The sequence below is a fragment of the Onychostruthus taczanowskii genome, unplaced genomic scaffold, assembly GCF_017590055.1.
Source record: "Onychostruthus taczanowskii isolate IOZ18803 unplaced genomic scaffold, ASM1759005v1 scaffold52, whole genome shotgun sequence".
Taxonomy (NCBI): Eukaryota; Metazoa; Chordata; class Aves; order Passeriformes; family Passeridae; genus Onychostruthus; species Onychostruthus taczanowskii.
In genome coordinates this window covers 7,218,523-7,290,611 of record NW_024502791.1, presented here as the reverse complement: position 1 = coordinate 7,290,611, position 72,089 = coordinate 7,218,523, and the positions used below count along the sequence as shown (strand labels likewise).

Below are 72,089 nucleotides of genomic sequence, written 5' to 3'. Positions count from 1 at the left end.
TTATGTCACGTACTGCCCTGGTGATCTTGCTCAGGCTCCTGAGCACCAACCCTGACTTGAGTCCAGTGGGACTGCAGGCCTGGGCTGATACAGCAATTCAATTTACTCTTCAGTTTTCTCTCGCCCTTTTAGCTTATCCCTCCCCTTCTGCAAAGTCTAAAGATAAGGTTAAGTTTATGCCTCAATTTTCCTAATTTTAGTCCTAATCTCAAAGATGACTCCGTCACCAGATCCACTTCTGCTGCAGGGCTGCCCATCAGCTGTTCTTCCCCTCCAGCGCCAAATTTCACTCTGGCTTTACAGGACTGCCTAAACCAAATAGCTATATGGTAGAGTTGATATAAATACTACACCCAACCCTAAACACAATTTCAAACTTGACCCATGTCACATATATGATAGATTCATGTCTGCTGCATTGGGCACATGAGGATTTAATATCAAGTCTAGATTCTTACACGTACTCATTATTTCCCCTTATTCTCCTTCCCCATCCATGGTAGTACGGGATAGGCAGTCTAAACCAGATTGTGGCTAAAACCTGAATATAGATGAACAGGAGACCATACCTGTAACAAAACAAAACAAAAAAAGCAAACAAACAAAGTCATAAATAGTCGTGGAGCTTTCCACCTGTTTTAGCAATTTAATTCAGGAAAAGCCCTGGTCCCTGTTTAATCTCCAGTGATTTTTTGGTGCCTAATGTTCTTGGAAAGAATCTTTTCTTTCTGCCTTATGAAAGAAGATTGGATATTGGACAGACACAGAGTCCAGCCTGTGAGGAACAACTCAGTAGCCACCTGGATGCAAATGTGACAGACAGTGTAGGAGTCCCAGCATCCCATGTTAACTTCAGGTAACATAGTGAGGCACAGAATGGCAAGAAATAAGGTGAAGGAGAAGGAGAAACAGAAACCTTGAGAGTCCCACTGGCTCAATAACCCTAGGATGCTTGAGTTCTGTGTTTTGCTCATATCCAAAAGTGTGAGGTAAAGCTGCTAGGCGTCTACATGGTGAAATGCTTAAACAAGGCTGGTCACATAATTTTGAAAATATTATTCTTTTTCCCAGGATGGAAAAGGGAGAAGCTTTGAAAGAGAAGCTACATAAACCTTGCTGCACATCTTGCTCAGATGTGTTATTCCAGGCAGTGTTAGATGGCTGCAATTGATAACACAGCCTTTGCTGTACATTAATTAATACATATTTTTGGAAGTACAGAGGATGTAAAGAGAAAAAAACACATTAGCTCATGTAAAGAGAAAAAAGTGCATTAACTCGTGTCAAAGGTGAGAGGATTTTGGGTGAGAACTGGTGCAAAACCTAAGTTAGGTTTCCAAAAAAAGACAGCCTTTCCAAAAAGAATGCATGAAAACTTTCTGTCCATCCTGTTTTGGCAGCAAGTCTTGAATGTCGGTTGGCTTCTTTGTGTTGGCACCATCCTGAAAATCCTTACTCCCTTATGCACATATAGCCAACACCAAAACTTCCATTTCCCCCAGTATATAATTTGCATTCTAAACATCTATCTATAACTAATCCCTTAAGAACCAGGGCAGGAATGGATTTGTGGATCCTGTTGTAAGCATTTTGTTAGATAATGCTGAAGAAAGCCCTTGATGCAAATGAAGGATGTGCTGCTGCACTTTCCTAGCCTGGATGACTGTTTCCCGGATCAATAAGAGGTTGAATCATTGTTCACATTGCCTGATGGCAGCTGGGAAACAGGCCTAGGGCCTGTATAGTTTACCAAATATTTCAGTTTTCATATTTTCACCCAATTTTTGGGACAAATTACTGCTGCATAGATAATGTGGAGAATATGCAAGAAAAATCTATTTAAGTATTCTCCCTGATATGCAATTTTTGAATGCCCAGAGGGGTTCCCTGTGAATTGGAGACCGGGTGCATGAATGGCTGGAGTGCATGGCAGCCTTGGGGTATTTAAAGAATAGGTATGATACAAAGAGGGAGTCCTTTTCTGTGTCTTTCAAATGGAGCTCTCACTGCACCCTGCAAATGTAATACACCACAGGGACCTCTTAATCCAGTTCATATACATGATTGGTGGATATTTGCTTTCCCTTGAGATGAAGGTGGATATTTTCTTTCCCTTGAGATGTTTGCATTTTCTCTTTGCTTGCTAACTTTGTGACTTTGAAACAAAGGCTGTATCTTGTTCTGCACATCTCAAAGAGGAAACACTATTGCTTGTGAGGAGTCAGAGGAAAGAAATCTCTCTGGAGGACAAGACATCCTCCTCTCCCACTGTGGCCTTTGCAGCAGGGATGTGAGGGGTGCTGCTGCTCTGGCTGCTGCTGCAGTGATGGGCTGTACTGCCCACAATCCACCTGCTTCCTGGACCTGAGTGTCTTCCTCAGGGATACTGGGAGGCACCAGCAGAGCACCCTGCACACAGCAGCACCTCTCTGCTACCTCAGGCAAAAGCACTTTATGGAGAAACCATAGTGCCTTTTCCTACTGGTGGTTTTAAGCTGTTGCACACCACTCAGCTCCTGCATGGTGGGAAGCCAAATAATTAATGATACAGTTAATGCAAGCCTGACACTCATGGGAGAAACACTGTAATTAATTGGGAGTAATGTAACTGTTATGCTACAGAGGAGAAATTAGGAATGTTTTGTCACTTAGTGTAAAGAATTATCAGAGGGCAGCTTATTACCATACTAACTACTGTCCTTTAGTTATGAAGTCACAAACTGTCTGCAACATGATTTAGACATTTTCTGCCATAATGCAGCAATCCACTGTCCAGATGCCAAATACTGTTTTGAAAATTTTTATACTAAATTCTCCAAAAGTCCTCAGATGACGTTATCATTGAGACTCTGTCAAATATAGTTTTCTCAAGATGACAGATTATTTTAATGGCATGTTCTCTGACTTGGAGAACTGATCTGAGTTCAATTTTGTAAAAGGGATGCATTCGGATATTGGACAATTACTGTACGCAAGAGGCATTTCTCACACCCCACCTTTTCTGGATTTGCTGTTCCATGGATAGTTAGGTGAAGACATGGATACTTCATCACATCCACAGAACCTTTCACTCCCATGTATTACTTTAGCTAGCTTTGAAATGAAGCTTCTTGGTATGTACACTAATGCTGGCAGGGCTGAAGGTGTTCCACGGTCTGGGCACTTTGTCATCCCTGCCCCAGTTACACAAGAGCACTTCAAACAGATTTCCTGACACATCAGTGTTGTACCTCATAGCACAATCAAAACCAAAGCCTCATCACAATAATATACATTAACAAAAAAACCCAAACTAAACCAATTACCAATAGTGTAGTTAAGAGTTGTGATGGTCTAAGGGTAAAGGTAAGCAGTATTAGACCGATTCCAGTAAAAGCAATGACAATACAGATGCATAGATACTAAAGAAATACTGTATTACTTTGTTTTTCAGAGTCTCAAATATGCCTTTACCTGTGAAATTCTCTTTGTAAAAGTTACCTGTCATTCTTCTCAAGCCCAGTAGTTCATTTGGCATGCATTCTCTATTGTCCTTTCCATAACTTGATGGCTGCACATTGAGGAAAATATCCAAACTTAAAATTTTTATGCCCCTGATTGTGCTTATCTGATACTATTTCTGCTAGTCATGGAATATGCATCTACCATTGCATGCCACCAATGATCTGTCTGATCCAACAGGACTCACAATACTTTTTAAAGTTAGTGCAACATCTAATGGACCTCTCAGGAATATTAAGGAGCCAGGAATGGGTGAGATACTTGTCTCTCCATTCTCAAATTAAGCTCATGTAATTACTGAATGGACCTTTTAGAATAGATCAGTATATGACAAATTATTTATGCTCAGCATTTAGATGCATAGGCCTGTGACAAATGGTGCATTAGGTTCCAATATTTGACATTAGAGAAAACATTAAGTGTTTTGTTATTACATATGAGTAATTGGAAAGTTAATTAATCTAGCCCAAAGTGTCACAAAGTTTGTTCCTTGCTCTTTCTCTGTCTCCTTTTCTTTAACCTCAGCACTCAACAAAGTTACTTGAAGGTGTTTTCACTGAAGCCATTAAGGATTTCCACAAGCATAGTTTTGTGATGACAAGCACCTGTAGTCAAGAAACACCAACATTGCAGCGAGTAGTCATTGTTATTTATCGTCTTTGCCGTAGACCTGGTGAAAGCAGCTCCTAAAAATTATAGCAGTGTTGCTACAGAAATCAGTGACATATCCCACAGGGAACAGCCTTGGAAAACTCTCCCTTTGATCCTGTTAATATAAATCAACCTGACAATCAATGTCAAGGATGACTGTTGGCCACAAACTGGCAAATAAAGGGAAAAAAGGCTTCTTAGGGAAAAAAAATTGAAATGGACAATTCAGCTAATATTGGCATTATACCTAAGGACAGTTACTTAAAAGTCTAAGGTCATGCATTTGGGTATAAAATATTAGGAAATTCAGCTTTTATTGTTAGTGTCAAATCCTGCTTTTTTATTTAGGGAATAAACAGATTTTCACACATAGAGTTAAAACTGCGTGACAGTGAAAATGTGGGAAGTAGAAAAGTCTTTGTTTATATTACCCTGGGTTATTTAGTGTTCTTATTGCTAGTTGTATAATAAAATAATGAAGCTATATTGCTTTGTTTATGTTCAGTTGTCAAGGAGAAGGAACAATACTCTCTGAGCAATCCAACATGCCTCCCAGCCTTTTTGATTAAAAAAGACAATTGCTCAAGATTTGTGGAGGCACCTCACCACCTGTACGAGGAAATATATCTCTCTAAAAAGTTCCATTATGAAACAATTTCCATTAAGAAACACATTCCCTGTCTTTCCCAAAGAGGCAGTGTGGCTGTAATGAGCACAGGTTCCACCTTGTTCTGCACCTTGTGCACTGGTTCTGGTCCCAAAGGTGTTGACTTCCAGTCGTGATGCCCTTTATTGTTCATCAGCCAAGTAACTCCATAGCAGCCTGCACAGAGTAGCCTGTTCCTTTGTTATCTCTCAATACAATAAAAAATAATATCCTTGGATGATGACAAATTGTTCCTGTACTTGGAATATTGTCAATGATTTATTGTGACTCTCAGTAGAGATTCATCCAGGTGTAGGACAGCAGATATTCCCAAGCAGCACGTCACAAAAGGTAAAAAAATGCAAAGAAGAAATTATGACATTTTTTCATAATGTAGCTGTAAACAGAGGGTAAAGTTTTGAGCTTTGAAACTTGCATTTCTATGACATTATTGGAAATGTAGTGACTGATGCTTGTATGTGCCTGCTTTTTCGGATTGTGGGTCTGCCTTTTGGGCTGCCACTGCAGGAGACATTGAACCAATTACTTGCCTGTGTAAACCATGAAAGGCAAAGGCAGCCTGGAGTTCAGAGCAATGTGGGGAGCAGAACTCTGCTCTGGGGACAATCTGCAGGTATGCATCTCCTCAAGACTGTTCCTGCCTCTCCCTTTGATCTGGGACAGGGGTGTCACTTCTTTATTGCCGAGAGGACAAAGCACGTCCTGGGGCACGTTGGACTCATCACCAACAGTGAAAAGAGTGGTCATCCCACAGAGCTGGTACAGCCTTGCCTGTGCGCTCTGTGGGGTTCTGGGCCCCACAATTTAAGAAGGATGTGAAGGAATTCAAATAGGTTCAGAGGAGGGCAGCAAAGATATTTAAGAGTCTGGAAGGCATGTCCTGTGTGTAGTGGCTGAAGACTTTGGCCTTGTCTGGTTTGGAGAGAAGGATGCTGAGGGACAAACTGGTTATTCTCTTCAGCTTCCCAAGAAGGGGAAGCAGAGAGGGAGGTGTTCATCTCTTATTCCTGGGCTCTTGTGACAAGATGCATGGGAAGAGTTCAAAACTGCACCAGGAGAGGTTCAGACTGAATATCAGAAAGCATTTCTAGTAAAGAAAGGGTGGTCAAACACTGGGACAGGCTTCCTAGAGAGATGGTCAATGCTCCAAATCTGTCAGTGCTTAGGAGGCATTTAGACAATACCCTTAAAAGCATGCTTGCTACTTTGGGTCCACCCTGAAGAGGTTTTGCAGTTGGACTGGATCAACATTGTAGGTCCCTTCCAACTGAGTTCTATTCTATTCTATTCTATTCTACTCTATTTTATTCCCCAAATTATCTGAGTTAAGCATTTGACCAAGCAGTTAGCAGCACCTTTCACAACAGTTTTCCTCCTTAATGAAAGAGAGCAGTGGTGATGTTAGAAGTGCTCAGTATGCTTGCTTTTTTTTTTTTTTTTTTTTTTTTTTTTTTTTTTTTTTTTGTGGTGCCATCTAGTCACTAAGCCTAGATTTTACAGAGTGTTTGACACTGTATTATTGTATACAATACATAAGTACAAAATTTTGTACATAATACACAGAACATAATTTTGCAGAGTTCCTACATTTTAAAATTTTGGACTTATTTGCATCTTACACATTTTATTACATCATTAAAATGCTTTGCACAACTGATATTCTCACTTGTTTTGAGGTTAGAAGGACTTAATGCTGCTTTATCCCTACCAGAGTCACCCACACCTTCTCCATGCCAGCAGGACACTGAGTGGACAAGACTGGCATCCTCGTATAAGGCTGGGAGATTCACTTCAATTAGTCACTGAAAATGGAATTAAGTTTTAAATTACTTCGGGCTTGTGAAACTAGAAATTACCAATGACTCTAATATACCTAAGCAGTTTGTAGAGCAGAGCCCAAGGCCCAGTCCATTTCCCTGGAAAATTAGTGGAGTTGCAACAGTGCTTTTACCATCAAGCTGCTGGCAAAAACATGGGAAATGTTTCTCCTCTTTTTTTTTTTTGTAACACACAGCTGAACATAGTTACTCTTGGTATGACCAGGGAAGTTTCTTTGGCATCCCAGGAATTTGGGGGCCCTCCTTTGTAGATCTGGGTAACTTGAAATAAATCTTCTGACCATGTTGGCTGGCTAGACTTTACCATCTCTTGCAATATGTGTCGTAAAAGAGAGGAGTTCCTAACAAGTTTCAATCAGTTAAAGTTCTCCACTTTTCAAAACGTTTCAACACAATCTGCTGGCAAAGGTGATATTGGGAAAAGTGGGAGTCAGAACACGGAGATGAAATAAGCTCAGTGAGGTCTCACAAGAAGTCACAGTAATAGATGCAGAGGTTTCTGATGTGCAGCCCTCTGGTCTGATCTCTTGATGACATTGTCTTCATCTTTCTTGACCCAATGTCATTTTCAGAGTGTCCTGTGAGCTCCTTCTCTTCCAAAATGGAAAACTATTGTATCCTACACAAATCAATTAAATTAAGACAGGAGCACAGGACACAACCTTACTGCTACCTGGTCTCTTTCTTTTTGCACAAGGATGCTGTTATCTTATGCCCAAGGAGTTTTCCCTCAGTTTTCCTCTTTCCATTTTAAAAATGGTGTGTAAAACTATCCTATCTATTTGTCTCAGTAGTGCTGCCCCAGCCTACAATCCTGTCTGTGCTAGTAATGTTTAATGCATGGTTTTTTGGCAGTCCAGACATTATATCAATGGCAGAGGAAACCCCTGAATTTCTTTCCTCATCTTTCTCTCATTATACACATAATGATTCATGCATAAAATACCCAGTTATTGTCAATATTTCCACACATGTTATTTGTTGGGTACCCAGACTACTTTTTTCTCCCACATTTTGTGACCAGATGGGTTTATACACATCCATGTAACACCAAAAAAAATTTTCTAGAGTTCCCTTTCCCTTGCTGGCATCCCTATTTCTCATATTATTCCTCTCTGATTTTCTATCTGTTATCTGGTAACATGCATCAAAACCAGCACTTTTAAAAGGCTGTGAGATATTTGAAATAGGAGGGATATGCATCAGGATATGGAATTTTTCACAGTTTTATAAAAATAAGAAAAAAGAAAAAAACCCAAAAATGTGTGTTACATGATTTATATCACTTTGTTCCTATTTTAGCCATATTTTAGCCACATTTACTCTCTTGTTTTAGCCCTGTGATAGATTCTGTTAATTCTGATTCCTCTCTGAACAAAGTGTGGACACTGAAGAAAGGCAGTACACTATCAGGTTTAGTTGTGTAATTACAAGCTACTGTTAGCCAGCCACACTGAAGGATCATTGAAACAATCATTTAGAGTATAATTTCAAACAAGCTCAAGTAAGCACTACAATGGTGCCTTTGTATTAAAATTCACATTTTGAATATTATTCTTATCCAAGAGAGAGTTACCATGTCTTTTTTATGAATTTGATTTGTCTGTCAGTGACAAATGTTTCTGAACATGAAATCAAATACTCTTTGCTTTCATTCATTAACATCAAATTCTGCCCCATTATGAATATCACCAAGGGAAGGGCTGTCCTTGTCCCCACTACATTTGACATTGTTGTCATTTTGTCTCTCTGCTTCCCCTCCACACACACACGCACACACACACACACACACACACACACACACACACACTTTTAGATTTATTTTCTTCTTTTCCCATCCTCTCTGAGCCCAGTAGCTGCTTTTAGCTCTGCTTTTAATGACTCCTTTGAAGTCTGATACTTCTATTTTAAGAACCACATCGGAAGATATTTAACACCCCCAGTTTCATTTTCACTATAAAAAATAGAGTATTAAATGCAGGGAAGCACCAGAGAAAGCCATACTCAGACCCACAAGGGACTGATTTTACTGAGGGTGGCTCTGTGAGTTTAGTGCTCCATCTCCCTCCCACTCTGGTGGGGAGATTACAGGAGGCAGCTCTGGCCTTGCCCATTGCCTTCCTGCGGCTGCCCTGGCTGCTCCGATGTGTTTTGTTCACATTAACATTAAGTAGGTTTTCCAGTTAGACTTGTTCCATCCCAGGAGGCCCAGCAGATCGCTGTGACTCCCTCCCTGTCTCATGCCTCTTCCCACAGCATCCCAGCCCGCAGTGGAACATCCTGCTTGGAGCAGTCAGGCTCCACACCTGGCTCATCCCTGGAGTCCAGCCTGCAGAGAGAGGCTGCACTCCAGCATCCTGTGGAGAGCAGCTCTTCAAATGACAGATTTTCTGTGTTCAGTTCAAATATTTGATGATCAGTGTTTCCCAGTAAATCCTCACTTTAGGGGGTGAAATTAGCAACTGTAGTGATAATCCTGCAACTTCCTTATCCAGAGAACACTAAGGGGATTGTAAATGGAAAACAAAAGCAATGCAAAAATATATTGAATGGCCACCAGTTTCACAAAAAAAAATGGTGTAAGACATAGCTTTTATTATTACAGCAAGCAAGAGGAAAACCCTTATTGAAGATTGTCAAAACACCAGTAATTTGCTTAAGCAAATCTGTCTAGGAAATTTTAAAGATTGCCAGGAAGCAGAAAATATCTGACAAGGATGGCAGAGGCCATTCCCAAAGACAACAAACTTTATGTTCCTGAATTTGCAAGTGATAAAGAATCCACTAGAACAGTATTGTGAAATAACTTCCAAACATCAGTGCTCCACACTGTACATTAAATTCATATGAATTGAAAGATATTTCCATTTGGTGAAAACTTTAATTATAAATGAGTCTGTGCAGCTGGAAGAAAATGATCCTATATAAGAGTCATGTTTGAGGTATTGAAATAAGAAAATTTGAACCCACTCTCAAATGAGACAAAATCATCAAGATACATTCAGTAGTGTTTTGCAGCACACAGTAATGTGAAGCAGCTCTGTGTACTCTGTGTAGCTCAGGTTCATACAGTTAGAACCTCTGTCCTTGGATCCCATGTAAATGGTTTTGGGTCATCCTGTGGATGATCCTGCTTCTGCTCACCCCTACATACCAGACTGATTCATTGACCTAAACTCACTTTCTGACCTCCAGGTATCTCCTTCTCCTACTTGCCAGTTCAGGAGTCATCAGTTCCAGCCTGCACCCCTGTGTTCAAAAGGGTTCTCCCTGGCTGTGATTCCCTCATCCCAATCTGCCCTCCATTTCGCCCCTTGAAGAGAAAGTATTTTCACCTCCATTTAACACCATCACCACCTCTCCCCAATGCCTTTGAACCTGTCTCATTACTAAAGCTGTCCTGCTAAGGGTGTTCTCTCCCTAGCAATCAGATTGTCCTTGATGCCTCTTGAAACAGCAGAACATGAAATCAAGGCCTTCAGCTGCAGTCAGAATCACGTAAGGAGTGAGGACTGTGAGTGTCTCCAGAGGCCCTGGCATTGTTTGATTTCCTGTCATCCCTGCAACCGTGTTAGACCTAAAGTGCTGAAGGGACCTGCTCCCACCAGCCTTGCTGTGGGCTCCCAGGGGGAGCAGCCCAGACACAGCACAAACCTGCTCAAGCTGGTGACACACATTTATTTCTGAGCTGGTCTACACAGCTCTCCAGCTGCTTGGGGGAGGCTGGTTTGCATTTGACAAGGGGAAGAAAAGGTCATGTTTTGTGTCTGGTGCACTCTGCATATTTCTGCACCTCCTGAACAGCAGCAAGACATCGTGAGTCTCGATTATGAGTCCCCTCAAAGGGATTTGAATGCTTTTCTCTTATAATAACAGCAGAACTAGAGTGGTGTCATGGCAAAAGCATTTTCAGAAAGACAGCTATTTCCCAATTTTTCTTTTTCTGCTGACAGACAATCACTGACATTTATGCTCCAGAGTCTGTTGAAATGGGTAAAAATAAAATATTTTTGCAAATAGAACTGCACCGATAAATAGATACAGATGTATGCATGTGTACCTGTGTAATAGTGAACAAAATGTGTGCAACAGCCCCAGTGTTACTCTTGATTTCTGCAAAACTATGGGTTGATATGTGAAGAGCAAGTTTTGTTCAGGGTCTGGGGAAGGGGAGACTCCTTAGGGCTCAAATGCAAGAAAGGATAAGCAGGATTCCTCGGAGGTGCTGAGCATCCCCAGATCCAGCAGCAATAAACATGCTGGTATATGTTAGCCTCCATCCTGGGCCCAAAGATTTTCTTGTACTGCTCTGTCCTGGCACAAGCACCAGCAGTGCTGCTCACATGGCATGCTGTCTGAAGGGAAAATGGGAGCTCCCTCTTGCCTCCTGTCTCCACAGGGAGCACAGGACACACCTGACATGGGAAGAGGCGTGGATCTCCTGTGAGTTTGGGCTGAGAATTTCCACTCCTCCCCTGCTCTCCCAGTTTGTGTTTCACAGCCCCACTCCTGCCCTGCAGAACTTCAGCTCCTGCCAGCTCTGGAAGCAGCAGCACATGCAGTGAGCACTAAGCTCTCTGTGGCATGGCAGCAAAGCCTGCAGCAGTGTGAGGAACTCTCCCCCATTTTGTGCATGTACTGGGAGTCTCCCCTCCACGAAGATGCACAGTGTCTGCAGGAACTGCCGTCCCTCTGGACTGGAGCACAGACCCTAATCTGGTCTCCACAGACTGAAGACCGGTGCCGTTGCTGGGTAGGCCAGCTTTCCATGCAGTAGAACCTGCAGATACTCACTCCTGATGCTGTAGCCCAATTTCTCCCAGCCATGCCAGGTCAGACAGGTCCATCCATCCCAGCATTTTGCATTTGTGAGCACCCATGTCTGAGGCAGTAAACAGAAACAGTTCCTTTCTGCCTCAAAATCCTCAGGCTTGGATCTGAATGAATTTAAGAGGAAAAAGTCTCATTTCCCAAAGTTTGTGGGAAAAAAAAAAAAAAAAAAAAAGTGGTTTATATTGCTGTGTGGAAGTCTACATATTTTCATGAGAGAAGAAACTGCCTTACACAGCACTGCAAAAGGCAATCTTTCCCCTGGAGATTCATATTGAGCTCACAAAGAGAAAAAACAAACATCCATGAGCAAAGCCAGCTTGCTTTTCCACTCTTCATCTTCAAGTAGCCTGCAGTCTTCAGCACATTCACTCTCCATCAGAAAACTGAGCACTGGTTTTCTTAGTTGCTAGACTTTCCAAGAGCTTTTCTCTTTGACAGCCAACAAGGATTGCAAAGGAGCACTCATTTCCCCAGCTTGTCATTTTTTCAAATCTCTCTGAAATGAAATGCCTTCACACAGACTTTGTTGATACAACAGAGAGCAGTATTTAAAACGTTTGTGAAATTCGCTTGGCACAAATAGTCTCCTGGTGGATGTGGCAAGAGTACCCAGCTTTGGGTTTAAACATTTCCAGTAAAGCAGCTGAGTAATTTTTGCCAATGACACTGGGTATTCCATCAGTGCAAATCCCATCTGTCTAATTTAGATCAATCCACTTAAAGAACATTACTGGCTGTCATGCCTTCGAGAGATTTCCTCTGTTTTTCACACAGGTCAGAGCCTGTGGTCAGAGTGCTGAGCAACAGGAGACCCAACAGCTCTTCATCATACCAGAGTTTTCAGTCTCACACTGAAGAACAAACAGGTCTGCATCCAGCAGCATCATGATTGTTATAAATTATGAATAGTGCTTATCCACAGCCAAGAAATCTCTGATTAGTGCTGACAGACCACTCAGCATCAGTATATCACTGGTGTATGTGCAAGTGTACAATCCCAGTGGTTTACCAGGCTTGTGGGACAGGGAGCACTAAAACTGGGGGGTTCCACTTCAGTCCTTGAAAATTTAGTCATCTGCAAAAAATTTTTCTCTCTTGTGGCAGTAAAATGACTATTATATGCACTATCTACATAGAATGTTTCCAGAGATGGTATTAATAGAGCTCAGTCCTGTCTCCTCTGGGTTTCTATTAAGGCTTAGATATTTTATTGTTTCTTCTTCCTATATAATCAGATTGCAAAGCAGATCTGATAGGACAGTTCAGATCTGTTTCAGCATGGATTTTGGAAAACTGCTGCTTTTCACTACAGCACTACTGTGACATAGCTCTCAGGAACTCCCGTTCTCTAAAAGGCACAGCTTTCCCAGGCAGGGTAAAACACTTCCTTGTAATGTCAGCCCTGTATTTTTAAGCTGATACATTTGATCACCTAACAATTATAGTACAATTTACATAAGTATGATGCAGAGCTATTAGGAAAAAAAGACTGCAGGCAACTCCCTGCCTGCTGGGCTCCTTGTTCCACACAGCCTTCTGCCTCCTGAGTCAGGCATGGCCAGCAAAGATGCACCCAGGGCCACTAGCCCCCATGCTCCCTGGGAGCCTGCCCTTCCCTTCAGCACCACCAAGTGCCTGAGACACATGGAACAGAGGTGCTTTACTATTTCATTTCAGCTGCTAAACAATTCGTCCTTTACATGCAGTAACCTAAAATTGCTTTCCAACCCCCAAAATTCTTGGAGCATCTACCACCTTTACACGGGGCCCTCGAGGTTTAAATCCTAGCAACATACTGCCTTTAGCAATCAAATATTTTCTCTAACTCCATAATATTTTGATTCCCTTATCCTCCAGCACTATGTTGCAAACTATATTGGGAATTGTCTATCAGTTTCTCCCACAGCTTCTGGCAGAGTTGCTATGAGTTATCAGATGTGTTCTGGAAGGAAATCCGCTTGTAAATAACAGCACAATATATTCCTAACTTCAAAGAAGACACAGATCCCTACTCCAGAAAAGTATGTCTCCAGACAGACAGTTGGAAATTCATTTTCCAGATGCAAAATGATACATTTCCTAGAGAAGACATACACCAATTAAGAAATTTTACTTTAAAAAATTAGGTAAAAATATTTAAGATATTTTAGTATAGAATAAAAAAACCTAGAAATATAATTTGCTTTAAATTTTGGTCATCAGTTCATATGAGGTTAAGATTACTTTTTGGTATCAAGTTCTTTACTTAATAAGTGCATCAGTTTCAGGCATGTCGCTCTTTCCAGCAATTGAGGGTTTCTGTAGTTTATTTTCCCTTACTGTAAAATTGAAAACTGACCATTCATATCATAGCTTGATGTGAATAACATCAGTAGAGGCACTACCAGCTCTGCTAGGTACTACTAAATACTACTATTTTCTTTTTAGCTGAGCTAGATAGAAGTGTCATACAATTTGCAGTACTTACAGTATTTATATGATTTATTTTTTCTTGCAACTAAAACTGTAGTCCTCTACAGACAGGTTTTGTGTCTAGTTATTGCCTGCAATGATACCAGGGAAATACTGAAAAAAATGGCAATTTGGTCAGTAAATAGTCCCCTATTTTTCCTTTTACTTTTCTTGAGGATAAAGTCAGTATTCAGCCTAAAAATTGTCCAGTATTACACATGTATGAAGGCCATTTGTGCTGGTGTGACAGAGCTGTATTTGAAGCATCATCCCACTTCCAGGCTGAAATTTGTTTGGGAGAAAACACAAGAGCAGCCCTTCCCCTGGTAAAGCCAGGCTGTGTTTTGGGAGCATGGTAAGCCAGGTGTTCTGCCCACTGGTCCAGACAGGTTGGCAAGAAAGATCCTTGCATTGATGAATATGGTTGAAAACCCTAACATGCATTTTGCCTTGAGAGACAACAAATTTACCTGCAAGGATATTCACATGGACACCTGCCCATCATTACACAGAGATGACTTTGCTGGTCAAGACAACATTTTCACTGCATGGATCAAAACAATTTTCAGTTTGGCTACCAAAGCAATTTCCTTTTTTTTTTTTTTTTTTTTTTTACTTTCTTTAAAATGAACTAAAAAATCTCTTTGTGAATCATCACCATCAGCTGCAAATTTAAATTCCAAACAAAATTGTAAGAAAAAAAGAAAATACGATAAATGCTACTTGGGTACAGGAAAATTTACTGCAGGGCATGGAAATTATAGTAATTCAGATTACTGTAATGCCAGGAGGTCAAGCATCAATCTGTACGTTTTAGTTGCACCAGATTAATGAAGCATCTGTGGTGTTTGCCCAGACTCACTTTTCCATTTAGCAATTTATCACTTGTAGCATTCTAGACAAAAAATAGTTAAAGATATTCTATTAATGCTTCTTTTTCACACTACTACTGTAATTTATGTTTATTTAAATAGTGTTCTTTATTTTTGTCATTTTCCCTGTTGCTTGAAGAACAGGTGTTCAGATATAGCTCCAAGCTGTCAAAAATAAAAATGGCAATGACTTTAACAGACACAGGGCTGAGGAAATATAAGAAAGTTGCCATTTTGAAAAATTGAATGCCACAGAGGCTTTGTTAGACTACAACATGGCTGCCCAGAGGATATTTTAATTTCGATTTCATCATAAACACAAAATGTGATTGTGGTTATGGTGGAACTGATAGTGGAGACTTGGACTTTGTCTCTTGTCTTGCATTTCTTTGCAAACTTAAGGAAAACACAGTGAATCAGAACCTGTCAAGATTGTTTGAGATCCCTTTCCTGATGCCTAATAGGGGGGCACTGACTCTAGAGAGACCCCTTAAACAGCCTGTTGGGGGAAGACCATATCCTTATGTAGCATTTTTCCACTTTGTGCTCCAGAATGTCTGGGTTACAGTGACCTGTGGGGTCAGTTTTCTCACTGAGCAGCAATGCAAGTTCATTGTGTGGCTCCTTCTCAGTATCCTACAGACATGTACTGGAACAATATGAGTACATGAATGCTGTTATTTGTAGCTGGATCTGTAACAGAAAGTACAAATCCAACTACCTGTTCCTTCTGGGAACTTCCCACAGGCCAAGATTTTTGCTCCTTGGTTGAGTAAACTTGTGTAAATTCAGAAGGAAGTTCTAAGTTTTTGTAAAAATGAAAAAAATAAAATCTTTGAATACTTTCAAAGAAATCACTGTTTCTTGCAAGCTGAATCATCATCAGGTGCTGGCCTTCCTTAATCAAGAATGAAATCCATAAGGTACCACCATTCTAACAAGGTATTTTTAAAGAGAAAGGAAAACCTTCAAAAATACTTAGTACAAAACCACCAAGTGACAGTAAAATAATGAGTACATGCTATTGCTGCCTAAAGAAAATGAAAGATAAATAACCAAAAGTAACAGACTCTTGTTTCATATCCAGGATTTCCAGCATTTCAAACAACTCCAATACAGTATAGCACAACTAGAATTAAGAGAATTAGAACTCAATAAAGAATTACTAACAGATCAAGAGACCCTGAACTGGCATGAGAAAGACTGTAGCAGTCCTGTGGGTGAGCTGCTGCTACACTCAGGATATGGTGAAGACACCAACAATGGGCAACTGATAAACAGGTGGGTTTTTTCCCCTTAAAGGGCTTTGTATAAGGACTCATTATTAATATCAGAAGGAATTGCCCAATGCAATCTAAAATCAACAAGGGCTATTAGCTGCCATTATCCAGCAATAAGGAAAACTGAAGTGACTTAGAACATGACAAACAGATAGCCTGGTGCACCACTCTTGGGAATAAAGAAAGCCGGGAGACAAGATACCTACCTGCAAAAAAATCTGTCCAGATGCTTACTTTTTGCTCACATAACTTGGGAATTTCAGTGCTTCTGCTCAGAAGTAGCAAAGCAGTAATTGCTCAGATCTACCTGGAAGCTGCTTATATCAGGCCCAGAAAAGGTCAACACGTGGAACTTCAGTCAGTTCCTCCACAAAGAAGGAAAACTCACCCCTGCCATATGCCCGAGAGATGGATTTCCTGTGCTGTATGTTTTGTGTCTCTGTATTCTGTGTATATTGTATTACTGTGTGCAACCACTATAAAGTGTCAAAAACAAGAACAGCGAGGTTCCAACTGAAAAGGGGCACTGAAACTATTGAGAAAACTGAAAGAGGGAGGTTGTTTCTCATCAGCTGCAGGAGGCACAGAGCCAGAAGCTGCTGATGCTGAACTGTGCCAAGGAAACAGGGATACTGAAAAGTCTAATTGGAATCATCACTTACCATCACATACCTGCGCTAGCACAAACATAATGGAAATGTAGCGACTGCACACCACCAGGCTGGTAATTCCTCAGTGAGCCACCTTCCAGGGAAAATAAGACATGCACTGCAGAAGCTGACTGAAATGTCTTATTTAGCCTCAGAAATGAGGACACAACCTGCTCTTCCTGGCTGATTAGAAGCGATTAGCTCTTCCTAAATCAATACACATACTGCACATAGACACCCTCATGTCTGGGCCACAACACCCTAGGGGGCTTTACCAGACCCAAACCCGTGAATTCTTACAGCCACCTGTGATGGGCTTGGCAGAAAGTTATTCTGACTGAATGCCCACTTTCACAACAAAGCCCTAGAACATGAGTGAACTAACACTGTGCTTACCAACAGAACAACACTTGCATCCTCATGCTGCCAGGGCAATACACAGGACCACCAAGACACTGCAGAGACTTACAATGCTTTCCCATAAAACCCCATACAGTCAAAAAAACCCATATAAATTAACAGCCTCTGGAAACAGGGACAAACTGAGATTCGGAAGGCAAACAACAGAGACAAATTAGTTACAGCAGGGAATCACTCATGAAATATAAAGGTAATTTAAAATCCCTGCTCCTGCTGCCCCTAATCCCCATGTTGTTGTTGTTTTTTCTTTTCCAAAATGTCTGATCTTTCACATAGGAAAATAGAACAATGAAGCTCAGAAGAGGGTACAAAAATTCCTTGCTAGGAAAGAGTATGTGTTCTTTTGGAGCACAAATTGCTAATTTTAGGATTACAATCTTTGTTGTTTCTTAAATGTCTGTAAAATCCTAAATTAACTGTGAATCTGCAATGAGGGAAAGGAAAATTAAATCTTAGATCTTTATAGTTCATGTAATCAAATCCTATTTTGTGAACTAAGTTCTAAAATGCCGCAGTTTTATAAACCACATTTCCCATAGCGTGAAAAAAAAAATAAAATTGTTTCTTTTGTTTCTTCTCTTGATTTTGGGTATCATATCATGTTACTCTGTACCTTCAGTGTGTGTTAAGCACAAAACTTTCCACAGTGAGACCCATTTCCAAGGACTGTCAAACAAAATCTGAAACTACTTACGGAAAGCTTTGAAAATACTGGGAAAATACTCTGTGATGACAGAAACAATGACATTCTCAAAGAAGAAAAATACAAACTGACTGATGTCCATTTCAAGTTAAAAAGCCCTACAGTCACTTTGTGTGGACTTGCATCCCTTGTGCCATGGCACCACTGACGTGCCAGTATCACATCCATGTGATTATGTCAGGCATTCTGTTGGAGGAGCCATTGTCACCTATTTCACATTTCTCTGACAGGTACCACCACAACTTCTGTTCCACAACAGACTGTGGGTCATCACCATATTGACCCCTCCCATATGAAGCATCTGCAGACTAATAGTAAAGCAAAAACCCCAGGAGATGCAGCTACTTTTAAAAGACTAAACATTAAAGACTATGTATTTTCTCATATTTATTTTTTAACTGTATTTTTCTAAAATATATTAAAATAGAAAAGATGTTCATCTGATTCATACAAAGAAAATACCAATAATAAAATAAGTAATAAAATACTGAAAATATATGAAAGCACCAAAACAGTAAAATATTCATATTGGCAAAGACTCTAAGAATATATTTCTGGCAATTTTACAGTAAAGTGCTATTCAATCCACCCAAATTAAGGAATTGGCATTTTAATAGCATGGTTATTGTTATCTTAAGGTTACAAATTACTTTGTTACTTTTCTCACTAAGACAACAATCCATTTCGTTATAAGCAAAGCATCTTAGTTGCATGCACATAAAAAAGAACCCAAGTAACAGCTTCATTATAAGCAGTTAACAATATTAATTGCCAAATCATTAGGAATACAAAATACTGAGAAACAAAACAGGCAGAAATGAGATTAGTGAAAAGCTAAGAAAAAGCAGATGTGGTAAAACCATTGTATAAATTAAGAGAGGACAGAAGATTGTGCACCAAACATTTATGCAGCCTTGCTTTGTACATTTTTTAGTAATCATATTGCTGGCTTTATTAGTTGATCTGTTCATTATTTTAAACTGCCCTTTTCTATTTTCTAGAAATGATCCTACATCACTAACACACTGTAAGCAAAAAGACAGAAGCAGAGCATGACCTTTATTTTTCCTTAACAATCACTTCTCATCTATTAAAGTTAGCAGACAAAACCAATAAATCTGTTACAAAGCCAATCTGTAGCAAAAATTAATTCAAGTAACATAATTCTTTTAAATTTCCTAAAGAGTGAAAATTTTAAATGTATGAAAGATACCATCAGTCTCCTTTTAAGTTTTTATCATTTTAATATACATATTTACAGCACTGAGTACAAAGAATCCTTGTTAGCAAAGTTCTTTCTAGCTTCATGCACCATTTCCACAACAATTTTTGTGAAATGGCTGACATAATACTTTTATGTTGCCTTCAAGTGCATTTAATCTTCCTGATTTGACTTGCTTTTTTTCATAATTTCATATGGAATTTAACCATATTGCACAGCTCAGAGTGAGTTCTTACACTGACTATTTAATAGCCTTTTTATGAACCAATAATAGGCCATCACAGTAAAAGTCAGCTCCCACACTCCTGTGATTTGAATACAAGTTGCTTTCCAAAAAAAAAAAAAAAAAGAGAATAGGAATAGTGTCTTGTCTTGTGCGTATGTTACTTGGTAAGAAATGTTTACAGTAACTTTTCATTTAGAAGAAGCACAAAAGGAATTTAACCAAAGAGAGCCATGAGTCTGAATTATCAAAATAATTACTAACAACAAATATCTTCCTTTATGTATATGCACATACACTGATTATATAAAAAAATCCACCTGTACTACATAATTTCTGTAAATTTTCCTGGATGAAGAGATTAACCTTGGAATACACTAAGTTCACTGCTTGCATCTTCTATGGGAGTGATTCACAATGTAAGAATGAATATGATGAAATGAAATATTGTATTTAAAGTAGATGAATTGAGGAAAAAAAGCACAACAGTCTTAAATAATGTTGTATTTGGTTTCTTCCTTCCAGTTCAGTAGTTTTTATTGAGTTGTTCAGTGAAAACAGGTCCTAGCTTTAACATCTTCCTCATGCCCTATCATAGGTGTCAACTTAGACAATAATTTCAGTAATTTTGTTGGCTGGTCATTCATTTCTTCTATCTTTTTTTTTCCCCAGTGAACTGTTCCTTGTTCATTGCTGTAGGCTCACAAACCTCATTTTGGCAGTTCCAGAATCCAAGTGCAGCACTGCAATCTTTTTGACTCCAACGAGCCATGATAGGCAGAGCACATCCAGGGCACAGCAATTCTTTTTAGCTTCTCTGGGCATACGCCAGGTAGAAGCAGAAGGCAGCAACAGTAACTGATAGCAGTGATAAAACAAGTGACAGCTGCTGGAACCAGAGGCAGCGATTCATCTGCTCCTCAAGTCTTTTATTAATCTGCAGTAAATGAGTTAGCTGAAAATAGAACAGTTTCATTAAGTCAGAATTACTGCACTTGAAAGCACTTGGCAATTTTGAGCTATTCTGGCAATAAGAAAAAAGAAAAAGAAAAAGAAAAAAAAGAAAAAAAAGAAAAAAAGAAAAAAAGAAAAAAAAAAGAAAAAAAAGAAGAAAAAAGAAAAAAAAGAAAAAAAGAAAAAAAAAGAAAAAAAAAGAAAAAAAGAAAAAAAAGAAGAAAAAAGAAAAAAGAGAAAAAAAACGGCCTTCTCTCAGTAGTCTCTCAGCAATACCTTTTCCATCACTACACACTTCAGGAATCTCTCCCACTAAAAGAGCTTCACATCTTAACTTATGGATAACCAATATGACCTGCATCAAGCAGGTGACATTCAGAAACAAAAGATACCACTGACACTCCTTGATATGTCAGATCTCTATATACACAAGAAGAAGGAGAAAACTGAATTGAAAATTTAATAATTATTAAAGCATTATCATTAAACAAAATAATTAAATCACTATCACTATCACTGATGTAGTTACCTTCAATTGCTGAGACATTCAAATAGTATAATTTACAAAATACCAAAAAGGTTCAGTAAAAATTCTTTTATCTCTACCACATTCTATAATTTTATCTATTATTTTATCTCTACCATTTTCTATAATTTTGCTAAATATTCAGCACAAAGGAATATGCTATTACCTGTATATGTAAATCTTCATTAGTTTTTGCTGGAATATTAAATGCATTGTCTTTTAATGTCAGAGAAGAGGGCTTACTACTTTCTAGGACGTGACACCTCAGCCTGTAAAAAGGAAACAAGAACACATACCAAAAATCACAAATTTAATGCAATATTGCATAATTAGGAGTAAACAATCCATCTTAAGATGATAAAATCCCTACACTTTTAAAATTTAAGAGACAATAATTGTAATTACACTACATTTAGTCTAGGTTTACCAAAAAGTAAAGGTCAGGTTTGTATTCATGAGTAGCTAATGTACACAGCACACTTGTAATCAAATAACCTCTCTCTATTGTTTCAGGGTCTGTCTTAAAAAGAAACCAAATAAATTGCACCACTTATGCAAGGAAGCTCAAGGTCACTCACATGATGTAGATTTTAATCAAAAGGGAAGTAAGGGATAAGCACTTGAAGCAAATACAGAACAAGATTCAGGCATCAAGACTCACAAAATACTTTTTCCACAGTAGTTTTGGCCATGAGGGGGTAAAGGCAGCTCCAAAAAAAACAGCCCCACAAACCCACAGCAAAACTGCAGGAACAATCTAAGGCAAAAAACCAGTCAAAATTGCAGGGAACTTCTCCTAGACATGTTCAGTGATACCACCCAATGTGACTGGATGAGAGAGAAGAGCAACAGGTGCATTTAAAAAAGTCTATGGGAAAATGTATTTTTCTAGCAATTTTTCTAGATGACTATTTCACCACTAAATATTGAATATACACATATGAACATGTGACAGGTTTTACAGAAATTTTCTACAAAATTCCTATTTTCCCTAGAAGAAAAAGAACATTTTTAATATTGTCTAGAAAATAGTTTTGCATTTACTATGCCTGCTTTCCTTGAGTGCTTCCTTTTAGAAAACTTAAGCAACACATTCTTATTAAAAAACCAGAACCCCTATTGTTCACGTGTATTTTCACATGCATTCCTATTTTTTCCACTTAACTCTTAATCAGCACAAGAATAACAAGAAAAAAAGAACAGCATGTCCAGAATACCATTTTATACATTAAGCCCACATCTGATCAGTTAAAACAGAGCAGAGGTCTCAGTAATGTATTTTGGTCAGTAACCACGCAAGTGAATTTGGCAAATCCTTCACTGATTAGGATTACATAAATGCTATAAATCAGCTAAATAATAAAAGCTTAAGCAACCCCAAACCCCTATTACCAGAAAACCATATGCTTACCTATGTTCCATCACTTTGGCCCTAGGGACTTCTTTCCAAAACTGAGTCAGTTCTGGCACACCTGCTCCAGAAGACTGATCCATTTCTGCTGCCATTATAAGGAAACGATCCTGCAAAGAAGCTGCAAAACCTGCCCTCAAGGAAGACAAAAAAACCAAAAAACAACAGTGTGCTTAAATAAAACAACAATATTGCAAGGAGGATAGAAGTATTTCGCACAGAAGTGCCATAAAATGAGAACTTGCTTATTGCAGGACACCAGACACTGACTTACTAGAAATAAAAACTAGGAAATTATTCTCTAAAGCTCAATAATTCTAATTACAGTTTCCCCAAAATTATATATGTTCATTTTAACAGAACTAGTTCCATTTTAATAGCTCAAAGACAACCCAAAATTTTCTCTAGCAAATTCACATGTCCTTGCAACAATTTAGAAAACTGATTTACTGCACATAAACTCCCACTGTAGTAATGAACCATGAGACAACTGCCACTCAGACTTTTTGTTTTTTAAGGCAAGAAACAAAATGGGTTGCAGACAACAGCTGCTTATGCCTAAGTGGAGCAGTAAATCAGTACAGGCAGTTACTCAAATCCTTTCTGACATCCATGTTTTTCTAACAAATGGTACCATTCTCATACAAGAGTCAAGTAGACATGGGCATCAGTCAGTCCCACACACCAGCAAGCACACACAACCATCAGTGTCTAGAGCATGTCTAATGCTACTTGCCCAGATTTCTTACATGCTCTCTTTTACAGTTTTACTTACCACCATGAAGAGAAACTATTATATCTAATGATGTGCCAGGTTCACAGCTGCTGTTACTGGGTTTAACCCTGTATTTTTCTGGTGCAGTTGTTCTCACCTATAAACAAGAAATATGAAGGACACAGTGAGTGCATGCAGAAACTACAATTGCTTCATAACTTCTCTCATCCTGTAATAGCTAAATCCCCAAAAGCTTGACTATTAGGACAAATCTCTAAAATACATCATTTTGTAGGCATAATAGGACTCTTGAATATTCCTTTTTCCTCCCTGTCAATGGCATTCATCCTTTGTTTTCTTGCATTTGCTATTTTTCTTTTGCATACATATTTAAAACCAGCCAAGAACATGTTATAATAAATATGAAAATATGAAAATTTTAAGTTATTTTAAGTAATTTGCAGATAATGCAAAACATGGGAAAAAATCCACAAAGATGCAAGTAAACTCCATCTTTCTGAAGTAAATATAACTATTAATTTCTTTGAAGGTGGCATTTGCAGATGGATCTGCATAATTTTTTAGTTAGTATTACTAACTTGTTTCCAGCCACTATTTTAAAAGAAACATTCTAAAAAGATGACTTAATGCTCAAGCCTTTCTTTTTCAAGAAGTATTACTCTCACTAAAAAACCAACCATCACTTTTGCTCTTTTTTTAGTCAGTGCTCCAAAGGTTTGTAACACTAATTACCCACTTTGAGGTGGTACATTGTAGACATAAATTCAACCAGAAGATCTTTGATCTGCCTCAAACATCACTACACAATAAAAAATTTTGTCTGTAAAATGGATTTAATAGCATTCTTCCTCCTTACAGAAAACAAGAAAAAGTTACAGTTAGTAAACCAGGCCACACATAAAACACTTACTTTAAAAGCCACTACATTTTTAGTGACGTTTGTGAGAACTATCAAACATTTTTTCTCTCCAGTTTCTTTGGATCCAAAATATAGCTCTTCTGCTGGGCTAACAGAAAATTTAAAAATAATTAGTTTCTTCAGATTATCTTTACAACAGATCACAGAAAAAACTTGACCACACCTCCAAGAAAATAAAATACTTTCTACCCTGCAGCTACAGTCACCATAAACAGATTTTCATCAAAAAAAGCTATGATAACAAAAAGCAGAAATTATGTAGTGAAGCTCAGGGTTGACTCATGACAAGTGGAACTGGCTGCCTCAGCTGATAACTGCCCTTGACTTCTGCCATCTGTAACAGCCAACAGATACTCGGAGTCAGCTACTGCGTCTTTGGGCAGTGTCTTAAGGGAAAGCATCGCTGACTTTAATTTATGCTCATGTTAAGGAGTATAAGGTGTCACAGACAGGGAGTAATTTCAACCTCAAACATCTAACCTTGTCATGGATATAGTGCACACATAAGAGAAGGCAGATATCCACAACTGGCAATCATTTCAACCACGACAGCTGAATCCACTTGTACTTATGAGTCAGTCTTCACATACTTGTGGTACCACATGCATAAATAAAGTTATTGCTTGTTTTTAATATTCTTGTGCAATTAGGAGAGTCATGCATGAGATATTTTAAACCACATCAAACTAACACAACTCAATTTGGATAAGCATTCAAATGAACACTAGTAGGTAAAAGGTAGGGCATGCTCATATAATGTAAGGAAAGGAAACTTGAGCAGCAAGTAAAGAACCTTTTCTTTCATTATGTCACATGAGGAGCACGCAAAGAACTGCCATTCTACTCCGTACTACTGAACGGCATATACTCTTTCAAAACACGTGATTTTTTTTTTCCCCATGTCCTCTTTTTGGAATGACAATTTCATGTTAATTTGACCTCCTCCTCAAAAGGCTTCCTTTTATGGTACCAATCCTTCTCCTACTTAAACCAGGGTATGAGTGAGAAGAAAACCCCTTGGTGCTGTAGGGCAAGTGTGAACGCCCACGCCAGAAGCAGATTCCGGGGGTGACTGTGATGTTGGGGTGCTGATGTTTTACAGTGCATTACTCAGTCCACGTGACAAGACTACTTCTTTTGTGGTGGGGATAAGGAAGTGTGCCAAATAAGGTAGAAACCAGAAAAGGGATGGGGTTTAACACCACTTAATAGGGTAATTCCCTCCTCCTCTCAGTATTCCTTCATTTCCAAATTGTCAATTTAAGTAACTAGTGCTAGGGAAGGGAAGGATTGTAGCTACAACACAGCTTAGCTATCTTAATACTGTACCACTGCAGCTGTGTGTAGCTGTATTACTGCAGTGATCGCAAGATGAACCATAAATAAAACTAGATAACAATAATCAGCCTCAAAATAAGTCACAAACATGATCAAGGGAAGGAACATTCTGCCAGAGCCTGATCTTTCTTGTTCTACCAATTATGGTCATTGAGCAAAGCTAAAATAAAATAAAAAAAAAAACACAAAAACTTGGGGACCATGGCTGTATGGTTCTTGTCAGTGAAATCAAGTTCCACAGCGTTGGGGGTAGGAGGCATGTAGCTATTAGGAGGTAGGAGGGTGAATTGTTTAAACAAACACCCAAGCTGTTTAACTTTTACAGATGCAGGAATTTCCTTATTCTGATGTGTGTGACATAACCAGCTTGTACTAGAAATTCTTGTACCACAACACACCACGAGCTGCTCCTCTGCCAGACAGTACAAGGAAGCTGCTGCTTCTTGTCTGACCAAACAAATTCACTTGTTGAGGAGGAAAGTCAGAGGCAGCCTTTCATTGTAAGATATACAAGGCAAATACAATTGTGTTCTAAATGAGGGAGACAGCTGACTCATAAGCATGACTAAAAATACAAGAAACAAAAGAGCACAAGGACCCAGCTTTGGCCCATCATTTTATGGTGCCAGAGGTGCAGTGCCTCAGCTGCAAGCTCAGGCTCTGGGCTGCTCCCTTCACTGGGCAGTGCTGGGAGATGAGCAAGGATGCACGTTAACCATGGTGGCAGAGCTTATGGTCTCTGTGATAGGTGCCCAAAACTGGTTATGAATGGCACTATACATTATTGGTTCAATCACCTTCAGTAAAATGTCCAGAGCAACAGCTGCACTCAGGATTTTACTTTAAAAAGAAAACAAACAGCAAGAACAATGGAGACACCAGTATTTTATTTTCCATGACAGCAAGACTACAAGTATTAACACCTCTATACTTGACTAACTTTATTCTTCCATGTGTTGCAGTCCATGTAAGTTACTTCTATTCAATGACAGCTTGAAATATTTTAAGAGAAAAAACGGAAGTTTCTGGGGGTGTTTCTGCTTGTTTGGATTTCTTTTTCTTGTCTGCTTATGATTTGTGCTCTTTTCTTTTTCAAATAAGTGGTTGGAAAGACACATCTAGCATTGTGATTGTCACAGAAAATGTTCAACATTGTTTTATAATCACAATTCTGCAGTCTACGCCTTTGTCTTGCCATACAAGAAACTAAGGCTATACAGAGGAGGCTTTTCATTTCAAATTTAGGAAAAAATTTACACATACAAAATATATTTATGCTAATGAGCATGTCATTATTAAAATTAATTCCAAAACTAATTCATTACAGCACTTAAAAAGTTAGCTAAGAAATTACCTAAAATTAGATATTTTCTTCATTCATCTAATAGCAAACTGAAAGTGAAAATAAAAGTTAACATCTAAATCAAATTCTAAACAAGCATCTTAATCTAAAAGGCAGTGAAAAAAAAAAGTGGTATTGGTTAATTGATTTCTTTATTCTAGCTTAGTGACAAAAACAACTGCAAGATGTAGCATCCTGGATGACAAAACCTTCTGGGTAGATACGTTATTATAGAGCCCTTTCCACACAAAATAAACTGCACCCATTAATCAAGTTTAACTGGTGGAAACTATTACTGTAGACATTTATACCATCATAAGCCAAAAGAATTCATGCAGGATTTGACAGTGAAAACTGTCTTGAAAAAACATTGTTTTTTCTTGAGCCAGTGAAATCAAACAGTGTCAAACCACTGCTCTCGTTACAGGTAAGGACAGGCTTAACTGAGTCAGATGGTTTCTCAATATAAAACACTTCTACAATTCTATGGAATATATACCTATTTGTACAAAAAGTATATCCATTTTTGGTGACACCAGAAGATTCACTGAAAACTTGTAAAACCAGAAAAACTCTTTGAGCTTTGTAAAAATCCATCTTAAAAGGTTGTTTATAATTTGTTTTCCTCTAACGGTCTGAAAAAAGTTTATTTTGAAAACCAACTAATTCAGTACTCAAGGAACATTGTAAAAAGAAAATTTAAGAAAATTATTATTACCTGATATGTAATAAAGGTCCTTTAAAAGTGGTTAATGCTTTCTTTGCATTTTTTGGTTTGACCTCTGTTTTGTCAGTTTCCTCTGATTTGGAAATTTGTTCTATAGAATTCATCTGAGTAAAAATGATAGTTATAATGATTAACTAGAAACCTGGATTACATGTTACAGAATCATGCAGGTATTTCAAAGAATATGATGAGGCTTATTTCAACAGTTTACATATTAAAGACTAAGTTTTATGTATATTCATTCCCTGAAGGCACTTGAAGTCCATTGAATAAAATGATTTACTATAGAAGATACATAACACATTAAACATGTACGAAACAAAAATTCTGCTTTGTCTTTTTTCCATGTATTTTCCTGATGGTCGGGTCTGTTTTTGAAAACTCCAGACACACTAAGTTATAGCACTTCAAATATCAAAGGTTATAAAGCACTGGTATTATTCACCCATTTCAAATTAAAACAGATTAAAACAATACACTCTGTATTATATACTGTACCACTCTAACAGAAAACACAGTACCAATTCCACACTTCATTACATTGCAGGGTAGCTAAACATATCTTCATTGCTCTTAGATGAAACTCTGAAGTATTGCAGAACATAAAAGAAATAATACTGATTGAATTGGTGCTTTCAAAACTGCAGGTACATCTTGGCTTCTGAGGGTTTTCTTCTACAACATTAGGAAAATACATGCAAAACAGGGCAGGTGCTGGGGGGTACAGAAGACTGAAAGTATTAGTGACATCATGATTCCAGATCAGCTGGCTGAAGAATTTGCTTTTTTATTCCACTCTTAATACGGAGAAAGGACATGAAGAGAACTCAGTTCACGCAAGTTTGAAGTATGGGAATGAAAGGAATACAAAACTTTATATGAAATAGGCTGTATAAAGAGAACCCACATGGGAACTTTTTTAGTAATTATATAAAAGTGGTAGAAAAAGGCTGGTGTGTAAATACACTGCACTAGTTATATGTTAGGCTTTGTTCAACATAAAACTACCACAAAAATATTACTGTAGAGCACAAAATGGGAAGCACCTACAGGACAGGCACTTACTAACCAAGTTTATCACTCATGATTCCCTGTACTGAAAAAATCTGAGTAGCACCTTGGTTACACTGAATAAAAGTGAAAACAATTACATGCTTTAGGGCACTTCAAGAGTAAAAAAAGTAAAAAAACTAAAATACCTTAAGTAGAAAGTTAAGTCACCCAAGCAAATTAAAAGCCAACAAACACTGAGGCTTATTAAGCACCAAAGGCAACTCACAGAGCAGAAATTCTCCCTGTTTCTGTATGTGAGAATCACAGCTTCTAACATGTGCTCCAAGGAAAAACAAGCTACTGAGTCTATCCATGGTTATGTAATGCTTCCTTTTGACCTTAAGGTCAGTGCAATTATCTAATATTTTTTTAAAGCTGGCTAAGTTACAAATAACAGCTGTACTACTTAGTGAGCTGCACATTTCAAATTATTCTGACAAACCTGTAACAGTAAATGAAACTGTATTCTACTCCACTAAAGAGAAGTTTTGCAAGTAATATTCCAAAATTAATTATGATACTAAAGTAGTCAATTTCAAATTTTTTTCTACAATTTTCAAGAGCAATATCCCCAGTTAATGTTACTGCATATTCCTAAATATCACTTCATACGAACTTGTGTAAAACAATGCCTTTATTTCTGGATAAACAACACTGCAGGAAGATTATGTTGCAAAACATGATTGATGGAGTAGGAATACAATTTCTCCTGAGAATAAATGAAAACATTTATATGTTGAGATTTTATCAATAATTTAAGAAAACAAAGTAACATCCAACAGTGCATAAATATTTAACAACATTTTTTCATGTACATTCTGATTTAAGCATCAGCGAAAACTAGATCTCCCTCAAAATGATCACCACTAAATCTCCCAAGATTAAAAATATCCCAAGATTAAAAAGAAACCTAGTAGAAAGACAACCTTTGAAAGTAAAATACAGAAACCTTTCCTTTTGCTGTACAATTCACTATATTCCAAGAGACAAACTAAATACTTTGTGCACATTTTACACATTCTGAAGCATAAAACTTGTCTTAACAGACCAAAAGTCAAGGTTGAAACTGTAACTATAATTTTTCAGTTTTCCTGTGTTCTTTTGCTAAATTAGAAGACAGAAAAACTGTTAAAAAGATACAACACAAAGACAAGTAACCAAAAGTGTATGTCTATTGTCCCACTCTGTAACCATCTAGCTAGTCTTGCCTAAATCTTCACTTAGATACCTTTTTCTGATTAAGGTTTTGTGCTTCATTCAGCTCCCCAGCCTCCTTGGTGTCTGCATCTATCTCTTCTTTACTTTCATGCTCATCTTCACTTGTAATGGGCCCATTTTCACATAAAGGAGTTTGAAAATCATCATCAACCAATGGAGGATAACTGTACTTGAAGGAATCCTGAAAGATAAGGATTTATAAAAGATGAGTTATTTGAGAGGATTAGAAGGACCTTCTCTAGGGTTTTTTAAATGGAAATATTGTCTTTGTTTCTTGTTTCACATTACTTTTATGTTTCATTTATCCATTTCAAGGTGCACCCCTGCACAGAAAGCTGACACCAAGAATTTCTATTTTATCATCAATAGACAAATAAATACAGTCATCCAATGAAGCCAGTAAACTGTAACTTTTATTTATATTCACAGCAGAACTACAGAAGCTGGTCTATCAAGGATCAGCATTCAGAGTCTAATTGCTGAAGTTCTCTTCTTAGTTCTCAAAAATATGGTTTAAATCTTATGACAGCTATTTCTAAAAATATTTCAAAAGTGATGAAGAACATCAGTTGTTCCTTGTTAGTTTCATAATGGATACTTTAAAAAAAGGAAATAAAGCCCAAACCCATAAAACAATCCCAAATAATCCCTTAAGTTTAACATAATGTGTGTGGACCTTTTGCATATTCTGCAATTCAGACCTCTAGTCCTTGGAATGCCAAATCAATTTAAAGACCATATTTAAGACATCTGAGTAATGCAGCAGCAGAATACTTAAGTTCTCAATGAGTCTACAATAAAGATACCTTTTCCATTGGAAGATCAGTAAAAACCAATTTTTGCTGACTAGAAATTTTCTTAACATTCTCCAAATTGTTTTGTCACATGTAATGTTAGAGGCAGTTTTTGAATGGGGATCTCTGTTCCTACTGCATTTTCAAACAGTTTTAAGAATCAAGGAAACGGATATAATCTGTCAGCTTTTCTAGTGGAGAAAAATAACACAGCTTTGAATCCTGCCAAAGGCAGAATGGAGCAATGTCCCTGCTTCACAAATGATGCCTCCCTCAGCAGGGATTTACAAAAAGGTATTCAAGAGAGCTCTCCATAAGCAAGAACATTTTCTCAAACCAAGGAATAATGTGTTGTTAAGAAAGATTAAAAGGGAAAAGTCTTAGATGGACCTATTCAAAGAAACAACAAACAAAAAAGTATACTTTCTGATCATCTACAATTATAATCAAGGTCGAAATCTCATCTACTCTTTTGTAGCAACAGTCAAAGACCTCTAGGTGATGACTACAACAGGTATTCCCTGGCTCAAACAATGTCCTATTAAGGGCCAGAAGGACAAGCTTTAAGTATCAGTTACAGACTAAATCATATTAAAAGACAAGACTCCAGTCCACAAGAAATATTACAGCAGTCTTACAGAATACTGACATCCCACATTTGACAGAAATATCCAGCTTCTCCTTATCCAAACCAACAAAGCCTCATCATTCCCTCCCAGCATAGGATGAACAGCATGTAACAAAGTGACCTTAATAGAGGGAAATTAATTTCACTGCACACTTGACTTGGCCTTGTTAATCCATGCTGCTGGATAGCTTCAAGAGCTGAGTTGTCCCACTGACGAGATTCTGTTCAAAGTCCCACACTTCCTAGTTACAGTGCCTAAGATTCAGTGACATGGGTATATCTGCTAACAGGGTGAAAACCTCAGCCATTCAATGCCTAATACATCCATTCTAGAGACCTATGACTCTCCTTTATAGCAGATCTAGAGAAATCATGCTACTATTTTTGCCATTTTTGTAGAGGTGCCTTAATCATAGTAGTGATATATTCTAAGATAACATGCACACAGTGACTATGAAGTCATATGCAAGCTTAGCCCTGTCTTAACTTCAGGCCACTGACCTATATAAGGTACTTTCAAGAAAACCTGTGGGCTATCAATTTAGATATTTAGCCTTAACTTAACTTAAGCTTAGCCTAAGTCTTAACTTCAGGCCACTGACCTATATAAGGTACTTTCAAGAAAACCTGTGGGCTATCAATTTAGATACCCAGGTGGAGAGCACAGCAGTTGCACACATTGTTCAATATTGGCACCAGTAGAGAGACTCTTGATCAATTCATCCTTGTTAAATCCATCTTCTGACAAAGAAAGACTGGGCAAAACAAATCAAAACCCTACTGTGTGTACATGTCTTGTATCAAAGTGTACACGGTATGTACTTCAGTCTTGCAGAAAATATTACTGAAGAAACAAATCTCTCTGCTCAGTCAGAAATGTGTATGCCTTAAGAAGGGGACTGTTCCAACAGCTGGAAATGGCAAAATGTGTGATACAATAGATAGAAAAGCCAGAAAACACTGAGTTAATATACATTTATTTCTAAATGAAAAATATTACCAAGTGGCTCTTGAGCACCTAACCCTAATTTTCCAGGATGGCTAGCATCAGCTTGCTCCTAGATCTGCCTTGGGCAATTTTGACAAGCTGTACAAAAATAAACCTGCTATAAAGCAAATGACCTCTGCACTATGGAGAAGAACAACTCGAAGCCACATACATGGTACGTGGCATGTATGGATTAGCAATATGGTAACAGCCACAGCCAAGAGACTGATGAGGATTGAATGACCAAATTCATATTCCAAAGTCCTGCAAAACCCAAGTTTCTGTTTTCCATAAGTAGTTTTAAAACTTTTGGTACTCTGGAGACATCTTTGCCCACTAGTTGTCTAAAATCAAGCATGTGATATTCCTCTTTCACAGCCAGCTGACAGTCAATCAAAGGATTTTAAAGCTATGGAAAGTTTTTGATTCATCTTTTGAGCGACCCTGAGATAGACTTAAAACATGCTTGAAGATAACTTCACACATAGAAGCTTGGAGGCTTCCAACAGAGACAAAGAACAGTTCCCTTACTTAAGCAAGGTAATCACTGACTCTAACACTATTCTATGGATTTTTTTGTTACTTCCAGAACTAGTCTCTAACATTCTTCTGAAATACAAAGAATGTAAGTGCAGTGGAATCTAGGTATCTCCCCAAATTAACCTGCCAAATGATCTGCTCCACTAGTTGCTTCCATCTGGAAAGACTTGGCTCTTCAAAACTGGATCCTGGCGGGGACACAGCAAAGGATGCACAGATATGCTGTGCTCTTCACAGGCATTATACTCATTGTGAATGTGAAGACCGGTAACTAAATGTGTGGAAATGAAAGATGACAGAGAAAATCAGAAGGAAGAAAAAAAAAAAAATAAAGCTCCTCACAAACAAAACAAAACACTAGAGAAAAATGGAAGGAATCAATTTATGCAAGTCAGATACTGCATTTTAAAAAAGCCAGGCCTGACAATAGTAATAATAGTGAATTGTACGCTAGCTAGCTGCCTCAAGAGAAGCCAAGATTAATCACATCAAGAAAAGTTAAATTCTGAGAAAGGGCAATATGTTGTATGTTTTCTGGTCAGTGAAAAACTCCCTGCTATCAGAAATGCAAAGACACTGCTTTACTGTATATGCTGAAAAAATCTTAGGAAGAAAGGTTCAGAGCACAGCTTTGGAGTCTTGGTATTTGCTAACAATTCTTCCAAATTATGACAGTTCTGAGGTTTTTAAAAGCTCAAAACATCCATTAAGCGAAAAAAACGCAGCAGTCAAAGCATGTGCTGGTTCAAAATACAGGGTTCTTAATATGCAGAGATAAAGCTGTTTTTCTGAAATTGTCAAAACTTCTGGAGTTCTTGTCAGACAAGTTTACTACTATTTTACTACTTTATTTCTGCCGCTGCAACTTTTTACCCCAGACAAGTGATTTGGATAAGCTGCCTCCATGAATCTGAAACTTGTTAATGCTCTCAGAAGATGGACAACGTGGAGGCAGCTTGATCAACAATCACTAATCAGCAATCAGACCTTTCAGGCCCCAGGCAGGATTACAGTAACTCTGTGTGTTCCAGCAGATGCTTCAGGAGGATATTTAGCAAAACTGCAAGTTCTTTCTTTAAAGAAAGACATAATGAACTATTGGGTAAGTGGTCTAAAAAGCAGATGGGAGATACTCAGCTTTAATGAGGGAAAAAACTTGCCCCTCTATTGCAACAGTAGGACAACACCACAGAAGGCAGGTCCAGAACCACTGCTAAACAACATCCAGTCCCTTACTGAAGCCACTTCAGACATCATCAGCCCTTCCCTCAATGCCCACTTCTGCTGTGCAGTAATTTCAGCTTTCTTCCATATGAGGAAGTTGTTACATGAGACTGGGAGCTGGGGCAGGAATTGTCCATGGGAAAAAAGGGTATCTTTTCCTCAAGAGTCACATGTGCTTTTTAAAGGCTCCTAATCTCAGTCAAATGAAAATCAAAGTAACATTCTTTTATGGTCCCCAAACAAGTGTCTTATGTCCCGGCCACAACAACACTGCCCTGAATTCATATACAAAGAAATGTGTCCTCCCCTACTATTGCTGAAACACAACCCTCCTTTTATCCATATTGTTACTGCCATAATGCCAAAAGTGCTTCAGAAAAGAAAAGGTGGAAAAAGAACAGTGAAAAGCAACTCCCCTGCAGTGGGCTTATTCTACTACCATAAATAGCCTACTAATATTTTAAAGCATAATTTTAAAGATTATGCAATACTGATCTACTAGCCTTGTGAAAATGTTGTCCAAGATGCTTGTGCTGTTCTGTTCCTTAGATTGCACTAGAACTGGATTCTGGTTCTGTTAAACTGATGCTGCTTGTACCACTTTGGAGCTCTACTATACTCTTTGAAAAGAATCTTCTACAGCCATGTCTTAAAATGCAACCCTAGAGTCAGCAAAGGAAAAATAGCTACAATAACTGTCTTTAATGAATCATAGCTCTGGAGCAGGACTAGAACTCTCAGAGGACAATGAAACCTACTTTCTGTTCATAGAATTTGTTTCATAAACAAACACCATCTCTAATTCACCAGGTAGCAAAAAAAAAAGTACAAGTGACAATGACACTTAGATAATTTTTCTTGAAAGTCTGAAAAATTAAGTGGTTTTCAGTGACTTATAAGGGGATTAATAATTCAGAAAAAATAGTAGCAGTAGTTAAGAATGTACTTAAGAATGCAGATACCAAATTCTCATGAAGTTCACCTATTTTATATTATCACAATTTTGAAATTATCCTTGGCAAAATAATTTCAAGAAATCACCCATCTCTGAAGAGCCAACCCTCAAGCCCACATATGGAATTGATATAGGTGTCACAGCAGAAGCATGACATTTCATACTTACAGTTCCACCCATGTGAGGTGGCAGATACTCTCCACTGATGTATTCCTGCACGTCATTCTTGTTTGTGAACTTTAACATGCTTATTGCATCTGGGCCAAGCCAACCCTTCACAATTTTAAAAGCAGCTTTAAAAAACAAAACAAAAGGTATATATGAGTTAACAGGAAAGCAGTTTTGTTATTTTGTTTTTGTAGGTCTTTTTCAGTGTATTGGTAGATCTTACATAATACAAGTGAGTTACATCCCTCAAAATATTGCAGAACCTGCTCTGAAAGTATCTATTATAATTGGAATGAGCAATGGAAAATTGGAATTTGTGTAAAACACAAATATGCAGGAAAATATAAAGCCAACATAAAAATATGTATTCATATGGCAACAACAGAGGAATCACATTTACCCTATTTATCATATTTATATGTACATTATAGTTATAGCTAATTATTGAAGCATCCATATCAGAACAAGGGTAACCACATCAGCACCCAGTGTCAGCCATCTATCTTAAACTGTGTACTCTAGTTTTGAGTTGGGTATAAGTCACCAATACTGCGAATGATAGGATTCCTAAAAAGATCCTACTTAGCAGCATTCAAGGAACAGATTATTTATCAAGGTCTCCTAACCTTTGAAAACAACAGGATGAATGCAGACTTCATGTAAAGTATGATCCAAAATACAATGATAGAAGGAAAAATAAAAAGTATGCAACTTTTAAACTGACAGATTTAAAGATGTATGTTTAACAAACTCCCTTATTCATCTGTATCTACACTGAGTAGAAAAATGCTTCTTATTTTTGCTGCTAAATTTTAAAAGTTATTACAATCTGAAGAGAAAAAAACAAAAAAAAACCAACTTACCATTCATTATCCATGGCATTTCAAATATTACTATCTTTGCTGAAAAGAAAAAAAAAATCTGAATACCAAGTGCTAGGTATTTCTCTTTTTAAGAGCAAGTACAGCAATAACATTCATGTAAAACGTAAATATTCACTGTCACAAACCTCCATGTTCACCTCCCTGTAAAAGCAATTTTGTACAAACTAATTGGTATTTAGAAACATTAGCTGTTTGATTGAAAAACAGGTAATAAAATTCCAAGTTACACATCATTTATATACTTCCTGGGATATTACTTTTCTGACATTTTGTCACTAATAACTCATCTTAAAAATAAGGCAAAAAGGCAAGATCTCAACCTGACCTAGCAAACCAGCTACTGAAAAGAAGAAAGTTTAACAAGTATATTCAGCATCGCTTACTTCACAAAGAAGCAAATAAGTCTTGTATGTCTATTTTTTCCAAATATTTTTTATTTAACCATAAAGGTTAGAAAACATTTAAGTGTCCCAATTTTTTTTCCTCTTGAAAGTCAAAGTACAAAAAACAATGTTGCGCTTGCCTTTAAGTTTGATATTTGATCAAAGCTTTGAACTTCGATCAGCCAAAATTTAATATTCAGAGTTTAAGCAGTTGCTGTATGGAAGTTCAACATTCACAGACATTTTCACCTAAAATTTACAACATATTTAAAATGAGCTAGCATAAACTGTGCAGTGTTTGCCTATGCATTAAAAAACTAGCAGGCAAGTACAAAGAGTTTTCTAAGTGTGCACACAAAAATGCCTTCTCAGAATAAATAATTTTCAGAATCAAGCATTTTCATTTTCAGAATAAACAATTGCTCCCCATAAATTTTCAGGGCCATTCATTCTTTGACCACTGAAGACTTGCAAAGGATACAAACTATCATCAAAGCTTCTACACAAGTAAAAGCAAAGGAAAACTGGTCAATTACTTTCTATTATGTGCTTATAATAGTTCTTACTAGGTATAAATATAGTAAGAGCTATTACTTAGTAATAAACATTACTACTTCACAAAAAGACAGTAGATTTTTGATGAAAGTAAAGTTTATTCAGCAAAGTTGTACTGATTTCAGGACAAGAATAACATTCACACTGTAACATTCACGTTTCATGAAGTTATCCCAGAAAGCACATGAAAAAAACCTTTATCTTCCCCATCTTCTATCACATTATGAAATGCTCTTGTTACACCAGTCTACAATGCTTAATACTTAATATACAATACTTACTGAGGAAGTTTGGGTAATAATCTGTAAAACAGTTGACAATAAACCGGACAAAATCCAAGTCCTAAATTTAAAAAAAATTAATTAAAAAAAAAATCACAGCATAAACGCAAAGTAAGCCAAAACATTTAAAAGTACAGGCTTAGCTAAGGCATTTGATGAAAAGCACAGGATAGATATATAGTAGTCAACTGTGTTCCAGTTTTACATACACTACAAATATCCTCAAAACACAATGCAAGGCTTTTTCCTCCATTAAATTGCTGCAGGACTGTGGTCACACTTCCCCTTATAATCAGAGAAAGAAGTCAATAGACCTCTGAACAGTGCAATAACTAAGATATCTAAACTACTGCAGGTATCAACAGGACTTAAGATGTGCAGGAAAGATACAGGAAAAACAAACCTTTAGCACTAGAGAAGCTTGACAGGTGGAAGAGTATTCAATATACTGAAATTTCACTTCAGTAATTATCCTACATACTGTTCAATATACTACTGCACTCAGTATTATATTTCCAAAGGCAAAAAACCCAGGTTTTCTTTGAAGAGAATTTTGGGTTAAGTATTAGTTGATGGCATGCAGAGAAACTGTGGGCAGAGACAGTGCTCAAAAGAGCTGTTTCTATACCACCCATTTTCAGGATGCTTCAATCCAATGAGCCACTGTACAGAAATAGTACAGTCAGTCTCCTTTGCAAAATCAAGGTATAATGGAACTGTATTACACAGTAAAGGGCAAGGAAGGCTTTTTATGAAACAGGTGGAGAAATAAAGTAAGAGATACCTTACCACAATAAGGTACTCAGGTGGGAAGCTTGCCATGAGTACTTTTCCCAGTCCTTTAAACAGAAATTACCACTACTACTGCTTTCAGAAATAGTACAGAGCATTTCTGGTTGAGGATCCAAAGCCTGATGTAACAGTAACAATGGGGAAGGAGCTCCTAGGGTGACGTAAACACACCACCAAAACATTTTTGGACAGAGTGAAAAAAGCCCCCAAAAAATAACACTGTCTAAGGGGTCTACCCACAAGCTGAAAGCTTTTTAAGTGGCTTCAGCAACTAGAAACTAACTTGACATCTTTACAGGCAGAAGGTGGCCTCTAATAGAAGCATTTATCTCAATTGTCTATTGCTTGCACCAAATGCAATATCTTTCATTTTACAGCACAAACACAATGATAGATTAGAATTATTAGAATCTCCATTAATCAGGATGCTGCTCTCTATTCTGCTGCCTATCCAAAAGCAGCACTATCAGACAGCAGAAGGGATAGATCCATTATTTTGATTAAAGTCTGGAAGTAGAAGTGCAGATTGCACAGACTATTCAATAACTGCATCTATTCTAGTTACCTGAACTGGTGTAACAAGCCATGAGCTATCAGAATTATCTCCTGCATACCAGTGATAAAAGTGATATAGTAGATGTCCATAGCAACAGAACAGACAAATGAGGCATGCTCTGGAAGAGAACCCAGAGATTCAAGTTCTTTTTCCTTTAGGATAGATTTATCAATTACTCCACATGGCTACAAATAGCCATTAAAAATATTCCTGTTCTGTGACAAACATACTAACTACAAAGCAAGCCTGTACAATGGGACAGTTATAGACAGCACTTGCTGAGATTTTGTCTCTGGGAGTCTCAAAGACACAGGGGGGAAAAAAGCTGCTTCAGGATATAATCGATAAAACCCAAATCAAATTAGTCTTTCACATCAAGGAAATTATTACAATCCTTCACTCCTGCTATGTAAAACTGCAGTTCCAGTATTATCTTTAGGAGCATGGACAGCTCCCACTGCACAGGTAAGAGTATCAACCTTGCAAAAGAGAATAACATCATATTTATTTGTCAAATTACCTCCCCATAAGCTGGTGGCCCTGTACTGCACAGCTGCAAGGTCCCAGTGCAACATTAATAATCTTGCCTGTGCCAGATATAGACAACCTCTTCTGGAGCTGGGTTTGGGGATGGGGTTTTTTTGCTTACATTAATTCTTGTTATACCACCATCACCAGACAAAAAAGCAGAAAGACACAGATGTCTGCCATTCCTGTAATAACAGGACAGCATGGCACTTGGTAAGAAAAATGTAGTTATTCTATAGAAATACATTTTATTTTTTAACCTACACATAATCTGTGAGATTTTTAGTTATTAGATTAAATCTATAAATATGTACTGATAGGAAAGATCTCAACCTTGCAAACAGCTCAGTCACCAAACTAAAAGCAAGTTTTCAGCATGTTGCAGAAGACAAAATTTAATATGTAACAAAAGATTTTGGAAACTGCTCATGTCATGGGAAAAAGCTCTACCATATCACTTATCTCAATGACTATTAAGTTATTTATGTGTCAAGGGTTGCACAGCAACTTCCTTTTTCTTGTAACACAAGTTAAATAATTCCAAAAGCAATCAAGACAAGAAAGCAAAAATACTTACTATGTGACTGATTCCAGTTTCAGCCATGTCAAATACCACTGTCAAGGGCTTTCCATGATCTCTCTTGGCATAATGTTCTAACCAAAAAGCAACCAGTTTCTTTTTGTCAAGTTGCTGTTTAGGATCTTTCGTATGATGCTTCACTTTGAACCAAACTTGGACAAAAACACAACAAAAGTTGAAGGAAAGATCCAAACAAACAGAAAACATCATCCAAGTAACTACAGAGGATGTACTTTGATGTATTAACATCTCTGAGTTTGTATTTTATATTTGTCTTGATTTTGTGACCACTGAACAGCCAGAAAAACAACTGAACACCTCTTCACGTACCCCACGTTGCTCATTTTTTACTATAATTTTTTATAAATTGAAAATACAAAGTTACACCTTAGAAGAAACAAAGTGGAAAAAACACTTTTTGTGTATTTAAAGACTGTTTACCTAGATTAGTATTTCATAATTTAAAATTAAATCACTTGGTCTTCAGACAATACTATGTTCAGCACATATTCTACATATTGCTGTAAAATTAATGTTTCCTTTTCTTCTTAGGTTTCCTATAGCACTGCAGTTGATGCGTTTTGAAAAACTATTTATACATGCATTAAGAATTATATAAAAAGCAACAGATCTTTCCAAAATAAAATGAAAAATTCCAGGAGGTGAGCAACACTGCAGAAATGAAAGCCTAGTATATATTCTTCTGGAATTAAAAAAATGAGTATACGGAGACTTGTTTTTCCACGGGGAAAAAAAAAAAACCCACAGGCATAATTCAAACTAAAGACTTGATAAAAATGTCTGAATCCAAGTTAGTGATTACACAATAAGTGAGAAAATAAATATTCAGGGCAGTAATTTGAAGAGTAGATTCTGTTTTTACTACCTGTACAGTATTTAAGTCAGACAAGCCTGAAAATAACTTTAGATATGCTCAATATTCTTCTCCCTGAAACTTGGGAAGTTGTAAAGTAAAAACCAGATTTCTTCTCCATGTTTCATATAAAGAAACAAATGTTTTTAAATATAGCATGTTAGCTAGACTGTGTTTCAAGATTAAGAGAAACCCCTTAATTAATTAATTAATTCAAACACAGAGCATACATGAAACCATTACATTCTTGTTGAAGACAGTGGTCACATCACCAAGCCTGTCTGAGAGTCAGCATAGCATGTTAGCTAGACTGTATTTCAAGATTAAGAGAAACCTCTATTCAAACACAGAGCATACATGAAACCATTATATTCTTGTTGAAGACAGTGGTCACATCACCAAGCCTGTCTGAGAGTCAGGCCCATGCTGTGATTCTGAGGCCGCCCTGTGCTGGGTCAGGAGTTGGACTCCATCATCCTGCTGGGTCCCTTCCAACTCAGTGGATTCTCTGATAAATAAAAACTTTACAACTCAATTGCCCTTTTAAGTAAAAGCAGCATCTAATATATACCTATGTCTCTTCTTAAAATGCTTATTTTTCAAGATGATAAAATGCTGGAAATAAAACTATGATCAAAGGCTAAAAATAGTCTATTCTGTATAACTTACATAACTTATAGCCTTCTTTATCATATCCATGTAGAAAGAGAGCACCAATTTCAAATAACCATTTTGGAAGGACAGATTCTGACAAGTCTGCAAAACCAAATGAAATATTATTTCAGTAATCGTATTAATAATCACACTTAACAGAAGTCACTAAAAATGTAGAAGTCTAGCAAAAAAAACCCCAAAAACATCTTTATAAGCCACTTCACAAAGTCTTTATGATGCAAATATTGAAATAATCTGAAATCTTTACTAGCTTGTTCTCATGCTACAGAGTAGAATCTATTTATGAAGTCAATTTTTTTTTAAAAATCTACAGAAAAAAAAGCTGCAAATGTTTATTTTTTTCATATTTGAAGCCTCCCCACCATGCTCTATCCTTTACTCAGAGTGTGAAGTCCTGTAGATAAGAGTTCACCTTCAAAATATTTTCACAGTACAAAAATGAGATCTTTTATTTAATGTACCAGACCAATGCTATTACAATGAACAAGGCAGTCCTGTTTGTTCTGTTGTGTGTTGTTATTTGGTTTTTTTAGAACTCTATGATGCAAGAGACAAAACAAGAGATAGCTGCCTTCCTTCCTTCCCCTTAAACACCCTTTCAATGGACATATGAAGCCACAACAAAATTGAGGCACTACTGGTCAACATAAAAAGCAATACTTTTTCTCTTTTTTCTTTTTTGAAAGTTCTTGCTCAGCTCTCCATGGTACTTGCAAACCTTTAAAAGGTTATTAATTAAACTACATATAGAGGTCAGTGGTAGTTCAATAGAAAAGCAACACACCTTCAAAATCACTGCACAACATAGCTTACCATTAACTGTGTATTCTTTCCTCCACTGAAAGCTTTCATCAATCATTTTTAATGTATCATCCACAACATCATGACGCCAAATCAAGTAGTTTTCAACCCATTTATCATCTTGCTGAAGTCTTTCCACATCTCTAGAATCATATTTATCGGATTTATCTAGGAAATAAATAAGTTAGTGTCTACAGCATTTGCTACAGAAACGTGAAGAGATTTGTTAAGTCTATGTCTGTAAGCATCTACTTGGTATATAGGACTTCTCTTGCAGTTTCAAATTTAAGGAAACAAAGCACAGTATGAGAAATTAATGGAAACCTATTATCTGCTGCAATGATATTTAGGGACACTACAACATTACTCTCACTAGAAAAATATTTTCCATGATCCTTACGCAAAGAAAAAAACAAGGTGCATCTGGAACAGGAGTAATTTCTCTAAAACCACTTTTCTGTAATTAACATGAATTAGTACATAGTATTAGAATCTATGTATTGATTAATGTATATACTAAACATCCCAAGTACATGCTTGAGTTCTCAAACTTATAGGTATCGGCATGTTAGACCATAAAATGTCTGACAAAGATAAAATTCACAATTTTGAGCATGCACTAAGCATTACTGCATTAAACAAAACTGGTTTTATTTATAAAATTACAGTTTACACTTGTTTTAAATTGTTACCCAACCCAATAAAAAGTACATGCAATTCCAGAGTAGCACAAAAGCCCCCAAGGCTTCTTGTATCTTCTTGTATCACATTAGCAGCACGATAACAGGCTTTCATGCTTTTGGAAGTACTTCAGATGAAACAAGACTTGCTGCTGCTCTGAGTTGTTATTTTTAAAGAGGAAAGTAAAACACAAATGCTAAGTGGACCTATTTCTACTGTAGATACACTTAAACAAAAGCCTGGTTTTTAAATCAATAGTCTGAGAAAATGGTAAAAACAGAATGCAAATCAAGAGCCCATAATAGAAACAGGCTTCTGAAAGCAAAAGACACTGATACACATCTCTGCTAACTATTAAAAAATCATAAGCTCTAAAACTATTCACTTAATTATTACCATGGGAAAAATTAAGACTGTTAATAAAAGAGATTTAATTTTCACATACTGGAAAGAGCTGATCCTCTGTCAATAACAAACTGCTTTCAGAGCCATTTACAACTATCTGGAACTGTGATGGAATGGCCTGGCAATGTGTATTTCAGAGAACTCTGAGGAAGTAGTTAAGAAAAATACACCACTAAATTCTGCTAATATTTGTTGGCCTACATGCAAAAATATGATCTATTTTACTTGTATTTCAATTTATACTGTTTCCTGTTATAAATCAGTCAATATAACTGCAAGAATATATCAATTTAAATGTGTCCATTCACTAAACTGTAGCTGCACTCCTCAATGCATCTCTTCACATCTAACTGCTTCTCACATACATCATCTACCAAATTCCCTTCTTCATCAGGCTTCAAATTTCTCCTTCCCTTAATCCCACTCCACTAGTTTACTTTGTTCCTTAGATAACCCTAGAATTTAATCCCACTTTCCTTAATCTTAGTCCTCTACTTTCTTCTCTGCCCAAAAGCCTCTAATCCTACTTTCTTCTCTGCCCAAAAGCCTCTAATCCACTAAAATCTTTTTAACTCTTGCATTTCCTTTTTCTGTCATTTCCATACTTGCACTGGAGAGCTGATTTCCTATACTGAGCCCAGTGAAGTGATCACTCGGCGCCAAACTGAAATGTTTAAGGTCTCTGTGGCTCTAGAGGAATCACAGATGAATTGCAAAAATGCTGGGAGTGAAATTTTGTAGTCTCAACTGCTCATCTGAAATTTGTAATTTCCCCTTCTGAGCCCAGTGAAGTGATCACTCAGCACCAAACTGAAATGTTTAAGGTCTCTGTGGCTCTAGAGGAATCAGATGAATTGCAAAAATGCTGGGAGTGAAATTTTGTAGTCTCAACTGCTCATCTGAAATTTGTAATTTCCCCAATGATTTAGGAAGTTTTGTCTGAAAAAAGCTAGCAGTACTTAGTTTCAAGTTAACCACTTCACCTTGGTTTGATAAACTCTAACACACACTGGCTTCCAGCTATGACTGACTGCAGTTAATCAGCCAAGTACTTTGCTGAGATCAGTCCCATGTGTATCTTATATAAATAAGGGATTAGGGTACTCTGTAATTAAAGAGAAAACCCACCACCAGGTAAAAACTAACAGGATAACATTTCACACCACTTTTTGAGGCTCTCTTTGCTTTCAGTATCTGTCTGAGAGCACAACTGTCAAAATGAGAGACTTGTGCACCTTGTATCAAACTGTAATTTAAAATCATTTACATACCATTACATGGAACAAACCTCAGAACACATTTCTCAACCACTAACAAGTTTGCCCAAACTCTGAATTTAAGAGAATATTTTTAAAAACAGACATTCAACTTTGTGAGTATTTTAAGAAAATGAAAGTGAAAGAGAAACAGAGAAAATGTCTAATCCAAGCTTCCAACATAATGGAAAGCACGCTACAGAGATAAGGATAGTTGAAAAAGTAATCTTTCCTCTCTCCTGTAACTAAGCTACCAACAAGACACATGTAATCTGAATTTACATATATGCTACAATACACCCTAAAACCAGGGGAAACACCTAGTCAAATCCTACATCCACAAGCACTTGCAGAACGCCAGTATTTGAATCAGGTTAGCTTAAGACTGACAGAACAGTACTGAATACTGTATGACTTTTACCTGCTTGATCCAATTCTTGCTACAAAATAAGTAAAATTTAGAATGAGAATGTGAATCCAAAACAAAGGTGTTTGATGTCACTCACAAAAAGCAGAGTGATATAAAATTGATGGAGTCCTTCCAAGAATCCAGTGATTGAAAATGTGTCAGTTCAGAGGAGGAATTCCTCTTCAAATCCGTACATGCCACATAATTTTACAGACATCTGGAAACTTGTTTTCAAAATATACCGTGAAATAATCAGAATGTTTCTAGTTTTAAATAATTCACGGAACACTTCAGTGCAGTTACTGTATTATTAGAAACTTCTGGAGTTAAATGAGAATTAGTTGAAAGGAAATAAGACCTTTGAGATTCTCAATACAATTTAAATACATCCTGCACAACAGCTAAGAGGCCAAAAAAGAAACAGTATTTGAGGGGCTCCCATATGGAAATTCAGGTGGAACTATAAACTGAAGTAACTTACCTCAGACCATCTCCAAGCCTACCTATTTAGATACCTGTCACCATATACTGATGCTTTTCTCAAAGGAAAATTAGGTGCTGGCTTCTTCACACTTGCAGGACTGCCACTAGGACACTGAGACATTAAGTTTAGTCACCCTCAGCTCAGGAAGAGAGACATCTCTGTAACTGAGTCCATAATGAACAGAATTTTGTAAGGTATTTGGAACACACATCACTCACCCCAAAGGTAACACAAGGAAAAGCACTAGCAGATATTTCTGTTCAGAAAGAGCTACTGAAAATCACATGTGTAGCAGCAGGGCCAGACTTTTGTGTAACATTTCATAGTCCAGAGGCTTGGAAACCTGGTTGCTCCCTCAGTCCAACACACTCAAACCTTTCTGTATCATACAATGGTTCCACAGCCCATGGAAGAGGCAAAACTGGGATGCTGCAATACTTCTCCACTGACGTAGGAAACTGTAGAAACTAAGCAAGACTCAGATCCAAAAAAGCAAGAAAAAGCATAATCTGCCAAATTATAAGTTACACATAAAGGAGTGACAGTAGCAAGGAGATGTGGTCATTATTAGCCCTCTTTATTCCTTTAGCTGAAAGCTCTTCAGGAAAATTTGAGTGAGCAAAACTGACCAGGTATTTTACCTTATTTTCAAAATAGTTGGTTAAAGTCACTTTCATTTTGTCATTGGGCATTTGAGGTCATGAGAAAAGACTGGAAGAAGACAAAATCTGTTTGAACAGCAACTTCTTATATTACTTGCCTTCCTTTTTTCTTTTTTTTTTTTGCTTTAGTGAGGACTTCTGTCCTTTCCATGGGCACATTCTGCCCTTTTAAAAGTTGTCTTTTTAAAGCTGAGAAGCTTCCAGTGAAACTCTACACTTAATTACTATGTTTCAACATAAAGGATCTTCTATAACACCAGAGAACAACTCTGAAAATAACTCCAGAATTACACAAAACTAAATGCACACAAATTTCACTGCAATACATCCACTAGAAGACTTCATTAAGTTTTCTGAGGCACAAATTATGAAATCCCTTCCCTTTAACATTCCTCTTTTTTTCACTGCCATCTACTTTCCATGCCAGGAGCTCCTGGAGCAGGTCCAGTGGAGGGCTGCAAAGACCATTAAGGGACTGGAGCACCTCTCTTACAAGAAGAGGCTGAGAGAGCTGGGCCTCTTCAGCCTTGAGAAGATGACTGAGAGGAGACCCCATCAGCTTCTGTCAGTATCTGCAGGGAGGTGGCAGAGGATGGGCCCAGGCTCTTCTCAGTGGTGCCCAGCAATAGGGCAAGAGGCAATGGCAAAGACTCATGAGTATGAGGGAGAATTTCTTCATGGTGTGTGACAGCCCTGCAACAGATTGCCCAGAGAGGATGTGGAGTCATCCAAGGTCTGTCTGCATGCAAACCTGTGCCCTGTGCTCCAGGATGACCCTGCCTGAACAGGCTGGACCAGACAAGCCACTATGGTTCCTTCTAACTCGACCTATTCTGTGATTACCAGGACAACAGTGCTGTGCTGCTGTGTTTTCTTCTGGTACTTACAGTTTAGAAAAAATAATACAAATTGGAGAATATTCAGCAGGAATATAGAAGAATAACTACAGGACTCAAAACCAGGCAGCACAGCTGAATCACATACTAAATTAATCCAGAGAAGTTCAGAATTAAAAACCTGAATGACCTCTCCCTCCAGAAAAAAACTCTTATCTAGAAAAGCAGTGTTACAGAACAAGCCATACATAAAGCTAAGCAGGGACAGAAACTGCATATCTTTTAATAGAGAACAAACCTAGAAACTTTATTGTACAAAGCAGAGACAAAAAGCAACTTAGAAAAGTATGTCAAATGTTACATTACACAAAGAGACTCAATTTATCTAGTCTTAAAGCTACTCCAGCCAAGAATTCTTGGTTTAAAATGGTCACAATCATTTCTCTGACTTTGGCTCCCAAGAGGAAACCCATTTTAATTGGCTGTTGATGCCAAACATTAAGCTAAGTACTGCAACAATTCAGGTATGTGCCTTCAGTTGCTACATGAGAAAATCAGCAAGACTAGAAACAATTTAAGAAGGTCAGTAGCCATAGAGGGACAGGAATGAAGAACAAACCAAACACTATTTCCATCCAATAAGGAATTATTTCACAACCTCAAGCAGCAATAGACAAATAAAATAACTACCTTCACAAAGTGAGATAAACTTTTAGCAAAACTGAACACTGTCACTGACAATAAAGACTGCTTACAATAAAAAGCTCAATCATTAACGTTACAGAGCTTTCTATGTTTCCCATCTTATCCTTCCACCAGTCTCAGCCTAAAAGCTAATAACCAGGGGAAACAGACATTTCAGAGCATAAAAAGACATGCAGGTATGCAAAACATTACCACTCTTCTACAACAGTCTTATCACTGATTTTTAAGGGTGTCCCATATGTCTAAAAATTTATTTGCAATCAGCCCATATGATTAACAAAACACCTTTGCTACAGGCTTAAAGAAAGTCATGGTGAAATTTAATCCTTTACTTTGGAAGGATAGGAAACTTCTCTTGCAAAATCTTTTCTGAAAAATAAGACTTGCCTAAAGGAGAAAGGAAGAGGATGTAAGTGCGGAGGGCCAGGAAATAACAGGCAATTAGAAACAGTTAACATGCAAAACAAAATATGAACAAAACTAATTTACTGAAAAAAATCAAACAAGACTCGATTGTAAATAAATTCCACTGTAACATTAAAATAGAACGTAATAGCCCAGAAATAAAAGCTAATTTTAGAAAATCACTAAGGAATGGAAATTCACTATAGAAAAATACATGCTTGTTTGCTAGAAAACATTGTTAGTGCCAGTCAGTGATAGAAAAAAAAAATCTTTTGTTTTCATTGTTCCTTTCACCAGTAAAATCATTTACGTCACCAACTCCCACAAAGAATCTAAACAGGCAAAAGACAAATTAGGCCCAAAACCAGTGAAGACAAAGTGCTGTCTGCCTACCACATCAGACAGTGTTTGCCAGTCTACTGGACTAACAGGGACACTATTGGAGAGAAACCTTTTAAATACAAGGGCTTAATTATTGGGACATACATTCCTCACAAGAACTGAAGCTGTTTTTAGAATCCAGCTAGAAAGCTAACTGAAGGGAAAAAAAAACCCACAAGATTTCAGTTAATAATAAATACTGTTTTGCAGATAAGATGCAACAGTGGCCAAGCTTTCCTTCTAGAACACTTCAATGGCCAAGTAAGCTGAATAACTTCAGAAAGAAAGTTCTCATACAAATTTTGGGAAAACGAACCAGTAAGGTTCCATGACACTTTCACACCGTATCTGACTATCAGAAGCATCTTCTGATTTGGTCACATAAATGAAACAACTGTATAACTTAAAAAAAACCAGATTTATGGTGCTTTCAATTGCTGAACAAAACTTTTTGGACCCAACCTTGAAAATTATCAAGGCCACAGCATATTATTATAATAATAATAATTATAACACATGTTGGAATATTCGACTTTTCTGAATCAGCTATATATTTTTTGTAGATTCCACTTCAAACTAAAAAATTGTATTCTGCCAATAAATAATTTCAATGAAAAAGTAGGATTTCAAAGACCCTCTAAGTTTTCATTTCATAACAAAAGTAAACATTACTGCAAGGCCATCTCAGCATTTTTGACCATTACCAAATCTTCCCACATGAGGAGGGGCAGGAGGGAAGCTAGTAATGATGAGTTACAGAATATGGAAGAATCACTTAATCTTTGATGATCAGAATTACTGTGTTTCTAGAATAACCAGTTACATTGTTTTCCCCAGAGGGAAAACAAAACAGTGTCAGCTGCAATCTCCAGGAAAAAAAAAAAAAAAACCAAACAAATAACTGCCTGAAAACTTTCCTCCGAGTTTAACAACTGCAGTTCACCTGTCCACAGAATAAAGTTTGCTCTGTAGAGGCCCACAATTCTTTGACCACACTAAACTTTACAGGAAGGATCAGCCTCTCAGTGTAGCCTGACAGTGCCCTTAGTTTTGAAAGCAGACCAAAGACGAAAATTCCTGGGTATGAAGCAATCATTTGCACCTTTACACCCCCAAGTCACAGGTTTGAGGGTGCCTGCATACATGCAGCCCCACATTCCTTTGATTAAGAAGCATAAAAGAATATGTTTTAGAACACACACAGTAAAGGCTGATAGACCAGTACAAAATCAAAATCCTGTGGTTTTCACTCTGGATTGTGGTCATGAGAACATTAATTTGCTTGGGGCATTCCTAAACTTGTGGCAGAATCTTAGCAACACAAACTCAAAAAAAGTCTTAATCCTAAAAACATGACCCAAAAATGGGCTTACTGCGAAAAAGTGTTCAAAATACTGCAAATAGGATTACAGCTTACCTTGCAACAATATTCAGTTATTTAATGGCTGCATCAACCAGCCCAACAGAGACATCGTTACAGCTAGATAAACTTGTAGAATTCCAAGATTTTAAGAAGATCATCTGAAAGAGTAATACCCCTTTTCCACAACCACTGTCCCACAGCAGTCCTAGGCTTTCTGAAATAATTAATTATGAGTATGACTCTGGGATAATAGAATACAAAGCAAGTTGAATCACCCACCATATGAAAATATACACTAATTGAAAACATTAAGAGGCAGAAGAACTTAGAATTTAAGATGAGCCTCCAGTGATTCAAGCTTGAGTTTTAAAAAGATACCCTTATTCACTTAGAAGTATCAAATGGTAAAATAAGCTCTGTCTACTTCAAGACTTTCTAATAAATTTTGTCATCAGAAATAAAGGCCATTTCTAACCAAGGCTAAGTAGTCTCCTTTATGAAAGTTAGCAGAGCAACCATATGAGACAAAGTTGTACCACCCTCAAGACCTTCAGAGTTTTCCAAAAGCATGTTCCAGCTCACTACAATGAAGAAACACATAACCCTTACAAAAAGTGATAGATAGCAAGGTAACCTCAATAGTTCTGATCAGAACCATCAAAGCAAGGCTTTTGTTTGCAGAACTGAGGCTCTTATTAAAGGAGATGCAGACAGCTACTGGACTTTGACTCTATTTGCATTAAAAATTGCATAGATTTATGTTTTTAGTAGAAAGTCTCTTAGTCACAATGAAACATATTGTTTACTGCAGTTGTTAGCATACCCTACATTCCTCCAACATAGGCAATGCAAATCAATCTTGAAATAAAAGGAAACCACTCTAGGCTTACCCCAGTCTTCCCTCCCCCCTAGTCATCCCCAGCATCTCCTGGCCTTAATTTACAAATTTAAATGCACCTGCACTTAAGAACCGAGTTGGACATGCAGCATGATCTTAATTATGGCCTGCATGAAATTCAAATGCAAGTTACTCCAGAAAAACAACTCTTCCTTTGACAAACTCGGTGAGGTCAGAATGCCTCCGTCCCCCTTCCCTGACATGTTTCATGTCAAAGAACACCAAGCACAGCAATGTCCCAGGCCACACTCTCCAGCCAACCAAACACCCTGCAGGAGAAAAGGAGTGAGAGCTTTGCCCCAGCACATCCTGCAGCCCAAGACAGTGACCCAGCTCCGAGAGCCAGCACAGAAACCTGCTATGCATCGTACCCTTCCATGGATTCAAACACCATAACTGCACCACGGCAGGTTCAGCTTGGACATTAGGAAAAAACTCTTAACACAAAGAGTGGTTAGATATCTGAACGGGCTGCCCAGGGAGGTGTTTAAGGATTGACTGGATGTGGCACTCAGTGCCGTGGGCTGGCTGACAGGTGCTCAGTCACAGGTTGGCCTCAATCACCTCAGAGGCCTTTTCCTTACCCAGTCGATTCTGTGGAAAGTCACAGACGTTCCCAGACCTGGGAAAGCAGGACACCCGGAGCCCCGAGAGGAAAAGTGACAGTGGACAAGCCCAGAGCCCGCACCCAGCGCACCCCGCTCACCTGGCAGGTACTCCGCCTCGAAACGCCGCCGGGTCTCGCTTATCAGCGCCCCCTTATCCTGTCGCTGCTGAAAGGAAACAAGGAACAGGAGGGCCGTGAAAGGAAGGGAAAGGCCGGGGCCCCAGACAGCCCCAGGCCCTCACCTGTACGGCAGGGCCCGGCCACTCGCCCCGCCAGACCACCAACCGCGAGCGGCTGCGGGCGGCGGCCGGGGCGAGAACAGCCGTCAGGCGGGCAGGAAGGCAGCAGTGAGGGGATAGGAGTGCAGGGACTCACCTCAGCCATGATCCAGCGGGTCCGCCCGCACTGAGGCGGCTCCGGCAGCGCGAGGAGCGGCGGGAAAAGGGGATGGAGCGGCGCCCGGGGGGCGGGGCCTCAGGAGACCTGTAGCGGGCAGGCCCCGCCCCTAGGAGTGGCCCAGCCCCGCCTGCGCTCCCGTCATGCTCCCCGCGGCGGGAGCTTCGGAGCGGCCCCGCCGGCCGGGAACCGCGGCACGGCCCGCCGGGAGCGGCCCGGCTGGGTGGGAACCGCGGCACGGCCCCGCCGGGAACGGCCCGGCCCGGAGCGGCCCCGCCGGCGCGGAGCCTGCGGTCGCTGCCCTTGTCTGTCCCCGGTCTTGGTGCGGGAGCGGGCGGTGTCGCGGCCTGAGCCGGGCGAGCGGCGTCGCTGCGGGTCCTGCAAGCGGAGTGAAACTTGGTGAGACGGCTGCGAGACCCCCGGGGCCTTCTCTGGGCGAGGAGGGACAGAGGGAGGGAGTCAGTCCACTTGGCCGCAAAATGACTGGATGGTTCTTCAGAGAACTTTCTCCTTCGAGGCCTTATAATTTTAACAAAAAATAAATTACAGCTATTAACAAGCAGTGTGCCCGAGAGAAGGCTCTTTAATTTCAGAGCTCAAAGCACAGTTATTTTCCAGTCTGCTCAGTATATTTGTGCCTTCTTCAATACAATCACATGAATTGTGAGTGTGTGGCTTGGTTTTTATCAGTTTATATTACGCTGTGCAGCTGTTGATAGCCATAGAATGCATGCTTTGGTAAAGAAACATTTCTGAAATGTTTCTGTTAGTTAAATCTCTCAGCACAAGTTTGTTTAACTTCATTGTTAATCTATGAGATCAAAGCACATGCTGGCCTCATTCTCAAACGTTTCTGTATTATCGCTTTGCAATGCAAAAGTTATTCTTAAGGCTCAGTTCAGCTCGTCCCAAAACAATTTAATTTTTTTTTCTTATTTGCTTTTTGTAGATGGAAAATGTCCAGAAAGTTTAAAATTTGCACAAAGAAATAAGCCTGACAGAAACAGGGACACATTGTTTTCTTATAGAGGAATATACACAAAGATAAATCAAGATGCTTCTGAGTGAGCAAGATCAATTCTTGTCCTACAATGGTGAAGTCCTTGTATTTCAGTTGTCAAAACCAAAGCAAGCAGAGGAAGCAGGTGATAAAACGGTGAATTTGTGTGTCAGAAGGATGGTGTTCAATAGAGACACTAAGCTGTTTGTTCAGAAGTCTTCTGGAGCATTCAGCATGGGAGCCAGTCACTCAAAAATTGAAATGATTTGTTGTAGCTGCACAACAGATTCCAGAACAGGGATTATTCTTCCCTGCATTTTGATGAAGAAGAAAAAACGAAACAGTGTCAAATACTTTTTGTTGTTGCTTCACAGTTCGAACGAATTTGAGCCGTCCTTTTATTTTAAATTGGATTATGAGCTGAAAGAAGACATCAGGTTGTTTGCTGGCCCATCACTGTTGTGGAGACATGCCAACAAGCTCTTCTACATCTCTTCCAACACCTGCGTGGTTCAAAGTGCTCCTGTTCATCTTTCTTGTGTGGTGTGGACAGGTGAAATTGTGGGTGAAGGCACTGTTGTCTTAGGGATAAGAACTGCTTGCCTGCCAGAGGCTGGAGACCCAGATGGGTTTTCTGTTTCAGACAGAGCTGTCTGGGGCAGTGAGTTCTTCGGATACGCAATTCAATCACAGAAGTTTGTGAGTGGCGCGTGCTTCATGCCTCATGCCTACAGCAGAGTGGTGTCTTCTGTCCACGTCTGCAGGAGTGAGAGATGGAGAAAACAGCTCCGACTATCGCTTGTTGCCGTAACCCACAAGAACCAGCTTATTTGGTTCCAAAATGGTGCCCCTAAAGGTGTTTGTGAGCTTCCCTACCAAAAGCCATGTTCAGTAAAAACAGCTCTAACCAGCAGCAGGGATTTGCTGTTTGCTGTGTCTTTTGCCTCTGGAAATAGCTGTGTCGTACAGAGGAGAGACAGCTTACAGGTACTGCTGGCTTTAAACAGCTTCCTTTTACTGTGGTCTTTTTTGTATATATTGTCTTATTGAAAGTCCTGCAACTAAAACCCTGCATGTTTAAGTTCTTTAGATTTCTTATTTGTTTATTATTGTTGCTGCTGGTAAAATAACCTGTCTAAAGTATGGCATTGTTTTGCTTTCATTGCTTGCTTATATATCAGAAAATGAAGCCAGTATTCTCTCGTTTAGTAATACATTTATGAATCTGACCAAAGCTTCTGTTGCTAATTGAAAACTGCAACAGTGTGAAGACTTGAAGTTCTAAGGCAGTCATGAGTGTGCCTGGATGATTTGTGTTAGAAGTAACCTCATATCATTGCAAAGTATAAACTGCTCATTGGAACATCAAAGCTTTTTGAGCCTTAATTCCTAATAACAAAAAGTTATTCCTAGAAAATGTTGTTTTATGAAAATGACAGGAAAAGGCCTTGCTATTGTTTCTTAAAATTAGGAGAGACAAAGTTTCTGCTAGGGATTTGTAGTAGTCTGACAGGAAGACTTTTAGAAGTCAGGAAATAAAAATTTGTACTATTTAGTTGCTGGCACGATTAGAAAAATTTGTCTTTAACTTTCAAACATAGTTAAGTCTGTTGTGAAACAAAGGTGTTTCTCAATATCAAAGGTACAATGCCTTTAACTGATCTTCAATGAATACTGCTTCTAAATAAATGTTACAACATTCAGCTGTTTGAATACACTGAAAAGTTGTCATCCTCTCTGCAGCCTGTAGTCTGGAAAGTGATCTTTAAAGAGAAATGGCTAATTTTTTTCCAGAGTTACATAGGCTCTAAATAGTGGGGTGAGAGAGAGAGCTTGAAACTTCTGAATATTATTACATTTCACACAACTGGATAGACTCTCTCTTAATGGAAAGCAAGCTTAGCCAAAATGAGATCTCAAATACAAGATTTATTCTAATAAATGTGTTTTAAAACCTCTTCTACTGTAGGTGGCTTCCAAATGGCAAAAAGTGAAGTGTGTTCTGGTGGATGATTTTATTGGCTCTGGAAGTGAGCAGCTGTTACTGCTTTTTAAGGATGACTCCAATACAGACGTGTTAAGTACATTCAAAATAACAGATCTTGGGGAGGTCAACTATGCAGTAAGTTGAGCTTGCCTTTTCTCAGCTATTCAGTCTGTGCTTACTAAATTAAGAAAACCTCAACAAATCATTAAAGTATTGATGCAAAGTGAAATTGGATGTGTGCTGTGAAATGCCCTGAACTTTGAATACAATATTCTCTGCTGTAATCTTAAATTATCTGAAGACATTATTTTGCTTCTATGATTGTATCAACATTCTGTTGGGAAATTAATGCAGCTGAAGATGCTTAACATACATAATAGTTTTGCCACAATGGTTACCTTTTGGCTAAGAACCCTTAATTTAATTAAGGCCATAGTGCTTGTTAATTATCTTCTCATAATTAGGTATTTCCATTATGTACTATCAAATTCTAATTGCTTTCAGAAAACAGGATTTTGCTTTTAAAAGACATAGTGTTATTCTCCTGGCTTGCTGTATTTTCTCCCAGATTTTTATAATGCTGTGTAATAGCCTGTACATTACTTTCAGCTTTTTAATTCATTCAGAGCTTTGGTTTTGTTTTTTAATTCCAGAGTGGTATCAATTATAAACATGATGTTCCTGCTGCAGAAGGATTGCAAGAGAATGGTTTGCTTACTGTCCGAGCCCTTGAAACAAGATTACAGGTTTGTACTCAACAGTTCTGCCTCCATGTTTTCTGTAAATTACTGTTCTGTATCATTGCATTATCTGGAGGGTGAGGCTAATGATACTGTTATTCTTGAAGAAGTGGGTTCAGGGAAAAGGTCAACATGGTTAAGTATTTATTCTTGAATCAGTAGTAGTCTGTTTCAGTTCTCTTGGTTGTTATAAGTGCATTTAGGTAATTGTAGTGGTCTAACTTAATTTTAATTAAAAGTTTGAGTTAATGCTGAAGCTGTCTTATCAGAGCTCCTTTGCAGTCATTTTACTCATGTTTAAATACCAGCTTAAAAAAATTGGAATGTTTACTTCTTTTGCTCCCCATTACATAGATAACTTTCAGGTCAGGTAATAGCAGGTTTCCAGTGAGTGCATTTGCACAAACTGGTGACTGTGGTTATTTCACCACCTTCTGTTTGTGGTCCTGTTACTAGTGGTTTTATAAGGATAGTTTGAGATGTATTGTAGATAAAGCTAAAATGTATCCTTCTTTTAACTAGATTCATTTATTAAACAAACTGGAGGAAACTTGGGTGTTTCCCACCCAACATGCTCACCAGTGTGAGTGCTTTTGCAGTGTGTATATTAGCCTCTACCAAATGGGTAATAATTGACAAAGAGGAAGACTATTTAAGAAAAAAAAGCTTTAGGGGAGAACGTGAATTTCATACTGAGACAATGATGTGAGGCTACTGTTAATTTGCTAAGGGTACTTTAAAAACTAGATAGGAGGTAATTATTCCTGTCACTTGAGAATTAGTGAAAACAAAGTACGGTATTGTGGCAGTTTTATTTCCAGCCTTTAAAAATGAAGCAAATGAATTGATAATGGTTTACCAGTCAATAAATAAATAAAAGGAGGACATATTAGGAAAAGACTGAAAAAGAAAAGAAAAGACTTTTCTAATTCTAATGACAAACAAGATCTCTAAATTGCATCATCCAAAAGATAAAAGCTGTTTGAGTGGATAAAATGGTTTCTCCCTCCTAGAAGGCCAAGAAAATAGAAGCTGGATTAATTTTGAGGACCTCTTGAGGTCCCTTCCAATCCTCCTTTTTTACAGTTTGCATGTTAGAGGCCTATTGGCCTTAACAGAAGTGCAGTCTTCCTTCCAAATGCATCTTTTTCTGTTTCTGCATTTTTTTCTTTTTTGACAGTCCTATTTTAAAACTGACTTTGCTGCTGCATTCTTGCCCTACTCATTACATTACTTTCCTCTTCTACAAAGCAGAAATTAGTTTCTGTCTCTTATTGGCTGCTCCTTCCATGAATCTAATGAGCTTGTCCACCCTGCCATTGACACCTGTACCTTCTATGTTCCATAACTTTGTTCTTTCAGTACACCAACTGGCTTCCAGCTGTACAGCTCTGTGAATCTGTGTCAGGATGAAATGAATTCTCTGGTTTGCACTTGCTACTGGTTCTGCTGGAAACAAGCCACTGGCTGTATATTTTATCTATTGTGTGCTGATACAGTTCTTACAGACACAGAGTCCTTCCCAAGACCTAATATTTCTGTGCTTCTAGATCTTTTTAATCTCTAATTTTCAAAGCCACGTGCTAGCCATAAGCATTGTAAGCAGTTTGAAATTTACTGTTTTAATGCTGTAAATTTTTGAAGTTGTCAAGCTGATGAATTTGGAAGTAGGTGCAGATATTTCTTTTTAACCTCACTGTTGCTACCTTGTTGAAATCCCCATTGTTCTGTATTATATTTGCTGAACAGTGAAGTACTCTTGCTGGCTTTTATAATCTGATATATAATTGAATTTCAAGGATGCTTGTTTTGAAGCAATACTGCATGGGTTCTGCTTAGCTTAGGAATTTTCAAAGGTTATTTAGTCTTGAAGTGGTGCCTCTTGATATTTATCATCAAAATTCAGGTATTCTAGAATTTGCAATCAAATCAAGTTTTCACAGTCTCCATGGAATCTTGTGTTTTAGAGCAAGATAAAATAGCAGATGCAGCCCTTTTGCATCCTTGTTGCTTAACCCTTGTTTCACATCTGCACAGCTGTTTTCTTAACCACATGAGAACTTTGGCAGGAATGAATTATGGCCCACTGGATAAGTAAGTTGTGTTTAAGTTATACGTAGCAATATATATAAACTGCATTTTGCAGGCAGTGAAATTGAAAAATAGATCAGCTTGAGCGATTTTGAATTGTTCTATGTTTACTTTGTATACACTATTTTGGGTCTGAATCCAGCCTTTTCTCCTTTGAAGTTTTTTTTTTTACTTTTGTTGTGTCTTCCGAAGACATTCTTTGCAGAGTACTGCAGTTCCATTGCAACAGCTGAGGTTATAGGTTTTCTTGTGGTTTTAGTTGATTGTTTTGGCAGAAAAAAAGAAGTGTCTTTATGTCCATTGGTCTGTTCTTCCCCCTATTACTTGTAAAGGACTGTTAATTCTGGATTTACTCACAGCTCTATTGTCTTTGACTCTGGACTGCCTTGTTTTTATGTTCATGTTTATTTTCTCTTCTAAGGTGATCTAGTTTTATTTTCTTAGTTTTAAAGCACAAAATTTGTAACTCCTGCTGATGCTTGTAGTGCAGTACATCTTGGCATACAGCAGAAAGGATGTGCCTGTCACTTGTGACAGAGGGGGACACAACTCAGTCTTGGGTTTGCTATGTGGTAGAATTCAGGTCTTTTTCTTGTGTTGCTTTAGGAGGAAAAAGGGCTTGAAAAAGCCAGATTGGTCAGCAAGCATACAGCAGTGAATATTTGGCCATTTTGACTGCTTCCTCATCTGTGCTTCCCCATTCGCTTTCTGGTTCTCAGTTTTTCTTATTCAGGAGTTGGCTCCAGTGGGAGTAAATGATGGCTTAGTGTTCTGATGACCTAAATTAGGAAGGTACTGTAGACTCGTCTTCATTCTTAACTCTTCATTTTCATCTCCTGAGTCAAGTCTGGCCCTGGATTATTGCTTGGAATCTGATGCTTAGAATCTCAGTTGAATTGGTGATAATTTTTTTGCAAAACTTTTCATGAGAGTGCTGTTGGTCTAAATGTCCTTTGCCATGGCAGCTTGAGCAGAGGAGATCACTTTACTTACAAGAACTGCTTTTTTATTCAGGCTTATAATGGATTTATATGTGTTGTGTTTGGGGGGCTTTTCTAAGGGGATGGGGAAGAGGGAATTTTGGTTTTGCATTCCAGAGTTGAGCTCTCTCCTTGAGAGCATTGGACTTGTCAGGATGTTCCTTTCCAGTTAATAGCTTTGAGGAGCTTTCTAAAAACCTGAGAAGCTGGCATGATTTTTTTTCTTTATTGCTTGGTTTGTGGCTTTTTTTTTTGGTTGATGTGTCTTGGTTGGTTTTTCATTGTGCTTTGTTTAACAGAGACACAGCCAACATGTGTGTCTGCTTATATATCTGTCAACTCTTCAGCATATTTACTTGACCAATGATCAATACAAATCTTGAGAAGAAGATGAAACTATCCATGAAAAAGTGAAGCAGGATTAATAATGAAAGATATCACTCAGAAATATATATACAGAAATATATCTGAATATCTATGTAATTTGATTAAGTTTATCTTTAACTCTAGGTTTAATATTGAAAGACCAAGATTCTGAGATTGATATTTTAACAAGAGAGTAGCATGACTTGAACATTTTTTAGAAGTGCTATTTATGATTCTTGCATAAAAATGAAAAGCTGAAAAGATATTTTGATAGCTTTAGTATCTTTTCTTATGTGCAGTAGTCTAATGATTAACTTTTACAGGCTGGTTGGACTTCTGTTCGAGAGCTGCAGCAGCATTTAGGACTCCAAAGGAGGGTTATTCTTGAGTCTTGCAGAGCATTAATAGATCTTGTTGAAGAAAGAACCCATATTCTTCCAAACTCAAAAGAGGTAAAATGCAGGAGATGGGCCAGATGATTGCTGAATTCTGCCAAGCCACTTGTGGAGGGTGCTGCCATCAACCACTTACCCCTTTTGCCTGTAGGGGTTGCCACTATCAAAACTCATTAATCTGCTATTTAAGTCTGGTTCATTTTCTTAACTTGCCAATATATGTATTTAGGAGTAAATTTAGTTGCTTCTACTTGAAATTGATGTGCACAAAACCTCCTGACAACTGAGTGGTATGGAGGAGTAACCTCTTACAGAGTTAGTGACAAACATGAGGGGAGTGTACTTATCTAATTGCCACAGTTGCCTAGATATTGAAAATCTGTAATATCACATGTTACAAAAAGCTAGTTGTCATAGAACTGTGTGAGCAAAATTGATTTTATAATGGGAGCAGAGTGAACTGTGGGCTGAGAAGGTGATGGAGGTTGGGAAAATCTTATTTTAATACATTGCTGAAAAGAAACCTAATTTAATTGAAACTTTGTTGATCTCTTTCAGTTACTGTCTTTCAAGTTTTCTGGGTTTGCACAACAAAGTATTGAGCAATTAAATGCAATAATATAAATTCTAGCACCTTACATCTTTGGGCAATTAATTGTATGACAGGTCAAGATTTTGACATATGATGTTTATAAGGAGAGAATAATTTGTAGTCTACATGATGATATCTGTTTTAAGAAAATTTAATTCTATTTATTGTAGAGAATAAACTAGTTTATATATTTTATGTATCTTAAAAGCTCTTCCAGAAGTCAGTTGTGGTAAAACACAAAGTAATGCAGTATAAAAAGACCGAAAATCTCTGCTTAATTTATCTAAAAATCCACATTTTTCTGTAAGGAAGGCCTTGTCTCTCTCTGGGATGATGTAGAAAATCCTCCTGATTCTCTTAGTAAAGAGACATCATCGGCGTCTGAAGTCCCAGAGCACTTCACAGGGGAATTGTGGCAGCGTGTTGTGGGTGACAGCCTGGTAGTTGGAGTAAAACTAACTGAAGCATTTTATTTGTGAGTATATACACTTATCCAATAATTTCCTTGGTAGTTTTATAGAAAATGAATATGTGGATTAAGCTCTGCAATAAATTTGAACTTTCTCATTTTGAACATGTGCATGTAAAGTGTTTCAAATGTCAGTATTTTTGCTACTGGTTGCTTGCTATTTAGCACTTTGCAGAAAAATACATTATACAGCCAGAAATCAGTTGTGTCAGTATAATTGCAACATTACTGGAGACTTTTTACAAACGAGTCTTCTTTGACAAAAATTATGGCTCTTTGTAGTCCATGTTGACATAGCAATGGTGACATCAGTATGTGTTGTAAGTAATATGTGGTCTGTCTTAGCTTAGTTCCTGATGCTTTACTGTTAGCTACTTTCCATTCTTAATTGATTTGCTTCAAGAAGCACAAAAGAAAATATATTAAATTCTCTTACCAACTATTTAATACTTAGCTTTTGAATTGAACTCTTTTAGTCAAGTACTTAATCAAAATGCTTGCACAGCTTGTATTTTGTGTAAATCATGTGGAACAATCACCCATACAGTACTTACACCTTCAAAATAATTTGGTTGGTTTTTTAAATTATCTTTAAAATTACTTATTTATTCTATTTATTTTAATTACTCAGTTCTAGTTGCAAATACTACTTATGTCATTTTCCCTCACAGAGAGGGAACTAAGTTGAAACAGTGTGAAAAAAGTGGATTACGTAAAATACAAAATTACAACATGAATTGTGTAACATAAACTTTGGTGGAGTCAGAACTTCTCTTTTGACCCATGTTTCCACAGGCAATGTAGCTGAGGCTGTGTTAGGCTGAGCTCAAACAGTACTGATGCCACTGAAAATGATTCAGGTGGCTGTGAGGGAGCTGACCTGTTAGGCCCTCTGGCCATTCTGCTGGAGCTGAGGCTGTATTCTTTCTCAACTGCCAGATTGCTGTAACTTTACAAGGAAGTTAACCTCATCCTCTTGACAGCCTCTCTTAAGAGCCACTGAGGCAAAAGATTGGTTTTTGCCTTTGTAGTGTTTGTTCTTTTAGCTTTCATGATGATGCCTTTGCCTTTTTTTTTTTTTTAAGTTAAATACTTAATTTCTTTATAACTTCAGAAATCTTCAGCAGATTTTAAAAACCAGCAGGAGTCTAGCCTTCTCCCCCATTTTTACAGTTGAGGAAAGATCTGTGGACAAGCTATTTGTCCAAGATTACCTGACTGGCCAGCAGCAGAACCTGGGTCTTGTGAGCTCCAGTTCAGTACTGTGTACAGCAGCCTGTGTTTGTGGGGAAAAGGACTTGCTTTATCTCCAACCCAAATACTGTAATTCTTTATTGATTATTTTTTGTGCTTCCTACTAATGCAAGATTGCAGTGATATCATGGATTGATTTATGAGGTGGCGATACTTCTCTGTAAAGAAAATTAGAAATTCATAAGACTTTCAAATGTCAGTGACATCTTGAGATTGAATTGATTGACAGAATAATATATTCATTGAGAGAGGATCTGGAACAGTAATATTAGGATTTCACTGAAAGAGCCCTGTGTTGAATAAATAAAGTACTTCATACATTTCAGGAAATTGCTGCATGTTCAAGGTAATAGTATCTTAAACCTTATATTTTACTCTACATTCAATTTTGTTTGAATATCTATAAAAATGTAGAGTATCAGAAGAGCTTCTAGTCCCCAAAAGGGCAGAATTTTCTGCAGTCTTTTATTAAAAAGAAAGTCAAATCTTTAAAAAATAATCCATAGATGTCAGAGTATTTTTATAGGTTACGTGGACTTTTCAGCTTTTTCTGGCTGAATTAAACATCCAGATTCTTTTGGTTGAAATGAGGCATCTGACCTAGAAGTTCTTCAAAAATTCAGTCCACATTTTGAAAAATCTTTATACTTGATTTATATGAGACAGTCATGTGAAGGACTTAGCCTCTTTGCAAAGTCTATGACTTAATCTTGAATAGTGTTGGAATTTATGTCTTCAGTGTCTGCATATGTCTGCAGAGTTGTGGTTATTTGTCAGAAGGCAAAAATGTGAACTGGAAGAGCAGTCATATTGTATGGATTTTCACAGGTCACTGAGTGATGTCAGTTTATCTCTAGTGATGGATCAAGACTTCTCTTCGATTTCTCCAATTATCAAGTGTCAAAGTAAAATCATTAAGCTGAACAAAGCCTTCTCAGCATTGGCAGTCTCCTCAAGTCAAATTGAACCTCCTCCAAAAAAGATGAAATTGGACTTGCATAGCAAGAATGATCTGAAAAAAGAATTTCCTAAGAGGTCTTCAAGGATTCAGCTGGATGGAGCAAAGACAGTCACTGCTGTCACCAGTCTCTCACCACTACTGGCATTTCATCGTGTGTGCTGTGTAGTTCTTCTGCATGCCAGGAAGCAAAACCCTCAGAATGATGGTTTACAGCAGAGCAAAAAGATTACTGTACTCTGTGGGAAAATTTTGTTAAGTCTGGAAGATATTTCAAATGGCAGATATTCAGTAAAGATGCTAAGGGATAATAGTTACTGTACAGGTAAATGGATTTATATACTTCGGATTTATAAATATATATATATATATATATATATATATATATATGTATATTTGATTCTTCTGTTTATTCTAAGTGGTGCCAAGCTAAGTTTCTCTCTGAACACAAGCTGCACGGACTTTTTGGGAATTAAAGCTGGGTGAAAGAGGAGATGGATCATTTTTCAAAATGGAAAAAATGTTTAGTGAGTTGCTGTAAGGTTTTGCTAGCATTGGTGATGAAGGGTATCTGGAAACGATAATTTTGAAGATAAGTTTGAGTACAGAATGCTGAAGCCTATGTTTTTTCCATAAATAAGATACTGTAATTAGATACAGAAGTTTTTTTCTGACATACTACTACCTCTTAAATAATACCAAAGTAATTGAAGCTCTTCCTCATCTACACATAGATTAAGGTAATTTATTCAATTTCTGTATTTCTTTCAATATTCTTGATTGAATTGATTTTGAACTGGGCTTTTACTCAGGTAATGAAATATCCTTTTTATTGCTTGTAATGAATTTTAATTTTTCTTTCTTTAATGCTGTGTCACTGCTAAATCCAACATGTCATCTTACTATCACAGGCTGTTAATAGTCTTGGCAAGGTGATGTTTATCTTAAGAGCTTTCATTATACTGGTGATGCTCCATTAATCAACTGTTTTTCTTTACAGAAGCAGGGATAAAAATTTAGTTGAGAAGCAAATTCCCAAAGAATGCCCGAAGTCAGGTGCAAATCTTTCACAAAAAACATGGGAATATGAGCCAAAAATCAAAGTTCATCTAATGCATGCAGCATGATCAAAATATTTAGTTCAAATACCTTTTTGTACTGTATTTTCTTGCAGGTTCCATGGAAGATATACTTGCTGTCCTTGCAGCATCTGTCAGATTCTCCTTTCAGATTGTGTCTTGTGACTGCACATTGACTCCAGTGAGTTCATGGTTACTGGGAGAAATGGAGTGCACACCATTTAAGGAATGCCAGGACAACATATTCTGTCATAAAGCTGGAAATGTCCATGGTACAATTTTTAATTGGGCCCTGAAAAATCCATTTGAAGGAGTTCTAACAATATTTTGCAGGTAAAATCACTTGAAAAGCATAGCTTATATTCATCTTCCATACACCTTTTTTTATCTTTGCACTGTTTCTTACTGGCACCATAAACAGCAGCCGAAATCATAACCAATAGGCTGCCAATATGATGATATGATAGCAATCACCAATAACACACCTGTTTTCAGGTCAGAATTATGGCAGAACCTGAACTGAGTTGTTTAATTTTGTCTAGGCTGCAACATTGAATTACAAATAAATCTAGTCTCCATTAATACTTGCTTGGTACTATTCCTTCTTTTCACTTTGCTGCATCATAATTTTATATTATTTTTTTCTTACATTATTCTTAGTATAATGTGTAATTTTAAATTTTTTTCCTCAAAGTGTTCTAATTTTTAAAAAACCTTAAATATTAAATATTTATGTATTAATGTTAAAACAAAAAACAACCAAACTACAAACCTCAAGTTATGTTAAATTTAAATTTCTCGCTCGGTAATTTTTTGTTTAGTATTGCAGTATAAATTTTTGTACATGTTTCTGCTGTGGTTGTTTCCTATCTACCATGATTATGAAAAGGAAAGAATCTGAAGAGTCTGACTGGTGTGCTTTCTTATGCAGATTCTTGGACAAATATTTCCTAAGCCAGGTTAGGCAAGTTAGTAAAGCTGCCATAATTTATGACTTAGCTGGTTAAGGCTTGTAACATAAAAAGTACTTCTGGGGTATTGCCAAATGGCGCTGTTTTGAAGAGTTCAAGCTAAAACATAAAAAATAAAAGGTGTAACTGGTAAAAGTATTTTGTAGTGAGGTTCAGTCATTTCCTCAAATTAGGAGTTGATTTCCTCTATGTAAGAGGAAAGACTGAAATGTTTAAGCAATCAGTCCGTAAAATTTGAAGTCTCAAGAATTTTGTTCCTTTTGATAAGTGATTTTACTTGTTACTATTCACTTTTGATCCCATTTTGTTAACAGTTACTGAGCCCCATGTTTGTGGTCTGTGATTGTATTTTCTGTATATTTTATTCCTGTGTTTGGATTGATCTGTTATCTGGCTAGGATATTTCTGTGATAGGGGGAAGCTACAGAGTATAATTTTTTGACACCATCATAATTTTGTTTTACAGAAATCTGACTGTCTTGTTCCAGTGCCTTCACTGCCTTACTAGAGTTCTCCCTCCAAGCTGCAGTGTAAAACTCCTGAGATCTGGAAGCAAAGCACTGCTTACTGAAAAGTTAGCACTGGCTCTGGAAAAGGAAATGCTCACCTTGAAGAATTCTCTTTTCTTAAAAGAAACTAAAGCTGGAAACTGCTTGACATGGGGGAATGAGCCTGGCAAGAAAATCAGTAATCCTTCTCTGGCTTCTTTACTGGACACTGAGGAAGGAGTCCTGCAATTCAGAAAGAAGCTTCAGAAAGAGAGGGAAGAGAGTGTGCAAAGTATGAACCAAACACTGAATGGTGCCCTGTACCAGAAAACTGCTTTGAAAATAGCAGAAGCTCAACTCAGTTCAGATATGATTGTGTGGAGACTGGCCAAGTCCTAGAAACTATTGACTAAATTTATTTTGAAAAAAAATTTATTAAAGTTATACCATTAAATAATATTTATATTTTCATGGGTACTTATACTGCTTTGTATTCTATAGCATTTCTGTGTTGTTTTTACAGATAAATACTGGCATTTTAATTGATTACTATTGGAAGAATTTAATATTAAAGACTGAGTCATTATTTTATTACAGATGCTTAAAATATATTTTTAAGGTATTTTCTAATAATTCCTACTCCATAATTCCTGGACTATAAAAACTTTTTTTAGAAAAAAAAAAATCAGTGTGTACTCTTTAAAAATATTTCTATTGAACTTGAAAGATGACTTTACAGATGTAAAATGTAAGCCCTTTTTTAGAAATTTTAAAACAGGTATAGAAAGGATCTAAGTTATACAACCAATTGTAATTAATAATTTGAGCATGGAGTTTGATAAATTCAAAGAAGAGAGAGTTTGTCTTCATATGTCAAACCTTTTAAATAACTTCTAGTGATACCACTTGAGGAACAAAACTGTACCTTTCAGTCCTATCTTTTGGAGTCCACCCTCAGATTTATGGAGTATTTATTGCAGGTGGAGAACCAGATCAGACCTCTTTACCAAATTTCAAGAACTCATGAAAATTCATTACATGATAAAGCTGCTTCAGGTTTGGGAGGTCCATACACTTCAGTGGCAGGGCTAGTCTCACTGGTAAGTCCTGGCCTTCCTGGGATGTTAACCTAGCTTCAGAGTCAGAAGATTGGCTTGCTCAATCCCAGAGTCAGATGATTCTCTGCTGATTCTAGCTGCTCAGTGGTTTTGGCTTATCTCAAGTAGTTTGAATAATATTGGGCAACTCTTTTATTATTATTTTCCTTTTGCTGGCTTGAGGAATATCCTGCTTATGCTTCTAGGAAGAGAATGGTCTGTACTACTTACTGAAATAGTAATTTTTAATCAAATTTTTCCCACTAGCTTCATGAGGGGTAGAAAGGTTAGAAAATCCCAAATCACAGTAATTTGCTTCCTTTTTTCTCTGCTTTATCTAAGTAATACATTCTCATTGCTTGTCACCATTTTTCTGAAGTTGTCAGAGTTTTGCTTTTCATTTTCTCTGCAAACAGAGTTAATAGTTGACATCTCCACCATGATCTCTCTCGGACAAAGTCTGGCAGGAAAAGTGGAATGTATTTATTAACTCAAAGGTATGCTGATGTTTCAGAATAATTCTTTTTGTCTCATCAGAAAGTTCAACTTCTGTATGTATGTCCTCTAGAAGCATTAAGTGGTGATGTTTTTCAGTCTGGAGTATCTTCTCATTCTGGCAACGGGAGTAAACTGATGTGTGTTAAATGCTAAACACTGCCTAGAAGAACAGTAAATGAGAGAGCTGTACTTTGTAACCTTAACCCACTTTAGTGATATAGATTCCCTTTCGAGATACTCAAAGTATTAAATTACTTCTTTTTAGCTACAGAAAAGGGAAATCCATTAAGATGTCAAGAATGTCTTAAGAAATTTTCATGGGTATTTGAATGTCAGTATTTACTGGATGAGAAAGTTGAGGGTTTTTTATAATTCTTTCTTTGTTCAGCCACTATCAGGCAATAGTCAAAGCTTAAGAACCTATTGTCAGGGCTTGGCAGTCAGTTGTCACTGGAATTTCCAGAAGTTCTTGATTATAAACACTTAAATGAAGCAAAAAAATCTCAAGGTGCAGTCCTGTAGCTTGCAGCTAAGGGCAAGACCTTGCTAAGCCATCTGAGCAGAAACTTTCAGAGCAGCAAAGCTACTGTTCAGCTCAGGGCACTTGGAGGAGATTTTGCAAAGCAGAGTAAACAGTCCAGCAGTTGATTTTTGTCAGCACATAGCAGCCCGCTCTCATAACTAACCATCATTGGTCTGTCTGTCTTGAAAGAGAAACTTCTGTTTGTGTTCACATCCCTTTGTTGAAATAACAGAGTGGGACAAATGAGGAAAAGCTGATAAACACAAATGTTGGCTGTTTCTAATTCCATGGAGTTGTTACTTTAAAAAACCAAACAGTGAAATCACAGCAGTGTAGAAGTGAAATTATTAGAGTAGAATAGTAACAACATGTTCCTACTAAAGAGACTTTCCTGAGGCATGAATGCTTATTTTGTAAATCATCAGATGAGGTCATTAAACACTTTCCTAACAGCTCTAGGATTCCTGGGAACAGTTCTTCAACTGTCTAGTAACACATAATGGCATGGTGCAACTTTCAGTGGTAGTGATGCAGGTGTACTGCATATGTGCTTCACTTTTATGTGCCAAAATCTAAAGGTCTCCTGGAAATATTTGAAAGTTTTCTGCTGCTATGTGTGGTTTTTGGCCAGGGATAAGGTAAAAATGGAGCAGACATTAACAAAGACTCAGATTCTCTAGAACCTTATCTTCAAATGGCAGCAGCAGGCATTTTGTTTAGAGGTATTTGCTTTCCTAAACTTGCCTCTCAGAGGTAAAAGCAACTAAAGGTGTTAGCCTACTTATTTGGTCTCTCATGATGATTAATATCTGTGCATGCTGGTGTTCAAATGAGAAGTCTGAATTGCATGGACTAGAAAAATGATAAAGTTGGCTAACCATGTTTCTGTCATGAGCTGTTGGAGTCCCATTTTCTGGACCTCCAAGAAAGTCTTGGAAGTGAGGTCTTCAATAAAGTGGGTTTTGCAAGTACTTTTCTGAACAAGTCATTTGAGAAATTAAATCAGTGGCAGCAGCAATCCTAGTTATGGAGGAATTAGTATTGCCAAGAAATAACACATTCCTTGTCTAACACTTATGACTCCTGAGTAGGAGTAGTCATGAGTGTTATACTGGGAGGTCAGTCCCCACCCTGGGACCTCTGGCTCCTAGGTAGCTTACAAAGTCCTTTGAAAAGCTCTTTGCTTCATCAAGTGTGTATGTGTAATCCTCTAGGGTTTTTTGTTTGCATGTAGCAACCACTACCTGTTTGTTCATGATCCAAGTTAATGCAAACCATGGTTGATACTCGTGTGTTGTGGCTTTGTACACAGCCAGCAGGCTCCTGGTGTTCTGAATTTATCAGTTCTGGGGGATTTAACAGAACAACTGGTCTCCAGAGCTTACCAGTCCTGGGAGACTTTCACATGCTGCTTCTCAGCATGTAATAATCTCCTCAGCCTGCTGCTTGCTGGTAAGCATTCCTCCCTCCTGAGCTGGAGAACACTGGCACATAAACTCACACAAAGGGGCCTTTGATAAGCAGTAAAATTGTGCCCAGAATCAACTTGTCTTGACCCCAGTAGTCCTGATTGCTGGAAACCAGCAGATGTCAGTGGTGTCTGACAGGTATCTGTAGGAACGGCTCCAGTCTTCTGGCCATGGCAGTGTTCTGTGTGCAGATATTTAATTTGCAGTCTCTTTTATCACATGATTCAAAAGACAGATGTGCAAAAAGGAAGTCTGACATAGGAAGTATGAGCTGTCATGCCTGGATGCACTCTTACAATGTTAGCACTTTTAAAGTCAATATGATTTAAGACTTTAAGAAGAGGGATTGTGCGTCAAAGAACTCTGCTTTTTCTGACCAAGTTGATGTAATAAATAGATAAGACTTACAGTGATTTTTCTCTGTCATTCTAAAGCTTCTCAGGGGAAAGAAACCTGTCTGCTCTAGAGTGGTTTCTGTTGGACACTAATATTTCCTTTTAAGTTTGTATGTGTATGTATTTCAAATCAGTCACAGGCTGCTCAGTTGTTCATAGTAGTAGAAGTTAAGCCTTATATCTCAGCCGCTAATTTTTGTTTTCCCACATCTTTTCACAATTTGGGAACTGTGACAGTCATATGACTGCTCTCCTCTGAATCATACTGACTCTGCTGACAAAATAATAATGGTAGCATGTTTATCCCTGTGTGAGTTATTCATTACAGGCTATTAACAAAGATGATAGGCTCAGCAAAAGGAGTATGCAAACAGTGGTAGTTTTCTTCTCCTCCCTTCTCTACTTCCCTGGGAGAAATGAAGTTTTAAACAGTGGAAAGAAAAATCAATGCAAGGATGTAAAATCCCAAATAGTTCTAAATTTGAGCATTTACTTATTGCCAAGTCTCATTTATTTTGAGGTTTGGTTGTGGTTTTTTTCAGTATTTTATTTTCTGCACTCTAGGCATGCCATCGGGTAAGGACAAGGTGAACATCAGCATGTAGCAGGAGTTTCTAGCCAAGAAAATCCTCCCAGGGAAAAAGCAAGAGTAGGAGGTTTGATGCTGCTGTTTAATCACGGTAATTATTGCTATAAGGAGGTGATACTACTTAGGTCTTTTCTGTGACCTCATGTTTGTGGTATGTGAAAAACTTATCCCATGAGTATATTGAGATTCCTAATTGATAGGTGCAAGACGGCAGCAGTGTTTGTAAAGCTTGGTTAGGGCTGAGGCTGCCCAGCGCCGCGTTTGTGTCAGTGCAGTTCCTGCCTCGAGTCCTGCATTCACAGCACCCTGGTGCTTAACTCTGGTATTTAGGTCAGAGGCACAGGTTGGTAAAGCAGTCTCAGGTTAACTAATCCTCCTCCTTATTGTCTAAACGGCGAGGCGGTGACTCGTGAGCCGGGCTGTGATCCTCACCTGGCACAGAAGGAGAAAGGCAAGGCTTTGAAGTGAGTCCTTCAAAACAGCGTGCGCTGCCTCTGTGCCTGCCCCTTCCCTCTCCCCGGAGCCCCAGTTACAGTTTCGAGCTGAACATGTCTGCTTTTGTAATCCTGCCTTTGAAATGTTCTCAAGCATGAGGGGAAATGCAGAAGCTGCCAAAAACTTCCAAAATTTATGGTTGGTGGGAGCCTGCTGTTTCTGTGAAGTCTGTACTATTCCCTCTGCACAGGCTCTGCTGGCTGTATTTTCATGCTTCTCTCTTTCCCTTGCCTCAGTGATCAAACAGTGAAAACCAAAACCACGATCACTTCAAAAATGAAAAAAAGAAACAAAGCAAAAAACCACTTTGCCATGCTTTGTCCCATAGGAAACAGGTATACGTTCTTTTCCAAACTGCTGAATCACAGAATCTACACATAAAAGTCATGAACTAGATGAAATTTTCAAGTGCTGCAAGTAATTATGCAACACAGAAAAAAGCATTTCCTCTCCACAGCCCTGACCTGAGCTTTCTACCAGCTCTTCATGACTGTTTATGCTGATAAACTGCACAGGGTTTTTTAGTTGTTTTATAAGATCTCTGAAGTTAAGGCTCATTCACAATTCTGCTTTACTTGTTGGTAATAGATTTTAATGCTGCCTACAACATTTTGCCTTAATTTTGCCTTTTCTCAACCTCACTTAGGAAAATCCAGCACTTGTTGGACAGGTTAGTATACTACTAGAATTTTTAAATTCTATTTAGATATAGATAGATATGAGTTGTTAACACACAAACTTCCAGAAAGGACTGAATTTCTGGGGGGTTTATCAGAATCCCCCTGTCTTTTTTTTTTTTTTTTTGTCATATGAAACCTTCTAATTATCAAATCATCCAGATGTGTCTGAATGCAGATAGTATACCAGCTGTTTTAATGAACCCAAATCAGCTGCATAAGATAGTTACATCAGAGATAGCAAAGAAAATTGTTACACTGGAGTTACATGTCTTTTTCAACACAAAGGTAAGGAGAAATAATACAAGACAGGCTAGTTCAGCAATCTTCCCTGTTTAACAGCTCCTGTTTTTTTGTCAGCATAAGGTAGAACAGTCCAGGAGAGCAGCTGTTGGATTTGAAGATCCCATGTCCTTTCTTAGAATATGCAGTGTCCATGAGAAATAATTCTCATTTGTGATCACATTCATTAGATTATGAATTCTTCCCCAAGCTGGAGAGTCAGTGTAGCTGTCGTGTTGTACATAGGAGTGGCCTTTTCAACAACTGTCCCATCCAAAGGCTGTCTGTGGATTAATGACAGGAAGGTAAATACAACCACCACCCTATGGAGAACAGCAGTTGTGACCTCAACAGGAGCAGAGCTGACATTACTCTTTCCTGTGAGGAGTAACAGCTGATCACCTAATGCTGATTTCCTCACTGGGATTGATTTCCCTAATGATGTCCCTGTTTTCAAAGTACATAATTTCTATTTAGTTACTTAGAAAGGGTGTTTGTGTTGTGACAGTTTTACTAAAACACTCAAGAATTTTATAGTTTCAGTTTACTCCATAATTTACCAGCCACTTGGACAGAGGAGTGCATATGTAAATGCAGAAATGAAAATAAAAATGTTCCTAAGGTACTATATTTATTTGTTCACTTACTTTTGCAGTGTATAGTATTCCAATGCAAAGTGCCTCAATAGTATACACCACCCTGCCAATAAATGTGATATTTTTTTAGGTACAGATTTTAGTAATTTTCTGGAAAGAATGTATCAGTTTTGTTCATTTCAAAGTAGCTTAATTTTTAAACATTTGCTCTGAATGTATATAGACCATATATGTATGACCCAGTGTGTAAAATCCATCATACTTTAGTACTGGGACGTTTTACTTCAGAAAGAAGTAGCTAATTTTAAAACTTTTCCTTATATTTTGTAGGACAGTGATAATGAAGTAGACTTGGCAGAAATAATCAAATTAGTTGAATAAATGATCCCTGCTTATTGGATTTTCCTCAAGGATGGATATATTGTCTTGTGAAGTTATAACTAAATAATCAAGTAAAATAACATTAACTGTATAATTTAAAAAAAATATGAAAAGGCTTGGGGAAAGAATAAATCTCCTCTATTTTCCCACCAAAGAGGCAGGAATTTGTGCAAACTGGTGTATTCTCTCCATAAATTGGCATGTTATAATCTAAAAGACGATAAAGAAAAGAGGAGCCCTGTCATGTTGAAATTGATTTTTTCTACAATATGTATTTTTTTCTTATTGGCTGTTGAAAGCACTTGGAGTGAATTTAATTCTTCAACAATCCACATTAATCTTCTATAAATTAGTAGCATGTCTAAACCAGTAACACATTAACGATATGAATGAGCCAGGATTTGAATGATTTAACTGACTGTGGATAGCCTGAGGTTATAGTAATGATTCCCTTAACACCATCTGAATTGCTTTTTTTTTTTCCTTGA

At 37.7% G+C, this 72,089-nt stretch overlaps 2 protein-coding genes across 3 annotated transcripts; one reads left to right on the top strand and one right to left on the bottom strand.

Annotated features, from left to right (window-relative positions):
- Window positions 1–18,238: 18,238 nt before the first annotated feature.
- On the bottom strand, window positions 18,239–51,285 carry MOSPD2 (motile sperm domain containing 2). 2 transcript variants are annotated; one of them, XM_041416550.1, is made up of 15 exons: window positions 51,209–51,285; window positions 50,933–50,999; window positions 41,754–41,909; window positions 40,935–41,021; window positions 39,389–39,543; window positions 36,936–36,996; window positions 35,696–35,734; window positions 34,833–34,957; window positions 29,546–29,716; window positions 27,256–27,368; window positions 23,849–23,945; window positions 22,978–23,074; window positions 22,203–22,332; window positions 20,958–21,060; window positions 18,239–20,266 (listed from the first exon to the last, which is right to left on the bottom strand). In XM_041416550.1, the coding sequence occupies exons 1-15, from the start codon at window positions 51,215–51,217 to the stop codon at window positions 20,120–20,122; spliced, it is 1,557 nt and encodes a 518-aa protein (XP_041272484.1). In that variant the 5' UTR covers window positions 51,218–51,285; the 3' UTR covers window positions 18,239–20,119. The 2 variants fall into 2 exon arrangements, with proteins under 2 accessions (XP_041272484.1, XP_041272487.1); XM_041416553.1 differs by having other exon boundaries at window positions 50,933–50,996; window positions 51,209–51,283.
- A 998-nt stretch (window positions 51,286–52,283) lies between these two features.
- Window positions 52,284–64,998, top strand: FANCB (FA complementation group B). The gene is made up of 8 exons (XM_041416528.1): window positions 52,284–53,216; window positions 54,199–54,351; window positions 54,870–54,962; window positions 58,717–58,845; window positions 59,689–59,855; window positions 61,932–62,386; window positions 63,236–63,473; window positions 64,578–64,998. The coding sequence occupies exons 1-8, from the start codon at window positions 52,284–52,286 to the stop codon at window positions 64,996–64,998; spliced, it is 2,589 nt and encodes an 862-aa protein (XP_041272462.1).
- Window positions 64,999–72,089: the final 7,091 nt, after the last annotated feature.

Coding starts and splice junctions, on each gene's coding strand:
- FANCB (XM_041416528.1), top strand. CDS start 52,284: ATGCTTCTGAGTGAGCAAGATCAATTCTTGTCCTACAATGGTGAAGTC. Junction 62,387..63,235: donor GGATAATAGTTACTGTACAG/GTAAATGGATTT, acceptor ATTTTCTTGCAG/GTTCCATGGAAGATATACTT. Junction 63,474..64,577: donor GTTCTAACAATATTTTGCAG/GTAAAATCACTT, acceptor TTTGTTTTACAG/AAATCTGACTGTCTTGTTCC.
- MOSPD2 (XM_041416550.1), bottom strand. Junction 41,022..41,753: donor GAAAGAATACACAGTTAATG/GTAAGCTATGTT, acceptor TTGGTTTTGCAG/ACTTGTCAGAATCTGTCCTT. Junction 27,369..29,545: donor AAAACCTTAATCAGAAAAAG/GTATCTAAGTGA, acceptor ATTTTTACTCAG/ATGAATTCTATAGAACAAAT.